The sequence below is a fragment of the Trifolium pratense genome, linkage group LG2 (assembly GCF_020283565.1).
Source record: "Trifolium pratense cultivar HEN17-A07 linkage group LG2, ARS_RC_1.1, whole genome shotgun sequence".
Taxonomy (NCBI): Eukaryota; Viridiplantae; Streptophyta; class Magnoliopsida; order Fabales; family Fabaceae; genus Trifolium; species Trifolium pratense.
Genome location: NC_060060.1, coordinates 10,349,774 through 10,420,550, shown reverse-complemented (window position 1 = coordinate 10,420,550; position 70,777 = coordinate 10,349,774). Strand labels below are relative to the sequence as shown.

The following is a 70,777-nucleotide window of genomic DNA, read 5'->3' as shown; positions in this document are numbered from 1 at the left end:
CTTAAAGATGCAAAAAAAATTATCTTTCCTATTAATTTTATCATTTTTTTAATATGTTTAACAAATAGCGGTGGAATTAGTCCCCTTAAATTAGTCGATATTAGAGCCAGATACCAAGTTTTAAAAAAAAATTTAACAAATACTCGAGAACACTATTTAACATATAGTACACTAAAAGTGTTCATTTCCCTTTTTGCTAGCCTTATTTTGATTTCTGAGACATAACAAAAGTAAATGTCATGTGCAACATTTAGTTTGTTTGGATATTTGTGTTGATTTTGAAGTGTGGATGAAAAATCACCCAACACACTGTGTTAATGTTTTAAATACATCTCTAAAATGAATATCGTTTGATTCCCTATAAAAGAAAAAAACACATGACCTTGGGTAAAAGCAATCAATAAATGCATCCACCAATGTTATGACAAAAGAACAATATCCCCAACGGTAATTGCTGCGCAGCAAATGCTACATTCATCTAATGCTAGGAATTAGATTTGGTAATGTTCTTAGAATTGAGTTATGGACCTAATTCATCCTTATAAAACTGGCTTGTAAGGTGATGATTGTCTTTAGTTTTATAAATATTTATTCAAGCCTTCTCGCAAGATATGTGAAACTTCTTAACATATAACAGGTGACCCAACGGATCGTGGAGAGACTCTGATACCATCTTAGAATTGAGTTATGAGTCTAACTCATCCTTACAAAACCGGTTTGTAAGGTGATAATTGTCTCTAGTTTTATAAACACTTATTTAGGCCTTCTCGCAACCGATGTGAAACTTTTTAACAGATGTAACTACATTGACGCGGTTACATTTCTCAACTGTTTGATCTTAGTCAACATTCGAGTATGTCTGATCGCAAATGAATGATTGAAATTAAAAAATGCATAAACTGCGTGAATGATTACGGCGGCTGATCTAGATACTATTTTTCTTCTCTCCACGTGCCTCCATAGTGGCAATGTTTCAAATAGGAATGGCCTAAGCCAACCACTTAAGATTGAGACAACATTAACCCAACCTTCGGATCCTATGTGGGCTCTACCTTAAAATTATTTCAAATTCAAAGACAATAATTAAGGAGGGGTGTGTGTTTGAAATGAGATGAATATGGACGGTGCTTGGTGATGAAGATGAAATTGAAGTTAATGTATCTTTGTCTGACACAAAGAGTGGTGCCCATTTCCCATCCCCACTCGTTTTCATACTTTCATCTTTTGATCCCTAAACCGCTCCTACTCTCGTTTTTGTTCATCCAAAGGGAGACAACCATTCTTTACAATTTGCATTGCTGACTATAGCCAATTGTTGTTTCAACAATGTCCTTTGTTGGGTAATGGTTTCTGTTTTTTTATGTCTATATCTTACAAAACTGGATTCTATGATATTTTTGTAAACACGTATACATCGATGATTGTTTGATCTTGGTCCAACGGTTTAAAAAAAACATGTATTGTTTTTTATTTTGATCTTGAGTTCTGCCCAATTACATACTGCCCTAGATCCACACACTATTACTCAACGATCATGGAAGCTGAAATCGACATCAAAATGATTGACATTTACTGCTAGCTAATCATGATTTCTTAGCATTTATTCCAACATGCAGAAAAACAAGTTTTTTATTCTTACTCTCACAAACCTATCACTTCATGCAAATATTGATTTAAGCATCGCTAACCACCGTGTGAAGATGTGTCCACGGCAAAAATCCTTCTGATTAGCTAAGATTTTAATCGGAAAACGACCAATAATTTGAATGTGTGGATGTGTGCAGTATTTATCATTGAATAAATGTAGGACCAATTTTGGCTCATGCTTCCCTTCTCTTCCTTGCTCCTAATTTGACATTGGGTTGGGCCTATGTGCTTGAGTTGTCAATGTCATCATACTTTGAAACACAAAATAAATCAATTCATTCATAGACTATTATTAAATCATCAACATATTAATGTCTACTTTTGATATGTAATCATTGGTGGTGGAACCAGAAAAAATAGTTTAGGGAGGCCACAATTTTTTTTAATATACAAATTAAATACGAAAAATATATTACATATAATAATATACAGTGTAAAAATATATGTTGGTCAGATTGTATTTAAATAAGATTTTTATTTTTTCGAGCAAATAAAATATGGAGAATGTTAACATGTGCATATATGGCACATGTTAAGGTAGTAAAAATAGAAATTATGCCTTAAATTTTGTACATTTTAACTTTTCAAGCATTAAATATCTTGTATCATTAAATGTTAAATTTCTATATTAAGATACCTTATCATGTGCCCTATATGCACATGTTAACAAGACCCATAAAATATTCTGTTGATATTTATTTATGCTCCAATTCATCTGGAGAACATGCCAACAAGATAATAAATATTTCGAGCTTCAACACATCCTACTATGTATGTAGTGATAACATCAAAATTGATTATTTGTGACTTTGAACATTTTTAGGGTGTACGGTGCTCTCATATTTTCAAGAGCACCAAGTTGTTGGTTTCGCTTGTTAAGACTCTCAAATATATTTATAATACACACAAGACACTTAAAAAATATCAAGAATGTTATGAACATAAAGAGTTACAAATCGATCTTGGTCACAACAAAGTACATATCCAAAAAAATAATTATCTACTCTTCATGTTATTCACAATAATCATTTGCTGTTCATTCATGCTAATTTCAATATATAAGGAATACATTGAGGAAAAAAAAAAACACACACACAAATTAAGGAGGCTTAATTTTTTTATTAAAAATTTTAAAATTTTATGTGTTATTCCAAAACTAATCTTGGGAACGTGTCTGTGTAATTAATGAATAACATTAGAATATATTGCATTTTATACAATTTAATAAGGAGAAACTCTTTTATAGGCACATATATAACACATCAGTTTTAGGCACCACAAATAAGAATATGACCCCTGACTAATATATTTATAAAAAAATAAATATTTGTAGCTCATTTACCAACACTCTATTCTCTCTCTCATGGTTACCAACTCCTCCTAAACTTACTTCCATTGTCACTCTGCTTGAATCTCAACAAATCTGAAGATAAAACCTTCATATAAGTCCATTTCCATTAATTTCTAGGAAAATTATCATGACAAAACATTGACCGTAAATTTTGTTAACAGACTATTATAAAGGTTGATTTAATTTAGTAATTAATTTAAAATTCTAACACCAAAATTCTGTAGATCCACCACAATTAGTCACCCAAGCTTGAAGACCACCGTAACTCCACAAAGACCACAACGCAAACTTGCCTCCTAGACCGAGTACCAGAAATAGTGGGTCGATGAAGGCTTGGATATTGGTGAAGTTCAGTCCCAGATCCGACCGACTTTGCAAGTTTTGTTAATGTTCTTAGAGGGAGAAACAAACAGGAACGTCGGCACACCAACACGAGCATCGATCTCAGAGCAAGAGCTTTGTCCAAAGAACCATGGCGGCGGAATATGGAGGAGCGCTCGCCGGAAACGATTGAAAGAGAGAAACAGGCTCATTATTATTTTTTCTTTTTTTTTTATAATTGAAATGACACGTGTCCAATTTTTATTTGTTGTGCCTATAGTTGATGTGTTGTATTCGTGCCTATAGAAGAGTTTCTCTTTAATAAGGGTATACAAGAGATTATCTATTTAATAAATAATAAATTTAAAGATTGTTTCTTATTAAAAGAACCATTTTTTTTCTCCAAAGTGTTCTTTATATATTGGACCGGAGGGAGTAACTAATAAAAAACAGTTTATTCCACCAAATATTTGAACCAATATAGGTTCAACTAAAATAGAATTCTGCCATACTTCAAAAGCATAAACACTAACGAACATAGTGTGGCACAAGTGGTAGATACTTGGGTCCTTTAACCATTTGGTCCTGGGTTCGATTCCCGGTCGATGCGTATGGAAAAACATTTGTTGGGAGAGGTCAACCCCTTAAATGGATCTCAGTTATCTCGAGGGGATTAGTCTCTGTAATTACGCGCGGAAGATACCTTTGGTTTACCAAAAGGCATAAACACTAGAAAAATTTGCCAAACTTATAAGAATAATTCATAGTTGCGGCCTCACACTTCTAAAAAAATTCGCTTTTAGTGACCAAAATTTGTGTCACTATGTTTGGATTGATGAAATGCGATGGAATGGAATGGAACGAGATGGAGTATAATAATGTTCCATTGTTTGGATTTGTAAAATAATAATGGAATGAAATGGAATATAGGATGAAATGGATTACATTCAATACCACCATTTACCTTCAATTTTGTTCTTCTCCTTTTTAAAATATTCAATCAATGGAACTGAAAATTTATTCTATTCCGCTTCATTCCATTATATTCCATCAATCCAAACAGAGCCTAAATCATAAAATTTGGTCAGGGTTCCATTTAGCAACCAAACTAGATAGAAACCAATTTGTTAATCTTTTTTTTAATATAGAGTTTTTTTTTTGGTATAGTAGAGGGCTAACGTCCAAAAGAAAGGAAACTACACAGATAAACGAACATTCTTAGGCATGCAAGCCCCAAATATGTCATCAAAAAGAATTCTTTGAAGCCAATAAGCGCTTTTGTTAATCCTAACAAGGATAAATTAGTAAATTTGGTAGATTAGATTAAAAGTATATTTAATTAAAGAATTAATAATTAATCATAAAATGAAGTAAAATATTTAGTTGAAATTGTCAAAGTAATATATATATATATATATATATATATATATATATATATATATATATATATATGTATATAGTTTTTTTTTTGGACGGAATATATATAGACTATAGAATTTGTTGAGAGAGATATATATGTTAGTTAAATAGAAAGAAGAATATAATTCAATACTAAAAAAAAAGAAGAATATAATTCTACCCAAAAAAGAAAAAAGAAAGAAGAATATAATTTACTGTATTTGATAAAAAGAAATAAATATTTGTTAAGATATCTATGCTAAATGAAATTATAATACAAAATTAATTAATTCAGTATCCTAATCGATAGGATTTAAGTTTGCATTGATTTAGTTATAGGATGATTTTGGTATGCACATCCTCAATTTGTGCATGTTATTCGCAATATTTAACACAATTTCGATTAACAGTTATCCTTCAACAAGGGTTACCTCATCCATGCATCTCACAAACTCTATATATACATATGATCACATATATAATATAACACAACATAACAAATCCTCTTGAAAGAGAAACAAACTTCACATCATCGTTCTCACCAAAAGAAACCAACAAGTTAAGTTTGATTGATCACATAGACATAATAATGGTAGGTAAGGAGGAGGAGTATATTCCAATGACTCATCCATTTGGTCGACCTGTCTGCGAAACATCATATTACCTAGGCACCGTCCTCAAGCTTCCAAAAATTGAACTATACGATGGAACTACTGATCCAGAAGAACATCTTGGGAAGTTCCGTGCTCACATGCTACTTAGTGGCATCAAAGACGGCACCCAGTGCAGAGCCTTTGCCTGTACCCTCACCGGTCCGGCAATTCGTTGGATTTTTAGCCTCCCACCATACTCGATCAACAATTTTTCACAATTAGCTCAAGCATTCTTGTCTCGCTTTGTATTAAGCAAAACCTACCCCAAATTACCCATCACACTCAAGGGCTTGAAGCAAGGTGCTGATGAATCTTTACAACATTACCTTTATAGATTCAATCAAGAGGCTTTAAAAGTAGATAATCTCTCCGATGATTTTTGCATTAATCTTATAGAAGCCGGTTTGAAACCGGGGGCTTTCAAGGAATCACTTGTTGCCAAACCGCTACTAAATTTGGATGATCTTTGGAAAAGAGCTGCATGCTTCGATGATCCAGACTTAGATCATAACAAGCCAAGGATCGGTGGACGGTGGGATTATTGTCTCTCAGATTAGTTAGTCCTTGAGTCGGATTAGCATAGACACATTATATCGTGGGGTTAGAGGTTTTTTATAATGCATTTAGTATGTGTCTTTGAATTCATAAACAAATAAATTTCTAGTGTCTTATGTTGGTGCTTTAACTTTTCAAGAACATTATGCATGCTTTGCTTGAAATTCAGATTGGTATGTCTTGATAAAAAAATTTACTTATCTGAATGCAATTTTTACTCATGCTTGCAATTTTTACTTTTAAATTCAGTTATTTTTTCACTTCTGGTGAAGAGGTACTTGCATGCTAATGCCCCCGATTCTATAAAAGAAGTAGAACCGTAAATTAAGAAGAGTAGTAAGATGAAGAATTAAAAGGAAGAAGATGAAAAGGAGAACCCTAATTTGGAGAAGGACGAGAAAAAAGTAACTAATTAATTAATGCCACATAGACATTAATTAACAAAATTGTTGAAATTTGTCAGCAACTATTCACTTGACATGTAGACATGTAGCCAAGGGTGGTTTGTCATCTAAAATACATGTTATCTCATAAACAAAAAGAAAATAAAGATTGTTTTCAATAAATGTTTATCTTAGATCAAACACCACACTCAGATCTAATAACACCATTCTTTATTAGTGTGGGTGTTATATATATATATATATATATATATATATATAGAGTCAGGATCCGTTGACACCAACTAGTTTGACACCAAATGTTACACCTCTCAATAACGTTTTAACCGATATAAATTTTATAAAATCCACCGTTGGATTGAAAGTTTACATCATATAGATCATTTGTGTAAAATTTCAGACAAATCCAAAATCATTTGATATGCTATTGAGACATATAAAGATTAACGGCATTTAAAAAAATACAAAAACCGTTAATTTTGATGTATCTCAATAACATATCAAATGATTTTGAATTTATTTGAAATTTTACACAAATGATCTATATGATGTAAACTTTCAATCCAACGGTGGATTTTATAAAATTTATATCGGTTAAAACGTTATTGAGAGGTGTAACATTTGGTGTCAAACTAGTTGGTGTCAACGGATCCTGACTCATATATATATATATATATATATATATATATATATATGTGTGTGTGTGTATATGTATATGATTGTATTTTCATCCATTTATGCATGTGTTGATCAAGATTCAAAATATATGTAAAGAGGAGTGTTATAAGCATTCACCATTTAAAAGTGTGAACTTAAAATTGAAAAAATATTAAACGATCAAAGGCTAATTTGGTGCATTTGATTTGTCAGGTTAAGTAAATTACAAACAAATGTTCACTTTACGGTGAATAAATAATGGTTTAACTACATATTTGGTCCCTTACGTTTATTTTAGGTTTCAATTTGGTCCATTACGTTTAAAAAGTATCAATTTGGTCCCTTACGTTTATTTTAAGTTTCAAGTTAGTCATTTCCGTTAGTTTTGTCACTAACACCGTTTGAATAGTACACGTGTCAGCGTGTCCAAGTGCCACGTGTCAGTCCACGTATGCAAATTGACTGCGACATGTGACAAAATTGACGGAAAGGACCAACTTGAAACCTAAAATAAACGTAAGGGACCAAATTGATACTTTTTAAACGTAAGGGACCAAATTGAAACCTAAAATAAATGTAAGGGACCAAATGTATAGTTAAGCCATAAATAATATATTTGGTCTATAAAACTAGACCAGATACATTAATTATTCAATGAATCTAAAACACAAAAATTTGTTTATAAGTAAGGCCGAAGGAAGTATATTTATATACACATTACGTGACCCTTATGACAATAGCATCGACGTCTCTGATTCTCACCCATCCTACAACCAAACTAAACACGATCAATCACAGCATAGACCCTCCATTGTCTTTCAGCATCATCGAATCCCCACTTCCAGACGGTTTCCAGCTGCCTAGAATTGAACCCTACGACGACTCCACAGATCCACACGACCATCTCAGAGCTTTCTATGTCCACATGATACTCTATGGAGCCTCAGACGCCATCTTTTGCGGAGCTTTTCCTTGCACACTCACAGGTCCTGCCCTCCGTTGGTATATATTAGTATTCCATAATCATAAACCAAACCGATTGTTATGACACAAGTTTTAACTTACAATAGAACCAGAAACTTCATCTACAAGCCCATTGATTTTATCATCTGCGATGCAACCAACTCTCATAACTTCTTCGGCAACCTTGAAATCTATAGTTTCTAATGCAGCCAAAACATTGCTTTGCATCTGAATTGGCAATAGAATCAAAAGATAAATGATGCTCATGTATACCTACTTGTAGTGAATCTATGTTTGAGGAAAAAATTGAGATACACTTGCTTAATTGGGCACGAGCCTAAACAAAATGCATTTAAGATCCGTTTGGATTTGATTTATTTTTTAGCTTATGAAAATAACTTATACATATAAAAAAAACTTTTATGTTAATTTATAATTTTTTACTAACAAAAATTGTATCTTCACAAGCTGCTTTCCATAAACTAACTTGAAAAACTTATAATAACAACATAAAAACTTATTTATTTGCACAAATTATTTCCCATAAACTCGGAATAAGTCAATCTAAACGGCCCACACACAATTTTTTTTTTATGGTATGAAAGATAAAATAATTAAATAATATATGTTTTTTTGTCAAAAAATATAATATATGGTTTTGAAATAAATAATAGTGTTTAATTTATGTGTGCGCGCGAGCACCCCTAATAGATATGGAGGAGAGGTTGATTAGTACATTAAACGTTTTTTAAAAAGAGTTTATAGCTTATTTTACTAGCTTATAATTTATCGCTTATCAATTTTTTTTTTCAATTTTACCCCTGACATTTTACTTGAAAAAAATTAAATAGTATTAATTAAACATATCTTTTTTATGCCATTTCATACCGATAAGCTAGTTCAACCGTTAATTTTACTAAACATTACAATTTCAATCAGCTAGCTCATCCGCTATAAGCTATCTTATTAGCTATCCGTTACTTTTTACCGAACAGAGCCAATATACACTTGTATCAAAATAACAGTTTTCTACCGATCTTTGTTTGTTTGTGCAAAGATCTAGTTAATAAAAATATATTTTAATAAAAGATTCCCACTCCCCCACGTACTTTTTGGCCAATAGTCCTCAACACTCTTCAGCAACAAACACTTCCTGAATTAGTGGCTCTTTATCACAATTGTTTACGTTACACCGCTCTCCCCACAACATTAGGTACTCCAATAAGTAACTGTTACAATCCACGATCCTTTCCAAATCACCACTAGCTGGCCAGTTTCATTTCTATATAATAATATAATAACAACAAACCTTCACCCTCTCATTCTCATTCTCTCATTCTCATTCCTTCATCATGATTGAAACAGGGCCGGTTCCGAGATTTTGGAGGTACAAGGCAATAATAAAAATGGATCCCTAATAAAAAATGCAATTTTTTTTTATTTATAAAAAGACCATCATTTATTTAAATTGTAAATAATATTAACAACATAAAAAATAGTTATTTATATGTCATATTCCGCGACATTGAAATTGAAATGATAAATAAAAAATTAAGAGATAATTAATAAATAAAATGATCATTTACACAACAAATAAAATAAATAATAAAATTGATAGTGTTTTGATGATCTAAAAAAAATTGATAGTGTTTTTTCATAAAAATTACAATTTAATTTTATAAATTAATTTTTTATTTTCAAAGAAATAACAAAATTTGTTTTTTTTAATATATATAGTAAAGTTATTTATGAGTTATAAAGTGATTTTATTTATACAAAAAATCATCATTTAGTAAAAAGAAATAATTTTTGAGTTAGTTTGATTTATAATTTTTATGGTGTGGTATTGATTGTCATTTGTTGAAACTTGATCTATTTAAATAAGGGTTTTGTTAACATGTGCATATATGACACATGATAAGGTATCTTAATATAAAAATTTAACATTTAATGATACAAGACATTTAATGCTTGAAAAGTTAAATGCACAAATTCTAAGGCATAATTTCTATTTTTACTATCTTAACATGTGCCATATATGCACATGTTAACATTCTTCTTTAAATAAAGCATTTGCCTTATTTAAAGGGACTTGCTCGGAATTGAACCCACTCCAAGCTTATAAAACAAACAAAAAAAATGCCACATCTGGGAATTGAACCCACTCCAAGCTGATTCGAAAAATACAACAAAAGGCAGGGGCTAACCAACTGAGCCACTATCAATTCATGTATACAAACTCTCAGCACAAATACTTAATCAATTAATCTTAACATGATGGGCCAAAAAAATTGTGGCCCTAGTTTTTTGGAGGCCCTGGGCTCGGGTCCTGCTTGCCCTGGCCCAAAACCGGGTCTGGATTGAAATAAAGCAATCTAACATGAAAACGAACAAGAATGGATCACAGTGGTGATGATGGTAACGACGTTCAACCAGAAAACAAGCCAATCTCATTTTCAGTCAAAGACTACGCAATCACAGGACCTAATGTTCCTCTTCCTATGGTAATCAGACTCCAAATCAACAACTTCTCCGTTTTCAGAGTATTCTATAATCATAAACCAAACTGATGTTATGGCACAAGATTTAACTTACAAAAGAACCAGAAACTTCATCTACAAGCCCGTTGATTTTATCGCCTGTGATGTAACTAACTCATAACTTCTTCAGCAACCTTGAAATCTATATTTTCTAAAGCAGCCAAAGCATTGCTTTGCATCTGAATTGGACCCCCTTCCTTCCCCAGGAACTCAAGTCCTTCTCCAAAACAGAATGATACTCATGTACCTACTTGTAGACTGCAGTGAATCTTTGAGGAATGAGATACACTTGCTTGGGCACAAAGCTTAAATAAAATGCATTTAGACGCACACACAAGTTGTATTAAGATTTTTTTTACCCTTTATGAGCCAATTTTTCTTGTATTTGAATGTTGTTGTTTTGTGCTTAGTCCTCTGATCTGACCCATTCCATTTTTCTTTTTCATTTTATTTTATTATATCATTGTAAAAAAACTAGCTTTTTAACACTTAATTGTGATCAGTACATTATATATATTTGTATCAAAATAACATTTTATTTTATGTATTTAAAGGTGTAAAAAGTTATCTTACCAACATTAATTTTATTCCTTTTATGTTTAACAAGTGTCGGAGTCACCGATTAATATCTTATTTTATTCCCATAAAAGATTCTCACTTCCCACATCTTTTTTTGGCCAAAAATCCTCATCGGTCCTCAGCAACAAACACTCCTGAATTGGTGGCTGCTTATCACAATTTTTTTTTTTGAATTCAGCTTTTAACTGAACGTTACACCACTCTTCCCGCAACATTAGCTAGCCCAATAAGTAACCGTTACAATCCATCCTTACTCTTCAAAATCACCAGCTGTAGTTTCATTTCTATATATAATAATAGCATCAAACTTCACCATATCATTCTCATTCCTTCAAGATTCAAACCTAACTAGGTCTCTTTCTCTATATCATTGAAGATGAAGCGATATAACAAGAAAGGAAGAAGAATGGATCACAGTTCCGCCAACAATGATGACGACGTTAAACCAGAAAACTACCCAATCTCATTTTCACTCAAAGACTTACCAATCACAGGACCTAATGCTCCTCTTCCTATGGTAATCAAACTCCAGATCAACAACTTGTCCGTTCTCAGAGTCGTCGTCAATGAGGGAAGTGCCGCAAACATTCTCTACTGGTCAGCATTTTTGAATATGAGATTACCAGAGTCAATGCTGAAACAATGTGAAAATGCATTTCTGAAGGATGTTATTGGAAATGGTGCACCCGTCAAAGGATATATTGATTTGGACACAACATTTGGTAAAGGAGGGAACGCCAAGATGATCAAGCTAAGGTACTTCGTCGTTGATTCACCATCTGTTTATAATGTTGTTATTGACAGGCGTACTGTTGCTGATTTGGGAGCCGTCATCTCAACCTTACACCTCACCATGAAATATCCTATCGGAGATGATATGGTCGGAGTTGTCAAGGCCGATCTCGAGATGGCCAAAAGGTGTTATGATATGGGTCCTAATGCTATTTATTAGATGTTTGTTTCAATTTTCAACAACTAAGAAAGAAAGTGTTTATGTTATAGAATAGTTGATTCTGACCGACTGTTATCGTCATGTCATGTCCATGAGAATTATCTTTTGCTGCTTAAAATGTTGTTAATCAAACACTTTATTTAAATTGTATGTGCATCAATAGTTCATATTTCTTTTAGGTATGCAGGTTTTGATTCAATTTCTTGTCTTGTATGTTTTCAAAGCCATATGTTTCCAAAATCAATAGTTCACAACATTTGTTCTGTTTTAAACCTATTTATAAAAAACCTATGTTTCCAAAATCAAAACGGATCTCAAAACCGGTGGGACTTTTGGGTCGTGGTTTGCTAGATGAAACCATGATCAAACAAACGGTAAAATTGAAAACTATAGTAAAGGTCGGTTCAAGGGTCAAACATTCGATTTGGTTCAATTTAGTTCGATTTTTGAACCACCTTCAAACACTATGTATGTTTTGGGATGAAACTATAATCATATATAGTATAGGATTGCAAAAATTATTTGGATTGATTATATGTTTAAACATCCAGGATGTTTAAAAAAAGATAAAACATACTCATACGTCATACGTTAATTCATATATACGATTGTAAAATTACTATATGCAATCACACGGTTTTGCAATTTTTTTTAAGCAAGCATTATATACATTGTGCAAAATCATTAAAATGGATTTGTGTTTTGATCATTAAAATGGGAATTTTAAGCAAGAATTACATACTAATACATAAAATTTCTCTTCCAAATTTTATTGTACCAGAATACATAATTACAACCAAATTCCATCAAACTACTACAAAAGTAATATTGAAAAATCTAACTAAAGTTCTCAGAAGAATTATTGGAAATATAGGGCTACAGAAGTATCATGTTTCAAAGTTTATGTTTTAACTTTTGCCACAAGTTTCTCTCAACCACACCACTACCACCACACTGTCCTGTTTCTTCTTGCTAGATCTCTTTAAATCACTAGGAGGTAAAAAATATCAATAGAAAATCCTTTAATATTTATATTAACTTCTTCAGCTTGCCGCACTTCTTCCATTTGTGTCCTTGAACGCGTTTCAGGCCCTTCACAAAACCTGAACTAGGACAACTTTGTTTTCCGGGCATGTATTGTATGGTTCTGTAGCGACTCCATATTGGTTTACGAGTATATATATGCTCAGTTTATGAGGACTTGAGTTTGAGCAAGTGAGTCCTCTATGTCTCCGTTGCAAATTTAGTTTAATAGACATTTAAGCTAGACTAGTAGTGCTCAATGCTTGTTTCACAAGTCAATTTGAAAGGCCTCGAGAATTGACCTTACACAAATGAAAAATTAAAAACAGCAAACAAAACATCAACTAAAATTGCAAAACCAAGAAAGTTACAGCAGCAGGAACGTGCACATAACAGTAGCAAAAGAATAAATGAATAAAAGTATATAATTTCATTATGAGAATCACTATAAAAAATTGTCTGTCTAAAATGTACAGATCCTAAAATGATTGGCATCATTGTATAAAAATAGCCTGCACTAAAACAATGCAGATGTTGGGTGCTTTATAGCTACTTATTTTTATTTTGCTGTACAAATTTTCTATAATTTACAAGGCAAACTGTAACTAAAACAGAATCATAGTTATACTTTATACTTTCTGTAAAATCTGTGTCGCTTCTTTTTGAGACACTAATGGAGCAGATCTTGTCACTTTTACGCGATATGAAGCCTGCAAATAAATTCCATGATTAGACAACAGATAAAATGCACCATATGTATAATTTGTTGGAATCATTTATCACCTTATCAGAACCAAACTCAATCACATCAGAAGGACGAACGCGGGAAGGATAATTTGGAGGTACCTTGTATCGCCTTCCTTCATTGCTGAAAATTTGATGCAAAACAAATTAGATATGCATTTTCAAGACTTGTAAACTTTGATTGAAAATAATTCGTAACCTGAAATACTTACTTAGTGATCCAGGTGCCATGTTGACTACATAAATCAGTCAAAAAGAAGGCATCATCTTTGTAGTTAATTTGAGCATGGAATTGAGAAACCTTTAAGAGAAAAATCTTTTTGAATCGTCTTTAAGACTATTTGTTGGAACTGTTCATGTCTAATTAAGCTCATGATAAATTGATTTACCTGAGGTAAAGGTACTGTGATTAAATTTCCAGGATAATCTTCTCGTTGCTGCATGCTTCTGTAATTGCAGCAACATATCAGAACTTTTCTTGTGTTTCAAATATAAAAATTCCGAATATATTACAAGGCCGAAGGTATACCCGATTATGCAAGGATTCGTCTCATCTTGACTCAAAGATATAGGTCTCAGGAGACGCGTTTCATCTGCAAATGGTAATAAATTCCATCTACAATTCAAAGGAAAAGGAATGACACAAAAGTAATTTGATCTGTATATATGGCAGGAAACATATACTAAGAATGATTTCATCAATATTCAGCCATAGCAACATACTCTCCGTTAATAGTACGCTCGAGCGCATCATCATCTTCGAACCATGTATGCAACTGTTCACTTGCCTTCATAGATAATCAAACTTTTATTAGCATCAACAAAGCTTAATAGACATGACCAGCTACCATTGTTTTGCAAGTAACAAAAGTGTACTAAGTAAATCAATCTAACATACTTTGTCTGATAGCCTGCAACATATTGATCTGCCTTCAAGTTTGGAGCTGCAAAATAGCATTATTAATCCTCAAGTTTGGAATTAATCCATTGACTCATATCAAATTACTAACACATGCTTGCATGATGAAAAGTTATATAGCGAAGTAATGTGTTACACTTGCCTATTTCCACCTAACACCCAATTCAACATCAAAGGAGTCAACTTTTGAATAAAAAACCTTCCTCCAGCTATTCCAGGATGTGGTATTCTAAACTTGGTCAAAAACTGCAATGTGAAAAGTGAAACAATATGAAATGCCACCTTCACCTTTATGATTCATCATCAAAATTTAGAACAACTTAAGTTACTAGCTACCTCTAAGGGTCCAAGACCAACACCTAGATATGGCCTGTAGGTGGAAGCCATGAAAGCAGCCATTCTAGCCATTCCATGAATAATAGCAACTCTTAATCTTCTTTCCATCTCGTAGCTGAAAACGACAATCAGAAGAGAAAAAACTATACATTAACCTGTGAGAGGCCAATGCGAAATGAATCAAGTAATTAAGATATTCGAGAAAACTGAATAGTTGTCAGAAGTTACCTCTTAAGGGAAGAATCAATGTCAATTGTAGAGCCTGATTTTGCACTTTGTTGCCATGCACTGTCCAACTCCCATGCAAGTTGATATCCATCCTGTAGTAATAATGATAAAATAAGCTAGTTAGAAACTTAGAATTCTTTACCACACATCTAAGCCTTCCATAGTTATATAAATGCCTTTCATATCTTGCCATGTCACACAAATTAACAACAGAAGAAGTTGTCGATATTTTATGCCGCAATACAAACATTTGCAACATAACTGCAACCGCAGTTTAAAATGCTTTCATAATTTCACTATGAAATCATTGATAAAATTAAATAGTATATATACCTCAATAGCCATGCATCCTCCTTGTCCCATATTTGGCTGCATAGCATGAACAGAATCCCCAAGTAAGGTCACACGACCTTTTCCCCATGTTAGTGTTGGCGTCCTATCATATATATCTCGTCGTAGAATTGCCTCTTCTTCAGTAGCAACTATTAAATCTATTACATTATCACACCAGCCCTCAAATATCTTCAATAATCTTTCCTTTTTCCCTGCCATGAAGAGAGAATTGAGAACTTATACATTGTAAAAAATCAATTGGTGGTTGGATCGGTCACTGATTTTGCGCGGAACTGTGGACTGTGGTCATACTACAAATATTAATGTTGAGTTTCCTGCAATTTTTTATGAGTTGCAGATCACTTGGGATCTTGATTTTAGAGACATTATTTGAGTTAGATTCTCAAACGACATTGATCTTTATAAGGACGGGATTCTACCTATTCATCCTTATGTTTCTCATAATATCTGTTCTTTGATGTGAAAAGATTGGATTTGGAATGTAGTGTTGACTTATTTCTTGCGTGAAAAGAATTCTTGTGCAGATTGACTTTTTAAAATTAGGTGTTCGCTTTGTCATGAGTTCAAGATCATCTCAAATTGTTCATCTTCTCTCTATCAAGCTATTGTTTAACTAATACTCAGAAAACTCAATTCCTCTGTTTGGAGTTTTTTCTTTCTTATTTTTTTCATCTAATGGATCAAAAAGTGTGTGAAACTTAAAATTAATATGATTAAAACTAAGTATTTTAATATGTTAAAGTTCTGGTGAAGGCATAAAAATATTGACATTAACATATAATTACTAACATGTAAAAAAAAAAAAGTTAAATAATTTGACAATTTAATCGAAGAAGCTTCTAAGCTAATCCAATAATTTGACATTGATAATATTTGATTTTAAATGAAATGTTTTGTAAAAGAAATATTTTATTTTATTTTATTTTATTTTTTTGGTGTACAAAGGGGCCTAAGCCCAAAGAAAGAAGCAACTAAACAACAATGACTCTAGGGGTAGTTATCCCCATAGTATCAGCTAATAATAACAAGCTCAAGCAAGAGGGACATTGCTCATACACACGAATTCCCGGACCATGATCGCAACCCATATTCGCAAGCGCGTCAGCGCATGCATTCGACTCACGATAAGAATGGCACACCTTGATCTCCCAGTCCAAAGCTATGTTGGAACAAAATTGATTTAAAATGTTAGCCCCTAAATCTATAAAGGTTTTGATGATAACAAAGTATTAATAAACAATTGGATGGACTAAAAATTTATTTTAAGTGCGCAGATATAAGCATCAGATAAGCTCTGAATGAAGCTCAGAGGATGTGAATTCAGAAGTTCACAAGCGCTCAGAAGATGTTGGTCTTCAGAAGTTACAACCTTCAGAGGATGAAGTCTTCAGAACTTCTTAAGTGACTAAAGCGTCATCAACCTCTGAAGATCTTTTTGATATCTGTGAAGATTCTCTTTGCAAGTCAACTCTTCTACCAATGAAGAAAAGGACCTTTCAAGCCTGATCAGTTCAACTACCCTCTGTTTGTCTGTCCTCGCTTGAGAACGTGGGTTTTCAGTTTTGTTAGCTGAATAAGGAAAGTCCACTCTGCAGTAGTCAAAGTGTCTGAAACTCTTACTTAGTTTTAGACACAAACAAACTGCATCAAGACAGACTGCTTGAAGACAAAAGATTATCAACTCCAACGGTTCTTTTTGCAACGACTCTTTTCTGGTGATATATATACTAGAAGGATCAGCTGCAATAATATACAATTATCAAGGATTGAACGTGCGCTGAACAAACTCTGAACTCTGTGTATACAAGCTCTGAACCTCTCATCAAGTGTTTTTGCACTTTAGTCAAATACTCTGTACTATTTGTATTTGCTCTCTTTAGGTTCATCTAAGAGCACTTGTATATTTTTATATACTTTACTATTACTTGAGGAAACTTAAGCTTGTGTGCTTAAGTGTGAAGTCTTAAGCTTGTGTGCTTGAGCATTGTTGTGAAGTCTCTTGCTTGTGTGCTTGAGCAGGTGTAATCTTGTGTGATTATAGTGAAATCCCTTGGAAGTGCAAGGGGACTGGACTGCTCTCGTTTTGTGAGAGGAACCAGTATAAATTGCTTGTGTGATCTCTCTCTCTCTCTATCTTGCTTTTGTTTGTGTTATTTATCCGTTGCTAACGTAGTTGAGTTAAGAACTTGAAAAAGTTTTAACTTGGCTAAAACACAAGAAAGGGGGGGGGGGGGGGGGGGGGGGGGGGTTGAATTGTGTTTTAGCCAAGTTAAAACTTTTTCAAGTTCTTAACTCAACTACGTTAGCAGCGGATAAATAACACAAACAAAAGCAAGATAGAGAGAGAGAGAGATCACACAAGCAATTTATACTGGTTCCTCTCACAAAACGAGAGCAGTCCAGTCCCCTTGCACTTCCAAGGGATTTCACTATAATCACACAAGATTACACCTGCTCAAGCACACAAGCAAGAGACTTCTCAACAATGCTCAAGCACACAAGCTTAAGACTTCACACTTAAGCACACAAGCTTAAGTTTCCTCAAGTAATAGTAAAGTATATAAAAATATACAAGTGCTCTTAGATGAACCTAAAGAGAGCAAATACAAATAGTACAGAGTATTTGACTAAAGTGCAAAAACACTTGATGAGAGGTTCAGAGCTTGTATACACAGAGTTCAGAGTTTGTTCAGCGCACGTTCAATCCTTGATAATTGTATATTATTGCAGCTGATCCTTCTAGTATATATATCACCAGAAAAGAGTCGTTGCAAAAAGAACCGTTGGAGTTGATAATCTTTTGTCTTCAAGCAGTCTGTCTTGATGCAGTTTGTTTGTGTCTAAAACTAAGTAAGAGTTTCAGACACTTTGACTACTGCAGAGTGGACTTTCCTTATTCAGCTAACAAAACTGAAAACCCACGTTCTCAAGCGAGGACAGACAAACAGAGGGTAGCTGAACTGATCAGGCTTGAAAGGTCCTTTTCTTCATTGGTAGAAGAGAATCTTCACAGATATCAAAAAGATCTTCAGAGGTTGATGACGCTTTAGTCACTTAAGAAGTTCTGAAGACTTCATCCTCTGAAGGTTGTAACTTCTGAAGACCAACATCTTCTGAGCGCTTGTGAACTTCTGAATTCACATCCTCTGAGCTTCATTCAGAGCTTATCTGATGCTTATATCTGCGCACTTAAAATAAATTTTTAGTCCATCCAATTGTTTATTAATACTTTGTTATCATCAAAACCTTTATAGATTTAGGGGCTAACATTTTAAATCAATTTTGTTCCAACAATCTCCCCCTTTTTGATGATGACAAACATAAGTATTAATTGACAATTGTTGTTAAATTAACTTATCATGTTTCTCTTAGGTTTATGAGGTTTGCAAGCTCCCCCTAAGATTGATACTCCTTAAAGCCAAAACTTTAGGTTATATCCATGATATTTTAATTTAGTATAAGATTAAGATAATTTGAAATAAAACAAATTTCATATATTTCTTCAGAGTGAGAGGTTTGCAAGCTCTCCCCCTAAGTCTCATAAGGCTAAGTTAAAATTGCACTCTTAACTTATCCTTACTTATGAAATTTATTTTAGTTTCAACTAACTTAGTCTCCGCATTGAAATACGTAAAACAACTTAAAAGTAACAACTTTTAACATAACGGATAAAAGCGAGATAAAAGTGTGGTTTCAGTTTTGAACTTATCACTTATCAATTAATGCGTAACTACTCCCCCTTTTGTCATTATCAAAAAGTAAAAAAGATTTATATAACCAAGACAGTCAAAGAAGAAGAGTGGTTGTTACAAAGGTGAATTAATTTCAAAAACGAAAACCAACGCGCTCAAAGGTTTATAAAAGGTGAACGAGTTAACATGCCTGCTTCTCGTAAAAACAAGAATAAACAAGTGAAGCAAGAGAGATTAGGAATAATGAAAAGATTTAGTTTACGCATCGCAGAGTTTAGGAGAAAGAAGGATGACGAACAACGCGAAAAAGATGAGAAGAATAAAGAAGACAACAAGAAACCACAAGATGCTGAGATAATAATCATCTCATCAGATTCTGAAACTGAAGAGAATGAAGATGATGCTGACTATGTTGAGTTCTTGGCTGGCTATGTTCCAGAAGAAGAACAAGAAGAAGAAGAAGAAGAGCAAAACCCAGATCCCATAGAAATTTCATCAGATGATACTGAGGAGAAATCAGATATTTCTTCTGAGTTTTATCCATCTGATTAGGACTAGGTTGTCTTTTTCTTTTTCTTTTTTTTTACCAATGTACTCAACATTGTTAGAGCATTAATAAAAAATTTCCGTTTTAAAAGCATCTTGTGTTCTTATGTTCTTATTTATCAAGAAAAAATAGCACAAACAACAAAAAATTTAACAAACCACATAACTAAGTGAAAATCCAAAATAAGAAATTGTTCAGACAAAATCAAGAAAATATAAATATCAAGTGAACATGAAAGAAGTAATCAAGCAAAACATAAACAAAACAACTTGAAATAGATAAACCAGAAAAATTGTTCAGAAGATAAACAAGAAAATAAAAAGAAAGCTTAAAACAAGTGCATAGAATCCTAGGGTTTCTTAAGAAAGGCTAAGAGCTGGTCAAATTTGTCATTCAGAGATCCCACGTTGGAAACAAGACCATCCACTTTGGATTCCAAGTTGAGGTGAGCTGTCCTTTGCCTTTCCAAACCTTCTTGCTGCTCCCTCAGAGCTTCTTCAATCTTTGATGGTTCCATCATTGAGATAAGACCAACTAAAGATTCCTCATTTCTCAGTTGAGATCTTGTCTTTCTTGGACTATCCTTGTTGCCTAAGATCAGTTCCTCTGGATGTGATGATTTGTATTTGAAGGTATTTCTTGGGGGCTCATCATCTTCAGACTCATCAACATCAGGTTCAGCAGTTGCTTCAGCTCTTTGTTGTTCAGAGTCTGTAGGAACTGTTGTGTTCAGAGGTTCTTCAGAGAATGGATGTTCTGAGTAGTTTGGAATATCTGAATATTGATCCTCTGATACCTGAAATCTAGACAAACCTTCCACAAGCTCTGACACTTGGTCAGGCTCTTTGTCATCAAATTTGACATGCATACTTTCTTCCACAGTGTGTGTTTCAGAAATATATAGTCTGTATGCTTTTGAGCGTTCAGAGTATCCTATAAAGATACCCTTATAACCTCTAGCATCAAATTTCTTTAGATGGACTTTGTTGTTTAAGATATAACATGTACATCCAAACTGATGAAAATAAGAAATGTCAGGTTTTCTTCCTTTGAACAATTCATAAGCAGTTTTGTTCAATTTAGATCTGATATAGATTCTATTTTGAACATAACATGCTGTGTTTACAGCTTCTGCCCATAAAAATTTTGCTACATTAGTTTCATGCATCATGGTTCTGGCCATTTCTTGCAGAGTTCTATTCTTCCTTTCAACAACCACATTTTGTTGAGGAGTTCTAGGAGAAGAGAATTCATGCAGAATGCCATATTTTTCACAAAAGTTTTCAAAAGGTTCATTTTCAAATTCTCCACCATGATCACTTCTAACTTTTAAAATGGTGTAGCCTTTTTCATTTTGAATTTGTTTGCAGAAGATGCTAAACTCATCATAAGCTTCATCTTTTGTTCTTAGGAATTTTACCCAAGTCCATCTACTGTAATCATCAACAATTACTAACCCATACTTCTTTCCATTGATAGAGGCAGTGTGAACTGGCCCAAAAAGATCAATGTGAAGAAGTTCCAATGGTCTTGAGGTAGAAACAATGTTTTTAGGTTTAAAAGAAGATTTTGTAATTTTTCCTTTTTGACAAGAACCACAAAGTGTGTTTGAGTGATATTTGATTTTTGGTAAACCTCTGACAAGATCAAGCTTGCTAAGCTTAGAGATTAATCTCCAGTTAGCATGGCCTAACCTCTTATGCCAGATCCATTTTTCTTCACTCAAAGTCAAAAGACACATCACTTTTTGTTCATTCAAATCAGAAAGATTAATTTTATAAACATTGTTCTTTCTAAGACCTTTGAATATAATGGAATTATCAGATTGTTTGGTTACAGTACATGATTCCTTATTAAAAATGACTACATAACCATTGTCGCAAAATTGACTTATGCTCAATAGATTATGCTTAAGTCCATCAACTAACCAAACATCATTAATAGATAGGGAAGAATTACCTACTGTACCTGTACCTATTATCTTTCCTTTTTGATTACCCCCAAAGCCAACAGATCCTCCTTCTTTCATAGTCAGCTTAGAAAATAGTTGTTTGTCACCAGTCATATGCCTTGAACATCCACTATCCAGATACCATGAATGATTCATGATACTTCTTTGAGTGGCAGGCTGTATGAGAAACAACTTTAATCATTGCGATAGAACTCTTCATCAAGGTTAATGATAAAGTCATCCCAGTATTCTTCCTCTTCATTTTTCAAGTTCTGATTGTTAACTTGAGAACTTGTCAACCATGTGTCTAGGACATAAGCCCTTCTTCCTTTGCATAGGACTTGTTTCCATACTTTAGGTAAGACATATCCTTTCCTAGTTGGTAAATCTAAATGATACATTATTTCAGCTTTTGGTACCCATTTTCTGGGTCCACGCTTGTTAGTCCACACATGCTTACTATGTTGTCTAGTGTTAGAGAAAAATCTTGGTTTGGAATAATAACCTTTTTGAAACCTCTTCTTTGTTTGAAATCTGTTATTGTTCCAAGATTTGGATTGTTTATGATTCCAGGGTTTGTATTTATCATCAATCCCATGTTCTGATTGATTATATCTACTGACTCTAGAATCATAAATAATCTGAGTCTTGTACTTCATCTGAGATTTGGAGTTTGAATTTTTTCTTTTAAAAACTTCTGATGTTTTAGAATGACTAGCTTCAGGTACTGAAGTTCCTTTGAATCCAGAATTTGAAGTCTCAGATGTTGAAGCTTTCAGAACTTCTGAACTAATGTTCTCAGGTTCTGAACAACTTCTATCTTCTGAACTTTTCTTTCCAGATCCTGAGGAACTAGGTTCCTCTGAGCTGTCAGCTTCTAAATCACTCAGATCATCATTGTCATTTTCAACAATACCAGGATTCTTTCCCTCTGCACTTGGTGGAACAACATAATAACCCCAAGATTTTCCAACCTTTTTGGCAAAGGTCTTCAGCTTTGAATATGTTCTACCATATTCATAGCCAAGTCCTTCTCCTCTATGTCTCAAAACATTATAAATTCTATTAGCAGCTTTGCTCTTCCCAAGGTTGAGATGCACAAACTGTTGAAGAGCTATTTCCTGCTCATCAATAGGTTTGTGACAAACAGCACAACCCTTTTCAAAGTCATTTACTCTATTCAGAGTTTCTTGATAAAGACCTTGAAAATGTTCTGCTTGTTCAGTCAGAGTGTTAAGCTTTTCTTGTAAAACTTTTTGTTTACTTAACACTCTGAGATGTTTCTCAATGACCTTGTTAAGTGCAGTTATAAGTTGAGATTTAGAGCAGTCAGAAAATACCTCATCAGTTACTTCTGAATCTGATTCTGATTCATCGTCTGAGTCTATATCTGAGTCAGTTGAAGCCATCAGGGCTAGATTTGCCTCTTCTTCTTCCTCAACTTCTTCCTCAGATGATAGCTCTTCAAAGGTAGCCATCAGACTCTTTCTCAATTTACTCTTGAATTGTTGCTTCTTTGAGCTGTATCTTTTGCTTTTGTCTTTAGCAGACATTTCTGGACAATCAGCAATAAAGTGTCCTGGCTTCTTACAGTTGAAGCAGTTCTTCTGATCATCCTTTTTGCTGACAAAATTTCTGGAGCTGTTACCTCTGAAATTTCTTTTGTTAAATCTGTTCCATTGCTGAAACTTGGTGAATAAAGCAAACTCATCCTCATTCATCTCATCCTCTTGACCATCAGCAGAGGTTCTTCTTCAATATCAAGAAGCTGAGTCTTAAGAGCCTTAGAAGTAGTCCTAGTTGACTGTAAAGCCACTGACTTGGACTTCTTCTTAGTTTCTGAGTCAGCATCCAGAACCATCTCATGGCTTCTGAGATTGCTTATCAGAGCTTCAAGACTCAGAGTCTTGAGATTTTGAGCTTCCTCTATTGCGGTGACCTTGGGTCTCCAAGCAATAGGAAGACTTCTCAGAATCTTCTGAACATGGTCATAGGTGGAATAACTTCTCTTAAGAGCTTTAAGACCAGATACAAGGATTTGAAACCTTGTAAACATAGTCTCAATGTTTTCATCTTGTTGCATAGTGAATAGTTCATATTGCCTTATCAAAAGACTAGCTTTAGCCTCTTGAACCTTTTCATTACCATCATAGGTAGCACACATAGAATCAAAGATAGATTTAGCAGTAGACTTGTTTTCTATTCTAACATAATCTTCATGTCTAATAGCACCAACAACAATGTCCTTTACTCTATGATGCTTAGTGTAGGTTTTTAAGTTAGCTGGTGTGAGTAACTTTCTATGCTCAATGGACAACCTTCCATGTTCATTTAAGTTTTCAAAAGTTACTCCCAGCTCAACCAAATCCCACAACTCATGATCAATAGCAGTAATATTGCTATACAATCTTTCTTTCCACCACTCAAATAATGAAGCATCACCATTAAATATAGGGGCTTTTCTATTGCTACTATGTTCATGTGATTCATTACTTAAGTAGTCATAACCAAAGGCATTTCTAGGACCACCACCAGCACCACTGGCCTCACCGGCTTCACCGGTTGTTCTAGTGCTACTATCGTCTCCTCCAGACATAGTGTTCTCACAAGATCTTTACTGTCTCACTGTTAAGTGAAAGTAACAGACCAGAGCTCTAGATACCAATTGAAGGTGTGAAAACACAAGAAAGGGGGGGGGGGGTTGAATTGTGTTTTAGCCAAGTTAAAACTTTTTCAAGTTCTTAACTTGAAAAAGTTTTAACTTGGCTAAAACACAATTCAACCCCCCCCTTTCTTGTGTTTTCACACCTTCAAGCTAGTAACCGTCGAATTTCCTGGATAAGACGCCATCCTACCACGCTCCCACTCGTAGTGCTATTAAGTGTGTGCACCACAACGCTGGAATCTACATACACCTTCAACTTTTTGGCACCTTTGTCACGAGCAAGACAAAGACCATCATGAACTCCCCAAAGTTCCGCTATATATGCGTTACAAGTTACAACGGCCCAAGTTTCTTGAAAATCCACCAAGCCATTGGCCTTCTGAGTTTCTAAGTAAGCCACCACAACCAGCTGACGTGTGTCCTCTGCTAGCCCCATCTGTGTTCAAACTTAACCACCCATCTTCCGGACATTGCCAAGTAACCGTAATTTCCACCTTTTGACGATTTGCTATCACAATACCACTAACATCTGCTTCAAAGTATTGCATAACCCATTTCAATATGAGTTTCCAAGGCTGTAAAGGTCTCAATCTACTATCTCCATGAGTCTCTCTGTTACGCCATAGCCAAAGGAAGTGACAACTAGTTGCCCAAACACTTGCCCAACTCAAGTTGTTGTCTCGGCCAAGTTGTTTCTTCATGTTCAGAATAATCCACTCATCAAGAGCAGCGGTAAAAAACCAATCTTTATCCTTCCCATTTAATAAATTGCACCAAACACTTTTTGCTAAGGGACAATCCCTCAACACATGCAGAGTATCTTCAACCACATCCACACAGTGATTACACCACGGCTCACTGATGTGCATTTTGCTCTTTCGGTAATTTGTTAAAAGCCGGTCATGTCGAATTATCCAAATAAATGTTCTGATACGCTCTGGAACTCGCAAACGCCATATCTGAAGCCAATCCGCCTCCCACGCATCGTCGTTAAATCGGCATAACAATGTGTAAGCTGAGGCAATGGAAAACTCACCATTTGCAGTGCCACTCCAAGCCATCATGTCCTCATTGCTGTCACTAGAAGGAGCCATAATAGCATGGAATTTACTGATGATGTTGCTGGGCAACCATGGAATTAAGAGATCAAACCTCCAACCTCCATTAGTATCTACGAGATCATTTACCATCATGTGCACTAGCGGAACCAGGGGAGGGCTGAGGTGGGCCGCGGCCCTCCCCCAAAAAATAGGAAATTACTAATATACCCTTGATATTTTGATAAAATTAAATATTTCTAATACTATATATATATTTATGAAGGTAAATAGAAAAAATAATGCAGTGATAGCCTAGTTGGTAGATGCTTCAACGCCTATAGTGTAGGAGGTGAAGGTCAATAGTTCTAACCATGTCTTTGTGTTTCTTTTCTCTTTTTCCTTTCCTTTTCTTTTCTTTTTTGTTTTTTTTTTTTTCCTTTTAAAAATTAACTTTAAGACACATCCTTGAGGATAAATTATCGTCTTAAACTTGTAAAGACATAATTTTGAGATTAATGTTTTCATATGATATATCAATTCACAATTTTTATTTTTACCAAAAAAAATAAAACACAACTATTTTCAATTTAATTAATCCATGTGTAATTATCTTATATTTATTAATGAATAAATTTCAATCTATAAATTTTTTATTGTATAATTATGCAAGCAATAGTTCAAAGTCAATTATTGATGATTTCAAGCCACGTGACATACGCAGAGTATTATTTTCAGGTATGTAATTTAATTTTTTAATTATCAAATTATTGCTTATTATGACTTAAATTTTATACGCAATATAATTTTTTTAACGGCCCACCCAAGAAAAAAATCCTGGTTCCGCCACTGATCATGTGTTTCAAGCTTTCTGGAATCATGATGCCAAAGTCTTGAATGGATTTATCTTGATACAGCCACTTATCATCCCAAGCTCTAACCTTACTCCCATTACCAATAGTCCAAAACTCATATAAATTAAAGCTATTCCAAATATTCACCAAGTTCTTCCACAAATTTGAGTCATGAGATTTACTTACAACATGGTTAAAGTTTGAGTTGCCTCTGCTGTACTTCCCTCGAATGACATCAATCCACAGAGCCTCCTCTCCACTTCTAATGGACCATGCTAGCTTCATTAAACAAGCTTTATTCATTTGGACAAGTCTTCTAATACCCAAACCTCCAAAAGTTTTAGGCTTAGTTATATTATCCCAACTCACCGCATGATATTTTCTTTCACCGTTCTCTTCTCCCCATATGAAAGCTCGTTGAATTTTTTGAATCTCATGAAGACAAGCCTTAGGAATGGATGTTGTCATCATGGGGTAAATAGGAATAGCTTCTATGACAGCCTTAGACAAAGTAATTCTTCCTGCCAAGGACAATTGTTTTGCCTTCCAAGTCGATAACTTCATCTTCACTTGGTTGATCAAGATATTTTATTTTATTTTTGATAATCAAAGGAATACGATATGAGTTACTCTTGCACCGTAGAACCCGCCCTTATAACAAATCTAAGAACATACTATATTTTTAATCTTTTTATTTTACAAAGATAACTTAAAACAAAACATCCCTAATTTTTTTTTTTTTTTTGACGAAAAAGCATCCCTAATATTGTAACCAAAAAAAAAATCCCTAATATTTTATTTTCCAGTATAAAAGCGAGCCTAAACAAGAAATAAACCTCATTCTCACTAACTCACCCGAAGAAGATGAGTGCTAAAATCACACCAGAAAACATGGCAATCAAAAAATACACATCCGAAGAAGCTCTTCCAATGGTAATCAATCTCCAAATCAACAACTTCTCTGTTCTCAGAGTCTGCATAAACCCTAGCAGCCAAGCTGACATTCTCTACTGGTCAGCATTCTTGAAAATGGGACTCTCAGAATCAATGCTCAAACCATGCCAAGCATATCTCAAGAGTACTTTCGGAGAAGGTGTACCTGTCAAAGGTTACATTGATTTGGACACTACATTTGGTAAAGGAGGGAACGCCAAGATGATCAAGGTAAGGTACTTGGTTGTTGATTCAGAGTCTGTTTATAATGTTATTATTGGTTGGCCTGCTCTTAAGGATTTGAAAGCTGTAATCTCAGTTGCTGATCTTACCATGGAGTATCCGGTCGGAGATGGAAAGGTCGGAGTTGTTGAAGCCGATCTCGAGATGGCTAAAAAATGTCATGAAATGTGCCCATATATGATTTAGGACTAGTTTTATTATGTCTACCAACTGTTTGTAGAATTGCTTGACAAGTATCTTTGTTACTTAAAATGTTAATCAAACGTATTATTCAATTTGTGTGCTGCAATACTTAAAATTTCTTTAATGTATGCAGGTTTTGATTCAATTCCTTTTGTCTTTTATGTTTTTAATGCAAGCTTTCAATTATAGCAAACATGACTTATTTGTTCTGTTTTGTGTTAAACACCGATGTTTTAAAAATCAAACTAGTGAGTCCTAGATTGTGGTATGATTGAATTGGGACGAATTTGCGAGCAAGTATCCTCTTATAGATGTCAACTTTAGTTTAGAAGTACATACCATTGGGGGTATCAACACCGCCAGCAGGTTCTTGGTGAAATGCATACCATTGCATCTTTCCAGCACCAACATCTGAAGATACAAAGTATTGTTTGTGCCCTAAGAATACTCGATACCTTTCATCAGAGAAGTTCAAGTGAGCTTCTCAACATTAACATTAATAAAAAATTACGAATAGCAAGTATAGTTTAGATAGGCATTTAAGTTAGAGAAATTGCCGACTTACCCAACAGATTCAATATCAGGTGGCACAAAATCTGCTATACCAGTATAACATGTATAGCCAGAGTATGTAGCTTCTGATGCCCCAAATAACTTTTCCCTCACCTATTCACAAAATACTACAGGTAAATTATATCTTGTCTTAAGTACGGTGGGAAAATCTGATATTTTCCCATGTTAAATGTCACCTAAGATATAAAGGTGGGGGAGTTTGGGAGAAAACTATAAATAAAAAAGAAAAAACTAATAAGACCTTGGACCAAATCCCATCTGCTCCAACCAAGAGATCTCCATCATATTTCTGACCATTATCCAGCACCACCGTTACCTATAATACAAATGAGGAATTTTGTATAACACAAATGATAAACCAAATAGGGTTTAATCATATCGGTCTTCAAATGCATTTTCTCGAAAAGAATACATAAAAGCTTAAAAAATACCTATGTTAGTAATGTGAGGAGAATCTTCAACATAAAATCTTTTCTTTAATTACCTTAGTTCCATGATCAACAAAATCAACAACACTGCTGGCGTTCATAATGACATCTTCCCCTACTGCACGTGCAAGAATCTCTTGTAAAGCCATTCGACTAATAACTCTAGTTACTGGAAGCCCGCGTTCTGCTGCTGGAGTGAACGTATCAAACTTGGTATACCTGATAACCCCAAACCAAATATCAATTCACAGTAGTAGATGCAAATATTTCATACAATATACCTTAGAATAGATCTTAAGTTGATACAATATTAAGGAAGCTAGATGCTTATTTGAGTAAGAAATGTTGTTTTACATTAAAAGAACTCTCTATGAATATATGTTTGAACTGGCTTTATCCTATTTTTACATGCAAGTATGTTAGACCGTGTATTCTATCGAAGTATTTGATCAAATTTTGTACAATTTGTGACAACTAAAACAAAGGAAATTAATTTAAACTCAAATATATAGGGCTACAAAAGTACTATCATGTTTCAAAGTTTATGTTTTAACTTTCCCCAATTTTCTCAGCAAAATATGAGGTCTAACAGGTATAATCTGTTTTCTAAACTAGCTGAAAAATAGGTACACTACAATTCACAAAAAACACAAAAGTAGCTGAAAAATAGGTACACTACAATTCACATGAACACAAAAGTATGGTGAATCTAATTTGTGTGTAACCTTAAGCTATATTAGTAATCCATAATCATAAACAAGACCAATTGGTATATCATGCCAAGAGAGCAAGAGTGAAAAACAGAAAGAAACTGAAACCACTGATATGACACAAAATTTAACTTACCAAGACCCAGAAACTCCATCTACAAGCCCATTGATTCTATTACCTGTGATGCAACCAACTCTCATAACTTCTTCGGCAACATTCAAATCTATAGCTTCTAAAGCAGCCAAAGCATTACTTTGTATCTGAATTGGACCCCTATACTGTCCCTCCCCTCTTATAGCACTCAAATCCTTCTCAAACACTACTACCTCAAACCCTTTCCTCTTTGCAGCCAAAGCAAAAACCAAGCCACCAATCCCTCCACCAGCTACAAGTACCTTAACCTGCTTCTTCTGAGGAGTTTGATCACCACCAATTTCAGCTACCCTCTGCGTTGACTTTGAAATAGAAGTAGGTGATTCAAGTATTACTGTTGCTTTTACTTGCATCAGTTTCTTGCTCTGCCTCTGCTTGGTTTTTCTGCTTATATAGCTCATTAAAGGTGAAGTATAAGCTGAAAACTCTTTATAAATAGGAATTGTGAAATGGGTTCTTGAGAAAGCTGCCATTGAGGGATTGTGAGATAAAGTAGAAGCCATTGTTGGAGTTTGTTATTGTTTAAGAAAACCAAATATATTGCAAGTGTTTGTCCTCTATATATTATGTGCAATAAATATAAGATTAGATCATAGCTTAAAGTTGAGGAAAAGTAGGAAATGCATGAATATAAAAAGGGTGGAGCACTAACATAAGAAGGAAAAAACAAAATAAGGGAAATGGTAGTGGAGTTAATAAGAGACATTGTTGACATGACAAAGATGAGAAAATGTGGTGATTGAATGACAAATAACTAATTAGGAGAAGGAAAAGCCATGTGGCAGTATGTTTGTGAGCTCAGTGGCTATTGCTTGGTTAGGCTCATATGACAACAGACAGATTTAGATTTTAGGAACCTGAAGTGAAATTGTGGTACATTACACGTGTCAATGTAATGTAAGCTGGCCAACATAAACTACTGACATTAGTCAGATAGTCGAGTGCAACCGACTGTTTATTTAGATAAAAAGATTCATTCAAGTTGATGATGATAACTCAACAACCCATGCCCACAAGTTTTTGTTAGTCTTTAATGGAAATTAAAGTAGTTCAATTTTCAATATTATAAATTTTATAAAACTTATCATTTAAGGTTTTTAAAACGTATTTTAGGGGCACTCAACTATTTGTATATAATATTTGATTCAAAAAATTTGATTCAAAAAAGTACTCCTATATGATAAAATACAATAAAAAAATTATATTGAAACTTATGCATTCAACTATTTTAATGCAAATGTATTATATTTAGATATTTTGACATACTCCTTCCGATCACATATAAGCAAAATTGACTTTTCTTTTTTTTGTACATTGAAAAATGAATACAATAATATAGGTCATATACTTTCATGTTCAATTAAAAAAATTAAATTTACTTGGAGGGAGTGTTTCTTTAGATCATATGTTTGTTAGCATGACCTGATAAAAAAATTGACTTTCGTAATAATTGTTGAATTCTAGGAGACGCAGTAGAAAAGAAAGTAAGTGAAGAATTTGTCTCTGGTTTTTTGAAAATTAATTGGTCGAACAATAAGACAATAATAAGAGTAGCAAAAGATAAAAATTGACAAGGAAAAATATTCAACAATTATGAGTCCATAAGTTAGTTTATAGCTGATAAATTTACAGTGAATATCAGAGAAAATATTCCGTCTCTAAATCAGTTACTAAAGATTCAATCTCTAGGTCCTAAGTTTCTAATGTCAAAATCTATTTTTGTTTGGATATTGGACCTGTTTGTTTCAGATTTTTCACTTAAAAAATTATTTTTTTCAAAATAATTATTTTTTTTATTTTTCTTGTGTTTGTTTCAGATTTTTTCAAAAATCATTTGTTCCATCAAAATGAGAATCTATTTTTAATAGCTTTTATCAAAATTCATTTTTTTTATCATTCATCATCATTCACTTTCGTAAAAAAATAGATTTTAATGATGGTAAACAAACAGAAAATAGCTTTAGATTTTCTTCAAGAAAATAAAAAAAAAAAAAAAAATTTAAATCTCAAACAAACAGGCCCCATGTAACTCTAAAGTTGAACTTACCACAACGTTTTAGTGCATGAGTCCTAAGTAGTCACTGCTTAAGCTAATAACAAACTCTATGTGGCTAAGCAAAATAACCATTCCTAATTTGATTTGGGAAGGTTGGTATTGAATAGTCACAATTCCATGTTTTAATTAGTTCTAACCTTCACTATCAAGAATTATGCAGAAGCTAATAACAACCTTGTTCACACATATTTTCCTGCATAATTATGCAGAAAATGCTGAGGTACTCAGAAATCCTTAGATAAGTGTAATGATCGCCTATTCGCCTTCATTTGATTCCTTAATCCAATACCTAGAACTTGGACGCCAAGGCACCACTTAGCTATCTATCAAAGTTTAGAATTATACATCTTATACTATATATCTAATTCGAAATGAACTCTAGTTGTTATCATCAATTAGACACAAGGCACCGAGGTATCAATCACAAGAATGTAAGAGAGGTAGCGAGTCACGTATATGAACACGATTCAAACCAATTTACTGATTAATTTCATTCTCAGAAAATTCCAAAAAGTTCAAAAAGAACAGTATGCGACAAACTGTATCAGAAGCGCCATATCTTTCTAACACATGCATTTATCAAGTTATTTATGTTGGTCCAGCCCTCATATTAATCATCTTACAGACTCATTTTCAAGCATATAAGCTCAACCAAAGTTTGAAACCAAAATGAGTTTGGAGCTCATACCTGAACCTCCAGCACAAACAAATTCAGCAACCCCCTTATAAATATGATTTTCATTGTCATCTAATATTCAAATTAGTGGAAACAAAATTAAGCCTCAATGGTCGTAGGCCTTGATTAAACTAGTGTAGCAAGTTGATGCATTAAGTTAACCAAAATTTAACAGGTTATTAGTGATAAAATTCTAAAAGCTACTAGTGAGAATGATATTGAACTTAACTCTGAGACTTTAAAACAAACTAAGATCATACTATCCATTTTCCATTGAAAGCAAACTCACATTCAGCTGTTTTTACACCCTTTGTCCAACATGGTTATGTCATGTGTCATATTAATAATTACGAATAACTGCATGACAATGATAAGTGTTAATATAACCCAGAACATGCATAAACAATTATCAATGTTCACAAAGGTTTGGAGGAGCTAGATGCAAAATATATGACATACAGTCCTAACGAAACTGAGTTTGTGCGTTTCAAAACATTTGATCGAACGCTACCATTTAATAAAAATTCATGTAGACATGCCCTAACCTTCATCAATCAAATGAAAGTTTAAATATGGTGGAGCCCCTTGGAATCAAAGATAACTTCATTAGCATATGATGCTTTTATATTTATATCCACCGGTGAGGCATTAACTGTCATAGTGTGCAGTACTTTTGCTTTCGCATTTTTGATAATATACTCTCCAAATTGAAGCTCACCCTTCCAATCGTTGATGATTCAACTGGTGTTGGACATCATTTGATTGTTATTGTATGTTTAATTCTTATCTTTTGTCAAACACTATGAGTAGCTAAATCTCCAATTGTTAGGGATGAGTTTATCTAGATGAAAGTCTTTTATATTATGATTTGAACTTAGCTATCTGAATGATTCGATAATGTCTGCTCCATTACCTAGAGTTGAGCCTTTCAGTTTAAGCCAACTAACATCAGACAATACGACAGACATCTCAGACCCCGAAGAGCATCTCCATATGTTCAACACTCGTATGAAGCCACCGATCCTATCAAGTGTAGAAGTGTTGGTGGTATTCTAGAGGTGGTATATATTATAAACTATATTGTTGCATAATTTAGAGTAGGATAGTATTTTTGGGGCTGAATATTCATGTATTTTTCTTATTTCAAATGCATCTCATACACATGAATATATATAGCATGAGTAGTGATGGTTACAACTATCAAAAAGTCACCACTACTAGGTGCTTAATCAATGATTAAACACTCCACTAAGCACTAAGTGCTTCCACTAATAACAAAGACAATTCACTCATGTAACTCTTCACTTACATTAGATAATTTCCACTACTTTATCATATTCCAGTAACATAAAATCAAATCAGCACATTAACTAACATACTCCCCCTTAATGTGCTGCTCTTTAACTCCCATTGCTTCTCTAAGTTGCTGAAATCTTCCTCTTGGTAGTGCTTTAGTAAAGATGTCTGCAAGCTGCTCTTGTGAACTGCAGAAAATCAACTGCACATCTCCTTCTTCAATCACACTTCGAATGAAGTGATGCTTTATGTTAATGTGTCTGGTCCGGCTATGAAAAACAGGATTCTTTGCCATGGCAATAGCTGATTTGTTGTCACAATGAAGCTGGAGACTTCCCTCTTGCTTTTCTCCAATATCTTCCAATATTCTTCTCAACCAAAGTGATTGTTGTGTAGCCAAACCAGCTGCTAAATACTCAGCTTCAGCTGAAGATTGCGCCAGTATCTTGCTTCTTCGAGCACCAAGAGATCACACCTGAACCAAGGTTGAATACATAACCTGAAGTGCTCTTCATATCATCAACACTTCCAGCCCAATCACTATCCCAGTAGCCTTTAGCTTCAAATTTAGAATTCTTCTAAAATCTGATTCCATACTCCATGGTTCCCATGACATACCTTAGAACTCTTTTTGCTGCACCAAGATGTAAATGACTTGGTTTGCTCATGAATCTTGAGAGTAAACTAGCAGCAAACATTAAATCAGGCCTTGAAGCTGTAAGATAAAACAAGCTTCCAACCAAACTTCTATACATGCTTGCATCTATTAATCTTCCACCATCTTCCTTCTTTAATTTTTCATTCACCACTAAAGGAATATCAACAGGTTTGCAGCCATACATGCCAAACTTTTTCAAAATATTTTCAGCATATCTCTTTTGACAAATAAAAACTCCATACTCATCTTGGTAAACCTCAATGCCAAGAAAATGATGCAGCAAGCCAAGATCACTCATCTCATATTTTTTCATCATTTCTATTTTAAAATTTTCAACCATTTTCTTGTTGTTACCCGTATACACCAAATCATCAACATAAAGGGCAACAAGAAGGATATCATCTTTACCTTGATGTTTCACATACAAGGTAGGTTCACTTTGACTTCTTTGAAATCCTTGCTGAACGAAGTAGCTGTCAATTTCACTATACCACGCTCTAGGGGCTTGTTTCAACCCATAGAGAGCTTTCTTCAACCTGTAAACTTTTTCCTCTTGGCCTTTAGACACAAAGCCTTGAGGTTGCTGCACATACACCTCTTCCTTTAATTCTCCATTCAAGAAAGCTGACTTCACATCAAGTTGGTACAAATTCCAACCTTTTTGAGCTGCTAACGCAATGATTGTTCTCACAGTGTCCAATCGTGCAACTGGAGCAAAAGTCTCACTGTAATCAATTTCAGGTTGTTGTGAATAGCCTTTGACTACTAATCTAGCCTTGGCTCTTTGGATTGAACCATCAGGATTATGTTTCAATTTGTACACCCACTTTACTCCAATAGCTTCTTTGTCATTTGGCTTTTCAATTAGCTGCCATGTTTTGTTCTTCTCAATTGCATCTATTTCTTCTTGCATCGCATTCCTCCAAACATCTTCTTTGATTGCTTCATCAAAATTTTCTGGTTCCACAACACAATAGTTGCACCTTGCATAAATATCACTCAAGTCTTTCAATTTTATTGGAGTTGAGCTCGGAGATGATGAACTTGAAATTGGTGAACTTGGAGATGATGAAGAACTTGGTGTACATGGGGCTGGTTGCTCATTTTTAGCAGCTGAATTTTGTTGTAATAAAATTGCAGGGACTGTTTTCTCCTCTGTTTTGTCTTCTTCCCAATTCCAAGAAGCATTCTCATCAAATACAACATCCCGGCTAATGATCACTTTGTTTGTCTTCATGTTGTAAAGTCTATAGCCCTTTGACATGGAACTATAGCCAATAAAGACACATTTTTCACTTGTTTCTTCCAGCTTTGTCCTCTTTTGTTTAGGAATTTGAGCATAGCAAACACACCCAAAAACTTTAAGGTGGTTCACTGAAGGTGTTCTTCCACTCCAAGCTTCAAATGGAGTCTTATTCCATACAGCCTTTGTTGGACATCTATTCAGCAAATACACAGCAGTATTAACAACCTCGGGCCAAAAGGTTTTAGGTAAACCTTTCTCAAACAGCATAGACTACGCCATCTCCATCACGATTTGATTCTTTCTTTCAGATACACCATTTTGCTGAGGTGTATAGCCAACGGTGAGCTGTCTTTCAACACCTTCATCTTCACAAAATTTGTGAAATTCATTTGAGGTGTACTCCTTCCCCCTGTCACTTCTCAACACTTTTACAAACCTACCACTTTGTTTCTCAACAAAAGCTTTAAACTTCTTAAAAATTTCAAAAACTTCAGATTTTTGTCTCATAAAATATACCCATGTCATGCGGGTAAAATCATCAATAAACAAGATAAAGTACCTATTTTTGGCATGAGACAAAGTATTCATAGGGTCACACACATCTGTGTGTACAAGTTCCAACACTTGTTTAGCTCTCCATGCTCCTCCCTTTGGAAATGGTTGGCGGTGGTGCTTGCCAAGCATACAGCCTTCACACACACCAGATTTTTCTTCAATTATTGGCAGCCCATACACCATCTTCTTTTGATAAAGCAACTTGAGACTATTGTAGTTCAAGTGCCCAAGTCTTTTGTGCCACAAACAAGAGTCATTATCTTCTCTAGCCATCATGCTGAAATTTTTCTCGTAATTAAGAGAAAGTGGAAAACTTCTATTGTTGGTCATTTTTACAACAACAACATTTCTTCTCTTTGAATCAAAAATTCTGCACTCTAGATTCTCAAAATTTAGAGAATAGCCATGAATGACTTTGCTTCCTTGCTTTGTTGTAACTCCAATGCTGCCTTTGCCTTTTACTTCAACATGTTCTCCATTGCCCAATTTAACTTTTGAGCCAAATGAAGAATCAATGTTGATAAAAGCTTCTTTCTTTCCGGTCATATGATTGCTACAACCGCTGTCCAAATACCACACATTTTTATCTTCTTGAAATGCTTTTTGACAAGCAAAGAATAAATTACCTTCATCATTTTCTCCTTCTGCAAATGAAGCATGCTGCTGATTGCCAAAACGACAATCTTTTTTAATGTGCCCGAATCTCTTGCAATTGTAACATTGTGATTTGCCCTTGTTCCAACAATCCTTCTCTGCATGAGTGTTACTTTTACAAATGTTGCACCATTTATTTGATGCTCCTTGATGCCATCTTCCATCATTCGCGCCTCTTCCTCTACCTCGTGAGTTTCTGCCTCTACCTCGGCCTCTTCCAAATCTGCTACCTCTAGAAGACTCACCTCTATTTTGTGTTGGAGGCTTATTTTCACCATTGTTGGGCTGAATGTTGAGTTTAGATTGAAAGGCACTCTCAACTGATTTTTCAGAACGTCGTAATAACCTTTGCTCATAAGATCTCAAAGACCCCATCAACCCTTGAACTGACATAGTTGATAGGTCTTTAGTTTCTTCTATAACAGCCACCATAGTAGGGGTGCTCAAATCCAAACCAATCCAAATAAAAACCGAAAACCGATCCAAAAAAATCAAAAACCGCAAAAAACCGAAGTTTTTTGGATGTGTTTGGATGTTCTTTTGTGAAAACCGCTGAATCGGATCGGATTTCGGATTGATTTCTTAAAACCGATCCAAACCGAACCAAACCGCATACATATATTTTAATATTTATTTATCTTTTTATTGCATTAACCTTTTTTTATTTTAAATTTTGTTAATACTATATGTTAGTTTAATTTAATCTAATTTTTTTACTTTTTATATGTTTCGAATATAATTGGTAATTGTCATTCCAAAATATTAATTTTCAATATATTATATGTTATATTTTACATCAAACTTAATATTTATTTTGTCAAAAATGTCAAACTATTATTTTTTAGCGTTTTTTATAATATTTATATTTATTAAAAAAAATTACAATTTATAATTTGGATATCCAAAAACCGATCCAAATTAAACCGCATAATATTGGATCGGATTGGATCGGATTTTTTTTATTTGTCATCCAAAACTGAACCAAACCGCAAATGAATTTATTTTTGGATCGGATGAGTTTTTGCCTCAAAACCGATCCAAACCGAACCGCGAGCACCCCTACACCATAGGATCAAATTTTTCTGTCAAACTAATCAGAATTTTATCAACAATTCTGCGATCATCTATTGTATCTCCATGTGACTTCATTTGATTCACCAATTCAGAGAGTCTGTTGAAGTATTCATTCAAACTCTCATTCTCCTTCATTCTTTCATTTTCATAGTCTCTCTTAAGAGATTGAAGTTTCACAGTTCTTACCTTTGAGTCTCCTTCAAACTCTTGTTGTAGAATAGTCCATGCTTCCTTTGATGTTTTTGCTCTCATAATCCTTGGGAAAATAGATAGAGAGACTCCTCTTTGAATCATCCCGAGAACTCCAGCATCTGTGATCTTGTTCTTCTTCAATTCTTCAAGTCTGGTGCTTGATTCTTCATCCTTTTCATTTGCTTTAGGTGCTGGTACTTCATATCCGTTTTGGACGAACTCCAAAACATCCAAAGAGGTGAATAGAGTCTCCATTTTAACAGCCCAAAAATCATAATTCTCTCCTTCAAACAAAGGAACTTTAACATTGCTATAAACTGCGGAAGGGTTGGTTGTGGAAGCCATATTTTTTGTTGTTTTTGCTGCAGCTGCAAGGATCTGCAGCTCTGATACCACTCTGTTGGTGGTATTCTAGAGGTGGTATATATTATAAACTATATTGTTGCATAATTTAGAGTAGGATAGTATTTTTGGGGCTGAATATTCATGTATTTTTCTTATTTCAAATGCATCTCATACACATGAATATATATAGCATGAGTAGTGATGGTTACAACTATCAAAGAGTCACCACTACTAGGTGCTTAATCAATGATTAAACACTCCACTAAGCACTAAGTGCTTCCACTAATAACAATGACAATTCACTCATGTAACTCTTCACTTACATTAGATAATTTCCACTACTTTATCATATTCCACTAACATAAAATCAAATCAGCACATTAACTAACAAGAACATTTCCAACAACACTAAAGAATCATGTCACTCGTTGGTTTTTCATATATTAAAAAATCATTTAACTGAAAGTGTATTTTTAGACGCCACAAATATCGCGTTTTTTCAAATGTGTACCTCCAAAGTTGAAGATGTGGAAAGTTAATTAGTTCCAATTTTGAGTTGATGTTATGGTGTACAATTAATTTCTTTTTCCCCATCTGTTACAACTTACAAGACATATAATTGATTCTATGTCAGATATATTTTTATTAACAGTATCCAAGTGAAGTAAAAGATGGTTAAATCTGTTCAATACATAGGGTGAATTGAACAGTGGTAACCAATAACCAAGTACAGAACATGTTTCATAATGAATGTGTCATAACCCCACAAAACAAACAACAATTCTGATTCAACTGTCAGCTATGGAACAGTTATTAGTGTTGGTGAAGGGGTTCACCACAGCCTCAACCACAATAATTCAGATGACTTGTGGATTAAGATTAATTATACATATTGTATCTGTTTTGAATAATAACCAAAGGCTATAAAGTTGGTACCATTTTCCTTTCATTATGCACGTGTGATGTTACCCTAACCATAGTCATTTGGAATATTAAAATCATGGAAGAAAACTGATTATTATGCTAATCTTATGACTTATATTATATATACCAAGATATTTTCTAAAGGAATAAAAAATGTACTTCCATTCAATACTTTTAATAGGATATGACACTTCTTTTAATCATATTCACTAGTTTATATGAAATAGCTTCATGATTAAAACTTGTCATAAGAGAACAATATTTGAGATTGTTCTTTTATGCTCACTGTTTTCATTTCAGTCTTAATAGTGCAGGAACCAAATTTTATGCACTAAGATCTCAGTCGCCCGGTCTCAATCAAACGGTTGAGATTGTGCAAATGAGTTAAATCTGATGTGAAATTCAGACCGTCTGATCTCAAATCAACGGACGCAATTAAATACAGCGTCGAATGGTGTGACAAATTATTGTGGCCGATCTCAATCAAATGGTGCATGTGTAATTTCTCTAATAAAACACTTTTTTAGAAGACAAATGTGAATGTCACACAATGTGATGGTGATGTTGATGTTGAAAATTATGCCGTGTCAAATTATAAAAACAAAGCAAAAATAGCTTGAGGCCCACACAATTGTTTGGTTATTATAAGTTAAATGGCTATTATAAGTTAATGATAACAAGACAAATGTAAGGACATGTTTTATGAAATTCAGCACAATGTCTCACAGCTCATATGTCCTTGTCCTATTCTACTTGTAAATAACACATTCATAACAATGGTTCTTATCTTTGACAAAATGGTTTCATTCATTGATATACTATTGGACTTATATGAAATGTCACAACCTATACTTGTCCACACATAACTTTTGTTCTTTTACATATCGATGATATCTATAATTACCACTTGACAAATATTGATTAAACCATATAACACATGTTTAGCAACATAATCAATCTTTGGTATAGTATCTAAATTCAACATTTCCTAAGCAAAAACAGGATTTACAATATTGGTAGTAACATAGTGTTTACCAAGTGGCTTTTGCTAGCTGCAAAACGGAGCTAGTGTTATTATGAAGAAGAATTCCGGTACCTCTCAGAAGCTAGGTTCATTCCTAAGTCCAAAGGAGCCAAACTACAGAGAAAAAAACAATGAGAATCAAAAGGGGTGGAACTCAGAGAGAGTATTGTTGCAACCAACAACAAGCAACATGAAAAAACAAGCCTGTGTAGCTGGTTTTTCACCCTTCAACAGTGGAAGAACAATACCTTCTAAATGGGATGATGCAGAGAGATGGATTTGTAGTCCAGTTTCAGCTTCAGGATATGTCCAACAACATCAGAGAAAACCTAAATCAAAAAGTGGTCCAATTATGCCTCAAGGAACAACTTACTACTCCGATTTTTCACCGACAATTCCTCTGAGAAACAGTTTGGTTGTGAAAAACTTAATGATGAGTTCGCCGTTTACAACAGGAGTCTTGGCACCAGATGTTTCTCTTCAACATTATTATGCACCTGACAATTCGTATGGTCCACGTTACGACGTTGATGATAATAGTTCAGTGGTTAACGAGAATGGTGTCGATGTTCCATTTGTTTCTAACGCACCTTCGTGGTCAGAACTTCTCTCTGAACCGTCATCGCCTAATTCTCGTGGTATGAAGTTCTTGGTCTCAGTTAACTGCACATTTTCCATTTAATTTTCTCTGTGTGTGTGTGTGTGTCAATGAATTAACTTTTAGTGGAAACTGTTAGTGACAAATCACAAGCTATAATAATCTAGAAGTACCTCTATGAACGTTCTTTGAACTATGAATGCTGCTCTTGTTTTGATGAATTCTCAAGAGCCAAGTCACCTAAACTTTTATGCATAAAAAATTACGAGTTATAGTATTTTTCATTTACAGATGAGAAATGTGATGGAACTAAGAATGAGGACACAGTGATGTCTCCTTTCTCAAAAATTGATAGAGGTACCCAAATGAGCTCTTCCGAGACTGAAAACGAGGACAATTCATCTCCAAAATCTTCCTCACCAATTTTGGACATGGATCAAAAAAGTTGGCATTCAGAAAAGTTAGAGATCAGAGATGTGGAGGTAGACTGTCAGGCTAATGTTATTAAGTGGTCTAAGAGTTATGCATCCAAGCTAAGCTCTTTGCATGGTAAAGAGTTAAAGGAAAGTGGTACAGAAACTCAAGCTTCAGGTTTGGATATTGCAGAGTCAACATTGGACACTTCCAGTTCCAAGTATGTTAGATAGTAGATACCATCTTTTTCATTGAATGAGCAAAAGTGGGAAAATTCCACTGTTGTGTTTATGTATTTACCGGCGAACTTTCATTTTGATGCAGGTTTGAAAGAGATGAAGCTAAAATCAGTGCCTGGGAGAGTTTGCAGAAAGCAAAGGCCGAAGCTGCAATAAGAAAACTTGAGGTTAGTATTACTAAATATTCTTATATGGTGTGTCCCTAATCTAACTCAGATTTCATAAGCAACATAAAAGTCGTATCATATCATATAATCATAAAGAAAAACTCATAAATATGTGAAAGCAGAGGCATTTTGAGTTCTGTTTCCTGATCATGAAAGTGATTGACACAGATGAAACTGGAAAAGAAGAAATCATCATCAATGGATAAGATTCTAAACAAGCTGAGAAGGTCACAGATGAAAGCTGAAAAGATGAGAAGCTTAACACTAGTTCAACAGGAGCAGCATGTTTCCAAGACTTGGAAAGTATTTTCATTAGCCAAATATGGCAAACTGTGGTCGCCAAGCAGCTGCTTCGCCAGCTAAGCTCTGTGATCAATCCCATATACACAATTCATATTCATTGTAGTTTTTTTTATAGCCTTTTTCGGGTAAACTCAACAGGAATACCATATAAATGGTGAACAGCATATTGTTTAATGTCATTTGATGTATTTTGACATTGTGCGTGAGGCAAAGAAATAAACCTTACATACGCGCTGCTTGTATCAAAATCTAAATAAGGATGATTGCTGAATAATATTAACTGTCAATTTATGGCGTCTATATTATCAGAGTTGGAAACAAATATTTACTGCATAATAAACCAGATCTAACATGGTTTTGCCTCGTGCACTAAGTACGCATGCACCGCAAAAAAAGGCTGAAAAGTAAAGCCGATTTATCTACACAATTATGTAACATTTTGGGCAAACTAGACTAGTTTATTCCAGGATCATCAATCAACACTTTCAGTTCCAGTATGACAATACATAATGAACATTTCCATAACTCAAGTTTAACAGAGTTGTTCTAGTTCTAGAATAAATCACAACCCATTATCATGCCAATAAAGAGATCTAACAGGCGCCATAATGTGCACTTTAATTGGATACAGGGTGATCAATTGCTCAAGCAAAAAGAAAATAAATATTTCTGAGTTACAACAAATAAGGTAAATCCAATATTTAGTGGTTACAAGTTCATAATAATACATTATTAATACTAGAAGACCTGCAACACAGTTTACAGACATCCATACTAGCATTGCAGAAGCAACACCACCAATAGAACTGGGTCACACTAGTATGGCCTATACCTCCAATCTGCTCTTGATGGCCTCCCAATCTGCTCTTGATAATCTACTCTTGATGGCCTCCCGATCTGCTCTTGGTAATCTACTCTTGATGGCCTCCCAATCTGCTCTTGGTAATCTACTCTTGACGGCCTCCCAATCTGCTCTTGATAATCTGTTCTTAATGGCCTCGCACCGGGAACTCCATAACCCCACTGCAAAAGAAAACAGTGTATAAACAAACAGACAAAAACGTGTCCACATGCGACGAGCACTAGTGCAACACAGATTATCAAAGTTTTTATGACTGATAGAAAACTAAAACATTTCATACAGAACATAATGCACTTCTACTATGGCAAGAACCAAGAAACCATTTAATGCCTAAATTCCAAAGATATTGAGGTGGCCAAATTTTATACATATTATCTAATTCCATTAGTGTGTATATACTCACATCATCGTAGTCTAAACCACCATACATCCTCCCATAACTTCGCACTGGACCACCATATCCCCCAAAAGATTCCATACTGTTCATCATAAAATTCTCACTGGGCTCAGTATCGTCAACAGGTGTGGCTGAATCTATTGCCACCTGCAGGTACAAGCTACTAGTTAATCAAACCATACTTAAACAATAGCGCACACATACAAATCCAAAGCTTAAAGCAACAGGAAATTACATGCATGTATACACAAGGTTGCACAAGTTTATTCTTCAGAAACGTGTGTACCCAAAAAAAAAATCAACGTTGAGTTCATCATGATGCCCACAACATGTTATGTCAACGTCATAAAGAACTCACTTTCGTGAATGATATAGGTCAAATGTAAAGACCTGCTAAGTAATGCAAACTACTGTAAACAATGATGCAATAAATCAGGAATCCAAACTTTTAATGACACATTCCCTTCTAATAGAAGGTGCGAACTGGTTAGGCTTCTAAATCTAAGGTTATTCCAATCATAACATGCTTAAATCAGGAAGCGACGTATTGATGAAGGGGGGTTAATCCTCCACCTACACTGCCACTACAGATCTCCTTCCATTCCATCAAAACACCTGCACATTTGAATATTTGAAGCAATCGTAATGCAATTCAGAAGCAGAGCCAAAATAAAAACCTGGTGTCCACAAATCTCATGAGACCTTCGAGAGACACGATCTGCTACACCTTCTTCAGCAAAAGTAACAAATCCAAAACCCCTGTGACCTGTTCTCTTAGGATCCTACACATCAAAAAGACAGTTGAGTTAATCAGTTTCAAACACCGTTGTAAGTTTTTTTTAATTCATATCTTACTCTGGGAATGTAAACATCTTCTATACGGCCAAATCTTCCAAAATACTGATGGAGATCCTCAGAATTTGCTTCTGGAGGGAGACGACCAACAAAAATCTTTTTGCTAATTCTCCGACGAGGCTCTCCCCCTAATTTACAAAGTGAGATTGTCAGTATGAAGCAACATTAGTCATTTACAAACTCTTGCCTTAGGTGTAGCTCGATCAACCACTACAGCAGAACCTCCGAGTTCATGGGTTTCTGACCAATGTAGTCAGGTTCTCGCACCGGGTCTTAGGTTCTTACGATCCTACGAGCTCGTGAAGGCCAAACGAGCTTAGAACCCATGTAGGTTCCTTTTTTGATCTGTCTGTAGTCAGGTTCTCGCACCGGGTCATAGGTTCTTACGATCCTAGAGGTTTTTCTTTACCTGAGCTCTAGACGGCGTCGTTGTGAACCTTGCCGGCGGTTAGTGTATGTTTGTTCTCACTCCTTTCTCACTTTGGTTCACTCCTCTCTCACTTTCAACCATCTCTTTCACTCAAACCTCTGTCCTACATGAAACCCCTCGGTTTTCATTTTGTTTTTTTTTTTAACCCTGTTGATGCTTCTTCCAACCCTCTGTTATGAACTTATGAACATTTGGAATGATCTCTATGAAATATTAATTAATTATGTTTATTTTGTTTATGTATTATATTTTTTGTGTGTTTATGTGTATATGTATATGTGAAGTTACAATTTTACCCTTAGTAGGATCTTACGAATCGAGCTACGATCCTGATCTTACGATTCTCAATCAGCCTACCGATCCTACGTAGGATCTCGAACCTGACTACATTGGTCATTTTAATTGAACAGAGGTGAATTCTTTCTATGCTTACTTCCATAAATTGGGCCAGGACGGTCATACAAAGTAGGAGCTCCGAGTGCTGCATATCTAGTTGCTGTAGAAATATATGCATTGTATGCACCATATCCTCCCTGTGACATTCTGCCTGACACTCTGGCAGTTGGCTTAATGTCATCATCCTATAAAAACGGGAGAACAAAATTATGATACAGAAAACATAAATAAAATATCCCTCAATAGTTAGGTCTAAATAATGAAAGCATATGTAATTAGAACCCGCTAGTATATTTTATTTTATTTTTGAAAATGTCTTCCTTAGTGGAGCACAATTCTGGAATTTTCACAAACTATTCTTCCATAAAATGAGAAGCTATACAAACTCTTGCCTTAGGTGTAGCTCGATCAACCACTACAGCAGAACCTCCGAGTTCATGGGTTTCTGACATCAAATTCTCCACAGATTCTGCAAGATAGGACATCTTAGAGCAATTGATACATATCCTTTCCAGTTTACTACAAAGGTAAGTCTAAGAACCAAAAACTAAACCAAAAATAAAATGGCGAGATAGTACACATTAAAATAGTGTAGATAGCTAATAGTCTAGTGCAGTCAAATCTCCTATTTTCCAAGTGATAATCAAGATCTTATATAATCACCAAAGATAAATACTAGGAAAGTAAGCATGATAAATAAATCCGATACATTTACAACATGAGACATTATTAAGTAAAGTACATAATAGACTACGATAAATGGCCCAACTAGACCAAAGAAAACAAGGCTACAATAAATGGCCCAACCTGCATTTGCAAAAGTGATAAAACCAATTCCACGATGCATCTTTGAGCCTTGATCCTGTGGGAAATAAATGAAACATTATATATATAATTAAAAATTCCTATGAATAAAAGAGTAAATTATGCATAATTTTGCAATGCACAGTCAATGGGAGAGTACCTTTGGCATGTACAAATCTGTTATATCACCATATTTCTCAAAATGACTGCCATAAAAAGAAAAGAAAAAAAAAGGACAGAAGACTATTACATTAATTTCTTCATATATTCTTTTATAAGAGTATATCACCAACGAAAAAACTGATGAGTCTGGATTATTTTAATGAAGATACCAACACTTACATACCTTCTAAAAGTTTCTTCTGTTACTTCTTGTGGAATCCTGGCCACAAAAATTCTGGTAGCTTTTTTGGCTGGTGCCCTCATCTCCTCCTTTGAAATGTAAACATCACAAGAATTAGTATTACAATCATAGCACATCGTTTAATTTTATATTTCCTATAAGTAAAACAGCAATATACCAGACTAGATTTAAGTTTTAAACAAATATTTTTTAAACCTTTGGTGTGGCCACCTTGACCTCCAGCGTCCTATTTCCAAGAGTATGTTCACCTGACAATACTTCCTACAACAAGAAAGATAGCAAATTTGTGATATGCAAGTAAACGTAAGTGTGACCTGCAATATGTGTGTGTATAGGTGAAAGCTACCTTGGCATCATCCACTGAAGCAAATGTAACATATCCAAAACCACGAGATCGTCCAGTTGAACGCTCCTGAATTAAAATAAGTAGATTAGAATGCATCTCCAGCAAACTTAATGGTATTGGAGAAATCTAGCATATCCCTGTATACGACGTTTTTATTTCACATTCAGTCCGGAAGTGATAAAACCAATTTGATCTTTTCTCTTTGTTTTCCCACCTAGTCTAAGCATGTAAATTTTTCTCTTCAAGTTTTCAGATAAATAAGCATGGGAAATGAGCTATAAAGATTGTGCAAGGAACTTCCTTGACATAATAGGATGATAGTATTTCTATCTATGTAGTTATTTTAAGCTAATTTTTACATAGCCAATGCCAGGCCAAGTGATAGAAGAGGGTGGAGCAGAGCGGTCGACACAAACTGGAATAGTGGTATAGCGTGAAGTGTGATGGCTGCTATTCCATTATTATTTATATTCAGGTATATATTGTTAGGAACGGTACAAATGCAAATGAAATAGAAGAAGCATTAGTACAGCATGGTACTGTGGGACCAAGAACTTGGCTTGTTTATTCTAGAAAGGGCAAAATCACTAAGGGTTAGGTGGACTTTAGTGACGTGTTGAGAGAGAGAAGAGCTAGTAACGTTTTCCCGTATTATAAGGAGTGGGATTGTGGAGGAGAGCGGCATCTTTGAATCATTGAGTAATCAGTATGATCAGGCGGCTATAAGCTAGCCTGTAGGAGCTCAGCTCTGGTCAGATTTAGGGTTTATCATTTTCCCCAATAATCTGTAATTCTTCATCGTTTGTTATCAATAAAGCTCTTATTATTGTTCATTTGTCCTGTTTAATTCAAATACCATCTGTGTGTGTTTTCTGGTTCCTAACATATATAACTATGAATATCTAAGGCTATAAATAATTAAGAGCTAAGACTATAATTCTATAAAAATTGCTTTTTTCCGCATTTTTATTATTCAACCCAACTTTTTTTTCAATGATTACAAACTTGCTTTAATTCATAGAAAAACAAACAAATGGGATTCTAATTCAAACCTCAATCCATTTCCTATTGTAGAGTCCCATCATTCACCAAAGACAAAATAAACATAAAATAACAATTAAAACTCTAAAGCAACTAATACTATCACTTAGTGGCTCCTTAACCCAAAACAATTATCACTTGGTGTCTACTTAACCTAAAACAAAATGCATTCGCTGTGTTGCCCTTTTTATCTGAACTGGCCAGAAAACATAAAGCTGGCAAAAGAAACACAAAGCTGGATGGATAACACAGGTAGACTTGGTCCGAGTAAGAAGGAAGGCAACCAGAAACAGTAAAAAAATCTGTTAGATATGGGCCCTTAATTAGGATAGAAATAATAATGGGCCTTGTTAATATTAGTAGGCAGTTTTTATAGAAAATAACTGCCATATGTAACTGCAGTTAGAATAGGAATTACTTAATAAATTGAGAAAGAGGGTATCTTGGGATTTGACTGGAAAGTGGCCATTTTGGCATTGGGAGGTGCAGACCCTCGAAGTTCTGCGGTATTATTCTGTAATCAAAGGGATTTTCCCTATTTCGTTACTCTATATCAGTTGGTTTCTATCAGAATCCAGGTTTTTCTTCTTCTCTTTCGGACTTTCTTCCCCAAGTGCGAACCTGTAGCACACGATTTGCGGCCACGACAGCAGGCCCTGCAAAATGCAACGCACCAAATAATTGTGTCGCTGCAGGGCTCCACCCCACACCACAACAATGCAATTGTGCACGATAACAACGCGATTGACAACATAGCTTTGGAGGACTGAAATGGATTATTACTCCAAATGAATTTGCACGTTACTCATGCATCGACATTTCAAGAACACGCACTTGTTTAAACATACATGCACTTGAATAATGGGTACACGCACTTGAATAATGGGTGCACGCACGCCCTTGTTATTATTGATGTGGTTGAAAATCACTCATGAATTGAACATTAAATAGAAACACGTAAAAATGGGAAGTAAGAGTTAACCTTCATGACAATGCAATCTTCTAGTTCACCATATTTGCTCATGTATTCTTTCAAGCCCTCGGTATCAACATCCCATGGGATCCCCAAAACCTAATATGCAATTTTGTTAACACAAATCATTAAACAAAGAAAACAAACATGTTACTAACTAATCATGAAAAACCAAACGAAACAATTTCAAAGTTTTGATTTTTACAATTAAAAATGTAAAAACACACAAGACAAATGTCACGCTGATAAATATATAAAAAAACACGAGAAAAAATATTTTCATTGTTGTATATAAAAATGCTGGACAAATATTTGTCACCGGTGAAATTTAACTGTCAATAATAACTATCATACACGCACTTGTTTTCACTGATAAAATTTCAACTGACTATCATACACGGGGACAAGTTCTCACTAATCAAATTTCAACCAACTATGATACACAGGATAAGTTGTCACAGATGAGATTAAACTATCATGTACGGAATAACTTGTGAGGACAGGATTGCGGAATTGGCAGAGGCAATAAAGAGGATGTCTTGGGAGTAGATTTTGGCGAGAAAAGATGGAATCCTTGCCTATTCTATGAATGGCGAGTGGAACCAATAGATTGTATTCTTAGGTGATTGTATTTCCTCTTGATGGGGGGTAATTTTTTGGGTTAAGTACTACTTGTACTTCCGCCATTGAGACGGGCTAGTACCTTCTTGTACTTGTTTCCATTTTTGCTAATAATTATATTTTTATATTTATCAAAAGTCAAAACGACATATTTTCGGTCCAGATAGCCTATCTCAACTGACAATGTCAATATTGCTTTTGATTGCTACATATTCTTTTGACAACTATGAAAAAACATATTGATCATATGCAAATTTATTCTTGAAAAAATCATAACTAATCATAAAAACACATCATTTGGCACAATTAGTAGAAAAGTAAAACTAGAAGCAAATGAATAAAGATAAACAAATAGAATGTGCATAACTAACCACAAGCTTTCTCTGTTCCATTTGAAACTTGAACAAATCCCAACAGAAGAGATTGAAATTATGTAGATGGAAAAATCCCTATGCACCAATCTGAAGGGGAGAAAATAACAAGAAAAACAAAAATTCTATCCACTTCGTTCTCACACCTCTCTCTCTAAAAATCTCACACTTTCTCCCTGCACATAACAAGCACACTTCTTTCTCACACACAAAAAATTTCATCATCATCATCATCATTCTTTCTCACTACTGGAAATGAAAAATAACGAATTGCGTAAAAATTGAAAGAATTTTGTGAATTAAGCTCTCACTGACCTTGCTGAAAACGAAACTCAAAACCCTAAATTGAAGATCGATCTCGCTCTCTCTATCTCCCTCGCTCGCTCGCTCCCTCTTAGGTTGTTCCGCACCGTCTTAGGTTGTTCCTCCCTGTCTGTCTGTTTGTTACATTTACATTTTACCAACCATTTTAACACAACAGAACGGACATTTATTAATTGGGCCGGGTTGGACCCAAGGTCCGGTTTTTCTCAACCGGATAGTTAGGGGTGCTCGTGGTTCGGTTTGGATCGGTTTTGAGGCAAAAACTCATCCGATCCAAAAATAAATTAATTTGCGGTTTGGTTCGGTTTTGGATAACAAATAAACAAAATCCGATCTAATCCGATCCAATATTATGCGGTTTAATTTGGATCGGTTTTTGGATATCTAAATTATAAATTGTAATTTTTTTTAATAAATATAAATATTATAAAAAACGCTACAAAATAATAGTTTGACATTTTTGACAAAATAAATATTAGGTTTGATGTAAAATATAACATATAATATATTGAAAATTAATATTTTAGAATGACAATTACCAATTATATTCAAAACATATAAAAAGTAAAAAAAAAATATAGATTAACTAACATATAGTATTAACAAAATTTAAAATGAATAAAAAAGGTTAATGCAATATATATATTTATACTAATAAAAAGATAAATAAATATTAAAATATATGTATGCGGTTTGGTTCGGATTGGATCGGTTTTAAGAAATCAATCCGAAATCCGATCCGATCCAGCGGTTTTCACAAAAGAACATTCAAACACATCCAAAAAACTTCGGTTTTTTGCGGTTTTCGGTTTTTTTGGATCGGTTATCGGTTTTTATTTGGATTGGTTTGGATTTGAGCACCCCTACGGATAGTTAACTTTTCTTATGACCCAAAGAAAATAAACTTAATTAAAAAAAATTTAGCTGGGGATCGAACCTAGAACCTACAACGTACTACCCAGAAACTTATAATATTGGTTGTTTTCAATAAAAAAAAAAAATTCTTTTTTAACATTTCAGTGCATTGAATGTACTATTTCCAAGAATATATTACCATTTTTGTTTTCTTAACCATTGTCGGATGTACTATTTAGCATTTTTCTTATATTATAGTATATACTATATAATAATTTCAATTCAAAATTTTTTCAAAAAATAATCGGTTTTAATTAAATATGACTAAAACTTAAATTATGCAGAAAACGTCACTATAAGAATTTGAATCTAGTACCTTGCACACAAAAAAAATCATAGCTCATCACTATTTTTTTTTTTTTGTCAAAATCAAATTGGAAAACAATATATTGGAGGGGGAGGTACATAGTTTTTTTTTTGGGTTACGTGAGGTACATAGTTTGTATGAGGCTAATGCGATTTTTTTTTTATTAAAATTCACTTCTGATATATAATACTCATTGACCATTACACGTACTTAATTTTGCGATTTTGGATCGGTTATCGGTTTTTTGCGATTTTGATTACGAATATCATGTTTGAATCTATCGGTACTCTTTCATTTCTAAGTTGATACTATTGATCTTTGTTGTGATGATTCATTGAGCAAAACAAAATGTAAAATTGTGAAAATAATACATGTGAATGTAAGTCGGTCAAAGACAATTACTCGAATTAAGAAGGTAACTCCATCATAGATTATTTCATTTCAAAAAATGGTTGATCATTAAACGACTAAGTGAATAAATAAAAAGACAATCACTTGAATTGAGAGAAATTTCAAAAGATGGTTAAACTTTATGTGTGCTACGTGATTGCACTAAAATATGTCTTTTTTGCATCGTTTCTTCTAGTGCTTCTTTAATTTTCATGGCTTCACTCTCTATAGTGAGCTTGGCATGCATAAAATTAGTACAGGCAAGTATATATAAATCAACATATTCTTAATTTCATCACTTCTTCAAATCTTGAACACTTGGATTTTTCTTCTTGGTATCAAAAACTTATAGTTTAAAATTTTTACATTTGACAAATTCCCATGAACACAACACTGAGTTGAATATAAATTGGACCCTAGCTATATCTCCAAGTATTTATCCTCTGTAAAGTTGAATATAAATTCCCATGACCAATCGTTTTCTTCATTCATAAAGTATTTACCCAAACCCACACATATCACTTTTGGTGTTTACACATGACAACTTTGCATTGCCAAATTGAAGCATCAAATTAACATGCTCTATTATAAGCTTATTATCAATCAACAAACAATGATACATCAATCTTCTTTGAAATGTCTTTCAATTGATCCGAGAAGAGTTGAATTAATATAATCTTGAGGACCATGAGCAGGTAATCCAGGAACAAGTAAACCAACCACCCTAAAAAAGAAGAGAAACCATCCTTCTCTATAGTGAGGTCCATTTTTATATGCAATGGTAAAACTCCTTATGATTTCTAGTATGGCATTAAATACCATAGGTATTATACACCAAGGTGAGAAATAGTTCTTGTTTGGTTCTTCATCAAGAACCTGCATTGAAATTAAATAATGAAATGAAATAAATATGTTGTGAAGTCGAAATTTCAAATGCTTTAAAAAAATGCAAATTTAGATCTTCATCATACATTACGCATCAACCAACGAAGGTTGAAGCGACGAATTAAAGTTTAAAATCAAGCTATAAGAAATATTCGGACCAGGATTCCCCCACAATAATCAATCTCAGATCGGATGGTCCTGATTATAAAATACACGGTTACAGCAGGAAATCAATCTTGTCCGTTTATTCGGATTGGACGGTCCACAACTGTAACTGCGTTACATCATAAATCCATCTCCGAAATATATATTCACATGTAATATTCGACATATTTAAAATAAGATTAAATAAAATGTACGTACCCTAAGTTCGTAGCGCCTATTAAAGAAAAGGCAGTCACCGAAGTGCTTGAACATCATATCCTTATCATCATAAGGCAACCTTGGAACAATGTCATTGCAATAAACAAATCTACAATACCTTATACAATGTTCCTTCATTTGTTCTCTCATATAATCTGCATATATCTCATCTCCAACTCTTGGTTGTCCAAATGTATAAATCCCTTCTAACCTCTCAATCAACAATTTCTCATCATGTAAGAACATAATTGTTGGAAAAATTATTGCCAATGCTCCACCTAAACTATGACCAGTAATTATAAACTTTGCATTAGGATTTTCACTTAAACCTTTTCTTAGTATGTCTCTAATAATATAATAGGCTAGTGGGGCATGTGTTTCATCTCTTTGAATTTCTTTAGGCCATCCTATATTTTTTTGTAGTCCTAAGGCTTTCATGAATCCACCATGAACTCTTCCAACACCAGGAATCCCATACCAAGATATGTCAAGATCAGTGCACCAATCATCGGAATTAAAGGGTTCTGTTCCTCTGAAAGCTACTACATAAGTGTCACGGTCCTTGTATTTGTCCAATAATATTAAGACTTGGGTTGAGGCCTTTCCTTGATACTCTGCCATGTGCATATTAATTCAAAATGAAAATTCAACAATCATAATTAATACTCCCTCCGGACACAATTATAAGTAAAAAAACACTTTTTATATTCATTGAAAAAACAATGTATCCAATTTATATTATTGACCAAATACATTGGTTTTTCAATTAACCTAAAAAGTGGTTTTTGCTTATAATTGTGTCCGGATGGAGTAAGTTTGAAGTTCATGAATATGAAAATATTTATATGGTCACAAGTATTGTTTTTTGTTCTTATTTATTACTACCTCCGTCTTCAAATATAACTAGTCGTTTTGAGATTTTTCTTTATCCATTTTGATAAGACCCGACTTCTTCAAATTTTCAAAAACATTAATTATTTTTTTACTTACATACATTTAATTATAACTAGACTCTTACTCGTGCGATGCACGGGTGTGATGCGGTTGTTTTTTATTTTACAATTGCATAAAACTGAAACATTAAATATTATCAAAATAATAATAATAAAATAGATAATCTGAGATTCAAAAGATTTATTTTCTAAGGAGAAGTGAGGTGGTATTGTAAGTGATTGATGTGGTTAAATGAAGAAATATTATTGGTTTAAGGAAAAGTGAGGTGGCATTTTACAATTTGTATTCTCCTTATTATAATATAGTAAGCAAAAGTTATTATATTCGCCAAAAAAAGTAAAGGCTAAGTAAATGTTTGAGTGAGTGTATATTAAAAAGCCATAAGTATATAAATGTAGAATATGAAAAGAATAGAGATGTCAATAATAATAATAATAATAATAATAATAATAATAATAATAATAATAATAATAATAATAATAATAATATAAGTAGAAATGATGTGACATTATATACTGATTTAATTGGATTTAAATGGATGATGTGGCTAAATGAAACAATTTGATTGGTCTATGTGGATTAGGGTTAGGAGATAGACCCAGTTTCGGCTAAACCGTTGAACCGGCCGGTCCATTTTAATTATCATGGTAAAAATAATATCAATTGTCAATAAATTTAATACCACACTGATTTTTTTTTGTCTCCGGGATTTTTTTCAAAGAAATCTTATATTTAGAGATGAATATGTAGGCTCTGTTTGGTAACACAAATAAGCTAGTTTATAGCTTATTATATGAGCTTATAAGCTTGTTTCAAAAAATTAGAGGTGTTTGGTAACAAGTTTTTTGTACTAGCTTATAGCTTTTTTTCAGATGCTATTTCAAGTAGCATTTGAGCTTATAGCTTATAGCTTTTTACACTTTATTCCATTTTTACCCTTTAATTTAATAACTACCCACTCTAAAAAATAAACTACCCACTATCAATTATGTAATTTTATATTTAATAACCACTTTAAAAGCTAATTTTACCAAACACTTTAATTTCAATAAGCTAGCTTTTCAGCTATCAGCTATAAGCCAGCTTTTCAGCTATCAGCTAGCTTATAGCTTATTTTTACCAAACGGACCCGTAGTGTTATTCTTATTATATTAATTACCATAAAGAATTTTATTTTATTTTTTTGACATGGACCACAAGAATGTACTATATTTTTTGTTGGACCACAAAGAATGTATATATATATATATATATAAGAGAGAGTTGGTTTGCTTTTTAGTTCTTACCATTCCAGCAATCAAAAAATCCCACATATTCCATCTGTAAGAATAAAAAAGAAATCAGGGATATATAATTAAAAAGAAATTAAAACAACAATTATTATATATATATATATATAGTAATAGGAGTAGATTTGAACCGTCTGATCCAGATCAGACGGCTCAGATTTTAAGGTCAAATTTTAATTATAAAATCTTATTTTAAAATCTGAACCGTTCAATTTTGATCGGACGGTTTAAATGTGACTGACTGCATTGCAGTCGATATATTTGTGAATTCACTAAACCCCTAATAGGACCCAAATCCAACTCAACAATGTACCCCAAAAAAATACAACTCAACAAAAGTAAATATTGTACCTTCCAGTCTCGTGTGATAGTAGATTTAAGGTAAGCTTCATTCTCATATACAGCTTTTGAAGCCATCATAGATATAGAAATATAATATGTGCTGTCTTCATGCTTCAGAATATTATCAAATTTTACTCTTGTATCCAAATTTCCAATGCAAGACAAGAATGTTGATTCTTTTGGATTTGGGATTACCAACTTACCTGTTTTTTGTTTACCAAAATGAAGTCAATATCAACAAACAACTAAATGTTTCATTAAAAAAAGACAATTTAAAAGAAATTGAGCATCTCCAAAGGGTATTTCACCCTCTCCCCCAGCCTAGAGTAAAATACGTTTAACAAATTGAGTAAGTTCACTATTGAAGTTTTGCATCATGATTGTACTGTTCTTTTACGTGGCATTTTTTGGTGCAAATCGGGTATCTTCTGCGCGCAACTGCAGAGATTAATATTTCGAGTCTTGTGGGATCCAAATGGGTGGCAAACTCTTCCTAAGAGTTTTAACACTGTTGTATGCCCAAGTCAGAGATCGAACTCAGGACATTGGTTAAGCTAGAAAAGACCCGCACAATCTCATCTAAGTACTCTTGGGTTGTGACATTTTAATGTGAGGTTTTTAGAGTTGTACTGTTGAAGTAAAAAATAAATGAATTATTTTAAGATGATATATATCACTTTAATTGTTAGGAGTCACAGAATTCCATTTGCAGAATTTACCATATATTGGAGGTGCTCTCACATGGAATTTTTTAAAGAATTCAAGTTTAAGTCATCTTAAATAATGAATGTTGAATAATTACTTACGTAATTTCGATCAAATTTTTTATGACTATTTTTATTGTGAACTGAATGATTTAGACAAAAAAAAATACTAAATTTGAACTTAAAATCAAAAAATTAAACAAAAATAAAAAGAAAAAAAAAATCTTTAGTCGATCATACGAACTTCAGAATCCAAAAGGATATGCTTTGCTTTAGTTAAATCTAGTCAAAAGATAATACAAGCAACAAATCAACACGGTTGAACATGTACATATATTGATATTGATTCACACTTTTTGAGTTCATCTTTAACTTTAAAAAATAAAACTAATTTACTAAAGTTGAATATAGCATAACTTATAATCATAATTATTCATCTCCAATTTACTACTACTCTGTTTGATTTACAACTGATTCGTTTTTTTTCTTCTCCTTCTCAACTCTCAACCTTTTCTATGAAGAAGTAAATAATATCCGATCAAAAATTATTTCAATCAGGATCCGATTCAAACAAAGATTTGAAGAACGCGGAAGCAAATACAAGTGAATGTGAAACAAACATAATAAATTAACACATAATAAGAAAATTAATTAATTAACCAACCTGAGAGAAAGTTAATTATAATCATGGTGATGCCTCCATTAAGTGAAATGAGATTAATCAACATCTCAACACAAGAACCAAACTTATTAAGTGGCTTAGCAATATACAACATGAGCTTCTGAAGAACAATAGAGATAAATATAAGCCATCTACCTCTAAAGCTTCCTTCAACATCTCCCTCAGCATTACTATCCACAAATTTTCTATGTCCTATATTACGAGAAAATAAAATACGAATAATATCAAAGAAATGAGCATCTTCTGGATTCAGAATCATATAACTATCAGCAAATCCTTTATCACATGTTGATGCCATGGTTATATTAATTATAGCACAATATAAACTGAAGAAGAAAGAATGAATTAATAATAATATTGATGATATATAGTGCTTTTAGCCCATATTGGTCATATTTATATATACTTGAGTTGAGTCTCTAATATTGTTTACTATTATTTTTTCTTTTTTAAATGTATTTTTAATTCCCTAATTTAACTAAAATATTATTTTATCTTCTCATTTTTAAATTTGGGATTTAAATTCTTTTGTTTCATAATTTTTTTATTAGTTTATTATTATATAAAATTTTATTTATTGATGTGACATAATGTTGTTAATTTGGACCACACATCACGTTACAACTTTTTAGTTTTATTTTTTAGTCAAAAAACATTTTCGATCTCTTTTTTGAAACTTTACTTTACAAGTACTTTTCATTTTATTTATCAAAAAATGTAAATACATTCTTTTGAAAATGATTGCAAGTAGTAAAAATTGAAAAAAAATGCTCGAGAGTATGTGTTCTTACGATTAGGATATTTGTTAAAAAAATAATTATAAAAAATTTGAGTTAAAAAATGATGTATTTAACTTTTTAAAATTTACAAATTGTCATTTCAAATGTAAATTACTTCTTAACTTTTTTTTAAATAACGCGTGCCTTTGAGACTTTCTTAGCATGACCTTAGAAATTGAGTCTCAATTAAAATTAAAAAAAAAAAAACTAAATTGATTAAAGTGGCAAAGATTTAACTCTTTAAGTAAAGTGCTCAGATCTATGACTTTTATAAATACTAGTAAGAGTAGTGCTAAGAATATGTGTCTTATATGTTAAAGTTACTCCCTTCCGTCCTAAGTGAAATTATTATATTAAAACAAATCGCAGTCCCTCAAGCACAAGGTGTGTCGGAAAGAAGCTGAGAGATAATCGTTATACAAAAGTCTCAATTAATCTAAAAAGTAATTTTCCTCTTATATTAAAGATCGGAAGAAGTATTATAATATAAAAAATTTATATTTAATAATATAAAAAATTTAGTATAATGTTTAAAAGTAAAAATATACAAGTTCCAAAAAATTATTTCTACACGTTAACATTCTCTTACAAAAATTGATTGAAAGAGGAAAATTCATTTTATACCCAACAATAATATGTATATTTTCTAATAGAAATTAATCAACTATTAAAATGACGGTGAAAGTTTTGTAATAGTAATAAAAAAAAAACCTAAATTTAATAATTTTTTAGAAGGAAAAAAAAAACACATATATTCCCGGTTAATTAATGTACTTTGGTCACATTCGTTGCTTGACATTGGACATGTTATTTTAAATTAATAATTTCAAATCGAAGCTAACAACTGGAAAATGCAATACCAGTAAGATAAGATAATGCTATAGTGGACCACCTTTACAAGTGGTCCATCGTGGACAAATAATCTACCGAATATGAATTTTATGAAATTCATTGTTGGATTGAAAGTTTATATTGTATAGATTATCCATAAATTTTTTGAAAATCATTTGATATGTTATTGAGACCCAATAAGATTTACGTTAAATAATAAACCGTTAATCTTGATGTGTCTCAATAACATATCAAATGATTTTCAATTTTTCTATATTTTTATATGGAATATCTAGATGATATAAACTTTCAATCCAACGGTAAATTTTATAAAATTCGTATTCGTTATAATGTTATTCATGATTGGTCCACCATGAACCACTTGATAAAATAGTCCATATTAAAATTTGACAAGATTTGTGGGTCTCGATCAAAGTTGTCTTCCTTTCTAAAAATAATGAAACACACCTTTTTCCTTTCCACACGTGAAGCATCAAAGTTTTATGATTTTTTTAAGAGTTCTCTTTGAGGTTAAACTCCTTTTTGTTTATTTATTGGATTATTATGGAAGACTAGATAACATTATCTTTTATGATTAGAATCAGGGACCCAGATTTCGGTCTGCTCTTTGAAAAAGCATACATTTATATAATCATAAGTTCTCTTTGGTAGAAATAGAAGATGACTCATAATTTATAACTGACCGGTAGGTGATAACACTAATTAAAATTAGTTGTTCAAATAACTAATAAATACAAAATAATATAATAGGACATTTTTATAATTCACAATAAAATTTATATCGAATCCTCCCAATGAGCTTAGCTAGATGGTAGGGACATCGTACTATATGCGCATGAGTCCGGATTTGAATCTAAAACACTCCACTTATATTCACCTTTAAGGTGTATTTTCTAGTCATTAGGCTACTTGACAAAAATTGAATCAATATTTAAGATATTTTGAATTTAATAATTTAAATTTATTTTATTTTTTATATATTAAATTAGTTGAATTTAAAGAATATGCACGGTCAGTGTAAACATTTTTACACAGACATGAAAGAATGATTATTTTTTATTAACTGTTGGTGTAATATTATTTTACGCTGACGATATAAGTTCATTAAACTCAAATTATTTTGGGTAAATGATCATTTACCCCCCTGCAAAATAAGCAAATTTTCGTTTACCCCCCTATGCAGATTTTTTTTCTGTTTACCCCCCTGCAAAAAATAGATTCCCTCATTTTGCCCCCTAGGTGTACAGCAGGACATGTGACTGTGCAAATCTGCTGACGTGGCTTGTACACGTGGAAAAAATCATTTATATTTATTTTTTAAATTCCATGTCACATAATTTTTTTTTTTAAAAAAAATCCTACAGAAAAAAAAACGAATTTTTTTTTCCCAAAATTTAAAATAAAATTTCCTACAAATAATTTTTTTCCTACAAAATAAAAAAAAAAATAAAAGATTTCGTACAAAAATAACTTTTTTTGCATAAATAAAAAATTAAATTTTCTTATTTTGTCCCCAAAATAAAGAATTTAACGATTTATTTTCAAATATCTTTTAATTAAAAAAATAGAATCTTTATTTTTGTCTGCGTAATTTAGTGCTGCAGATATAGTACAAGCTAAGGTTGCTGCACAATTTAATATCAGATAAGAATTGAAGCATAATTTTGCTTAATTTTTGTTGCTGCATAATTTAATATCACATATAATTTTGGTAGAAGAGGAAAACACAAATAAAACTTCTTCTTCTATTTTTTTTTTTAATTCAAAGAGATTAACAAAAAAAATAAAGTTTTGTTTTTAAAAATTAAAGATTATGTTTTTTTTTAATTTAAAGAGATTTGAAAATAAATCTTTAAAATATTTAATTTGAAAATAAACTTTATTTCGGAGTAAATCTTTATTTTGGGAGTAAAATAAGAAAATTCGTTTTTTTATTTTGGGAGGAACTTTTTTTTTTTTAAATTCGTTTGTAGGAAAACAAATATAATTTTTAAAATTTTGTAGGAAAAAAAATTATTTGTAGGAATTTTTTTTTTAATTTTGGGAAAAGAAAATTGGTTTTTTTATTTTGTAGGAAAAAAAATTTATTTTTTATAAAAAAAAATATCTGACGTGGAATTTTTTAAAAAAATATAAATGATTTTTTCCATGTGTACAAGCCACGTCAGCAGATTTGCACAGTCACATGTCCTGCTGTATAGTCAGGGGGCAAAATGAGAGAATTTATTTTTTGCAAGGGGGTAAACAGAAAAAAAATATGCACAGGGGGGTAAACGAAAATTTGCTTATTTTGCAGGGGGGTAAATGATCATTTACCCAATTATTTTTTATTTGCTAAAAGTTTATTTTAATTTTATTTGTTATACTTTTTATTTTTATTTTTTTGGAATGATAAATTTTGTTGTAAAAATAGGTATATAATATAATTTATAAATAAATTATCATAGCAATAGACTTTGGTCACTCTCGTGTTCGTGGTGCTCAGTTTCGTTGATTGACCATCTCTCGATCTGGCTTCCGAATGGTTTTGATTCTTTGGATTTTCAACAAGACTAGTATTGTCAGAGGTTGATATTTTAATATCCATATATCATTCATTGATTTTGGACAGTTTCGCTTGAAAAAGCTTCATCACTTGTTGCTTACGACAGGGAGTAGTGGAGTAGTGGACACGTGGATTGATAAGTGCCAAATATTGGTTAAAATGCATGTTGAAAGAGAGCACTTATTGAATAATTTTGATAACAAATCCATGGAATTAAATCCACTTTTGCTATGATAATTTCTTCAAGGAATAACAGTCAAAGAAAGAAAAGGAAACAATTAGCCAAACAAAAGAGGCTGCAAGAAGAAAATTCTGCTTCTATTTCTTCAACATCCTCAATCTCCGAAGAGATGGCTGACGATCCGCCACGTAACGAAGGTGCCGGTATAAGGCCATGTCACAACAGTCCACGGAGACTTGCTCATCTTACAAGGCCTCCCAGAGGTGCAAGACAAACAGAGATGAAAACCGGACTCTTGCAATTATTATATGCTAACCCTTTTACAGGTTTGTCACATGAAGATCCGTACAACCATTTGGTCAAATTCTATGAAATTGCCGGTTCACTTGGTGCTCCTGAAGCGGAGGAGGAAGCGGTGTTCATGAGAATGTTTCCACATTCATTGATAGGAAAGGCCAAAGATTGGTACCTTGATTTACCAGCTCGAGTTATGACAAATTGGAATACCTTGGAAGAGAAGTTTCTTGATCGGTTCTTTCCACATCATAGATTCATGGAGTCAAAGACATCAATCGCGGTGTTTTCTCAAGGCTCCAATGAGACTCTATGTGAAGCATGGGATCGATACAAAGCAATGCTGCGTAAATGCCCTAATCATGGATTTGATGAACTAACCCAAATTCATATTTTTAGAAATGGTCTTTTGCAGGATTCAAAGCTCCTTTTAGATGCAACAGCAGGTGGTTCTCTTTTATCATTAAGTGCTGCAGATGCTACGACTATCATTGAAAAAATGTCACTTAGTGATCGACAAAGTGAACGTAGCAAAACTCAAAGGAAGCCTGGGATTCTTGAACTTGATCCATCAGATGCTGTATTGGCTCAAAATAAGCTTCTTACCAACACGGTGGAGGAGTTATCCAAACAAATGTCAAAGTTGATGACTCTTCAAGAAGTGTCAACTAAAGCTAAACAGGTTGCAGCGTGTGAATTGTGTACCGGAGACCATCCAACAGGTCATTGTCCTCCGTCTAATGAGGAAGTGAATTTCATGGGAGCTCAACAAAGGCAAGGTCAGTACCAAAATGCTGGCTATCAAAGAGGTAACAATTCAAACTATGGCCAAGGTTGGAGACAAGATGTTGGTTCATCAAATAGGCAAAGACAGTATGAAAGTTACAGTCAACCACCTCCACAACAATCTCAACAAACAAACTTAGAAGAGACATTGAAATCGTTCATGGAGATGCAGACAAAGCAAAACCAACAACAACACCAACAAATGCAGACATACCAACGAGGGAATGACGCGGTGTTAAGAAATCTTGAGACTCAGATTGGTCAAATAGCAAGAGAAATGGCCAATAACAAGAATCTAGGAGGATCATTTGCAGCCAACACCGAACCAAATCCAAAAGAACAATGTAAGTCAATTACAACAAGAAGCGGTAAGGAAGTTGGCAAAGGAATAGGTGATAACTTGAGAAAGGAAGAGGAGGTTATGAAAAGAGCAGATGAAGAGGAGGAAGGAGAAAGTGAGAATGAAGCAAAGAAAAATAAAAGGGAGGAATTAGTTGAAAAAAATGAAAAAAATGAAAAAAATGTAGAGAAGGAGGTTGAAGTGAGAAAGGAGAAGAGTAGTCTAAAGAATTTTTCACCTCAACATCTACCATATCCACATACTCCATCAAAGAAAGATAAAGAAAGGCAATATGCAAGGTTTATGGATATCTTTAAAAGATTGCAAATCAACATTCCATTCTCCGAAGCCTTAGAGCAGATGCCAACATATGCAAAATTTATGAAAGAAATCCTTACCAAGAAGAGGAAGTACAATGATGATGAAGTCATTCAATTTGATGCAAGCTGTAGCGCTATTATCCAACGAACTCTTCTGACAAAAGAAAAAGATCCGGGAAGAGTCACGTTGTCGGTTACCATTGGTAATGTGAATGTTGGAAAAGCTCTTATTGATTTGGGGTCGAGAAAAAATCTTATTCCGTTATCAGTGATCCAACGGGTTGGTGGTCTTGACATCACACGTACAAGAATGACATTACAACTTGCTGATAAATCCATCACTCGTCCGTCGGGAATGGCTGAAGATGTTCTTGTAAAAGTTGATAAGTTTATGTTCCCTATAGACTTTGTGGTGATGGACATTGAAGAGGATGATGATGTTCCGTTAATTCTTGGAAGGTCGTTCATGAAAACAGCTCGTATGATGATTGATATTGATGACGGGGTGATGAAAGTTTGAGTTCAAGATGAGGAGGTTAGTTTTAATTTGTGGGAAGCTATGAAGCATCCACATGAGAAAGATATGTGCTTCAAACTTGATGCAACTGAAGAGGCCATATTAGATGTGAGAAAGCAAGCACATAGACCTTTATCTCTTGAACAGGCCTTGACCAATGCTTTCGAAGCACTTGACCCCGAGAAAGAAGAAGAGATTGAGGACTTCTTGAAGCAACGTGATGCTTTTAAAGAATTACCTCAACCTGAAGTAGAGATTGAAGAGTCGAAGGAGGATGGAAAGCCGGTAGAAGTAAAGCTTGAGCTGAAAACATTACCATCACACCTCAAGTATGTTTTCCTTGGGGATGATAATCAAAAACCAGTAATAATCAGCAGTTCTCTATCAAAAGGTGAAGAAGAAAGTCTGATTCAAGTGCTGAAAAACAACAAAGAAGCAATAGGATGGGCATTATCCGACTTGAAAGGTATTAGTCCATCTTATTGTATGCATAGTATCATGATGGAGGATGATTATAAACCAGTTGCACAGCCCCAACGTCGTTTGAATCCAACAATGAAGGAGGTTGTAAGAAAAGAAGTGGTGAAATTACTTGAAGCTGGTATGATTTATCCGATTTCCGACAGTGCTTGGGTTAGTCCAGTCCAGGTGGTTCCAAAGAAAGGAGGAATGACAGTGATTACAAATGACAAAAATGAATTGATTCCATCAAGAACCGTCACCGGGTGGCGGATGTGTATAGACTACCGAAGACTCAACAAAGCAACCAGAAAAGATCATTTTCCATTACCATTTATGGATCAAATGCTTGAGAGACTATCTGGTCAAGAGTTCTATTGTTTCTTAGATGGTTATTCGGGGTACAATCAGATTTCAGTCAACCCCGAGGATCATGAAAAAACAGCTTTCACATGTCCTTTCGGTGTTTTTGCTTATAGAAGAATGCCTTTCGGATTGTGCAATGCACCGGCAACATTTCAACGGTGTATGCAAGCAATTTTTTCTGACTTGATAGAGAAATGCATTGAAGTGTTCATGGATGATTTCTTCGTGTTCGGTCCGTCATTCCAACATTGCTTAAAGAATTTGGACACCGTACTGAAGAGGTGTGTTGAAACAAATCTGGTTCTTAATTGGGAGAAGTGTCATTTCATGGTGACCGAAGGCATTGTTCTTGGTCACAAGATCTCTTCCAAGGGTATTGAAGTGGATAAAGCAAAGGTGGAGGTCATTGAAAAGCTCCCTCCTCCGGTAAATGTCAAAGGAATCAGAAGTTTTCTAGGTCATGCCGGTTTCTACCGAAGATTCATCAAAGATTTTTCCAAAATTGCCAAACCATTAAGCAATCTGCTTAACAAAGGTACGTCTTTTAAAATTGATGATGAATGTTTACTTGCTTTTAATGAATTGAAAGAAAGATTGGTGACTGCACCCATAATCATAGCACCCGATTGGAAACTTGAATTTGAATTGATGTGTGATGCTAGTGATTATGCAGTTGGTGCAGTCCTTGGACAAAGAAAGAACAAAATTTTTCATGCTATACACTATGCAAGCAAAGTATTAAATGATGCACAAGTTAACTATGCAACAACCGAGAAAGAATTACTTGCTATAGTGTATGCACTTGAGAAATTTCGTTCTTATTTGATTGGTTCAAAGATTGTTGTGTATACTGACCATGCAGCTATCAAGTATTTAATTACAAAAGCTGATTCTAAGCCGAGACTCATTCGGTGGATGCTCTTACTACAAGAGTTTGATCTTGAGATAAAAGATAAAAAGGGAACAGAAAACTTGGTAGCTGACCACTTATCAAGACTTGTAAACAATGAGGTGACCAAACATGAACGTGAGGTTCTTGAAGAATTCCCCGATGAAAAACTGCTTATGGTGCAAGAAAGGCCATGGTTTGCTGATATGGCTAATTTCAAAGCATCCGGATTAATACCGGATGATCTCAATTGGCACCAAAAGAAAAAGTTCCTCCGTGAAGCAAATCAATATGTTTGGGATGATCCTTATTTATTTAAAATTGGAGCAGACAACTTATTGAGGAGATGTGTTACCAAAGAGGAAGCCACAAGCATCATGTGGCATTGTCATAACTCACCATATGGAGGCCATTATAATGGAGAGAGAACAGCAGCAAAAATTTTGCAGTCAGGATTCTTTTGGCCGAGTTTGTTCAAAGACACTTATGAACATGCTCGGAGATGTGATAACTGTCAAAGAATAGGTGGAATTTCAAGGCGCAATGAAATGCCACTTCAAAACATGCATGTTGTTGAAGTATTTGATTGCTGGGGCATTGATTTCATGGGCCCTTTTCCATCATCATTTTCAAATGAATACATTCTTGTGGCAGTAGACTATGTGTCCAAGTGGGTAGAGGCAATTGCGTCACCAAAAGCTGATGGCAAAACGGTGATAAAATTTCTAAAAAGAAACATTTTCACCCGCTTTGGAACCCCTCGTGTGCTTATCAGTGATGGAGGGTCACATTTTTGCAATTCTCCACTAGCCAAAGCACTTGAGCATTATGGAGTCAAGCACAAAGTAGCATCACCATACCATCCTCAGACCAACGGACAAGCAGAAGTTTCGAATCGTGAAATAAAGAAAATTCTTGAAAAAACTGTGTCCGCATCAAGAAAAGATTGGTCATTGAAGTTAGACGCGGCATTATGGGCATATCGGACATCTTTCAAAGCACCAATAGGCCTTACACCTTTTCAGATGGTATATGGTAAGACATGTCATCTTCCGGTGGAACTTGAGCATAAAGCCTATTGGGCTTTGAAATTTTTGAATTTTGATGAAAGCCAAGCCGGAGAGAAAAGAAAAGTTCAGCTACAACAGTTGGATGAATTGAGATGCCAAGCTTATGAATCTTCTAAGCTGTACAAAGAGAAGGTCAAAAGCTATCATGATAAACGGCTTGTCAACAAAGAATTTAGGCCAGGCCAAATGGTTTTGCTTTTCAACTCAAGATTGAAGTTATTTCCGGGAAAGCTTAAATCCAAATGGTCCGGTCCTTTCAAAATCCGTGAAGTGAAACCATATGGTGCAGTTGTGTTGGAAGATCCAGCTACCAATGACACATGGACTGTGAATGGTCAAAGATTGAAGCTCTATTTTGGTGGAGAATTTGATCGTGTCACTACCAAAATCCCACTTTCCGATCCTTGAAGCTCCAACAAGAACGTCGAGCTAATGACGTAAAACAAGCGCTTGTTGGGAGGCAACCCAATTTTGTAAGTATTTTTGAGTTTTAGCATGCATTGAACACTTTTGTTGTGAAGGAAGCAAGTTGGCTAGACACAGCAGGCCAATTATGCAGAAAATTTTTTCTGATGTGCGTTCGCTAAGCGAAGAATCCATTCGCTAAGCGAACGGTGCGAAATTTGCAGTTTCAAATTTAATTGACAGCTGGCCAATTGTGGCCACCTCACATGCCACCTCACACCCCACTTCCACAAAATCAGAAGGGAGTCCGAATCTCCCCCATTTCAACCCTAATTCCACTTCTAACTCCCTCTTCTCACAAAATCTCTTCAAACCACCATCTCCATCCTTCAAAAATTCAAACCACCACCACCCACTACCCCATTCATTTCTACTTTCAGTTTTTGTGCATCTCCATCACTCAGGTATGCAAATTTTAAATTCAATTTCCAATTCTCATCAATTTTGGTTTAAAATGAAAGATGCATGCTATTGATTGTGTAGATTGTTTGAAATTTTTGATAAAATTGTGGGTAGTCATGTATGTTTCTTCAATGAATAAGGGTACACAAATTCAAATCTCTTCCTTTTTGTACTTCCTTTTGACAAATTGTGAACAATTGTGAATAAATAATTTGTTTTGAATTTTTAAATTGGTTCACACATGGTACAAACTAATCTCAAGAGATTGAATTTGTTAACCCTAAATCCAACTCTCTGTGTGTGTATAGTTGTTGTCTGCTAAAGTAAATCCTGAAAACCCTTGTGTTACTTATTACTTCATAACTAGAAATTTTCGCTAACAATTCGCGAAAGGAACTTTCAAAAGTTGAAATTCATGCTCTGTAATATAAATTATCTAATTTTCTGAGCAAAAGACTTATGTGGTTTTTAGAAGTAATTTCAGGAATGGCACCAAAAAGACCAGCAGCTAGTACCGGAAAGAAGCAAAAGACTGGAGCAAGTTCATCGCACACAGCCTTTGACCCCAGCAGGTTTCGTGGACCGGAGCAATTTGAGCGATACCAAATACTTGAAAGGAAAAAGATTTGGAATGAAAGGAAATTCGATATTTTTGAGCATGGAAGCTATGAGAAGTTTGCAAAAATCATCAATGATATGCGTTGGGGTAAACTTATTGACCCACCAAAAAAATTCAACCCCACCTTTGTGAGAGAATTTTATGCAAATGCTTACCCATCTCAGGATGAGCCATTCTCTTTCACCACCATGGTGCGCGGAAAAACCATCCGTTTTGACCGCAATGCCATCAATGAGTTTCTTGGCAACCCTTTCACCCTACCCGCCAGTGAAACCTTGTGTGATTTTCAGAAGCAACGAGCCCGCAAGACTTGGGACATTGACATCATGCGAAGGAAACTTCTAAGGCCTAACCATGACTTCACCTATGGCACAACCAACAAACCCTTGAGGGCCCTTAGAGATGATATGCGCACCTTCACCCAACTCCTGTTCCTACTTGTTTTATATAACATCCAACCTAATTCCCACCCTTCAGATGCCACTATGAATATCATTGGCCTCATTCATTACTTAAATGAAGGCCTTGAAGTGGATTTGGCCGGTATCATCTCTAGTTGGATGAAAGAGATTACCATGTGTGGCCACCCTGACAAGAACCTTAAGTCCACTATTTTGAGATCCTCCAGCCCTATGGGTTTCCCGTGCTTAATTATGGGATTGTGTTTAGCTAATAAGATACACATTCATGAAATTGGAAGTGAGGAGATTGGGACAATTGATGATGAGTATGTGGATCGGTACTGCAAGCCGAAGAAGAGAAGAGCTGCACAACAACCACCACCACCCACACCACCCCAGGCCTCCACCTCTAATGTTCATGATCAGAATTTTTATAACCATTTCACTTATTTGTATGATCAGAATGATGCAGGGTATAGAGCCATGAGTGCAATGCAGCAGTCCTTCTATAATCAGCACACCGGGCAGTCGGTGATGACACCGCAAGATTTCCAAGCCTATGTTGCATGGCCTGAGGTCAGGCCTACTTTTCTTGGAGGGGGTAATGTAGCAGATGCTGAAGCTGATGATGAAGGAGACAATGCAAGTGAAGGAGAAGCTGGTTCGGATGCATCTATGCAAGAGGGAGATGGAAGTGATGCTGGCTCGGGATCTGGTTCTGCATCTGGTTCCGAATATGGTTCGGAAACCGGTTCTGCATCCGAGTGAAGCAAGCAAGAAGATGGCTGAAAATCTCGCCAAAATGAGTGAACTTTAAAAAGCTTTCAGTCATTTAATGTTTAAAGTTTAAGTAGTTTATCTTTTGTTTTAACTATGTGAACATGTGGAAGTATGAACTTGTGTTGCCTGTTTTGTGTTTTGTTGTGAACATGTGATGGATGTTTAAAGTTTAATGCATAATGATCAGTAGTAGAGTCTAGTAATGTGAAATATTGTGAATAGTATTTTGAAGAACAAGCTCACATGTTTTTGAAATTGAAAGATAGGTTTGTGATAAATCAATGTGTTGAGCATTATAGTTTGATTTGTAGAGATGTATGTCATTTTTTTGAGTATTGTTCGAAATAGGCTTAGAAACTCAACATGTTTTTGAAGTGTGTTACTTGTCCTAAGATGATTCTCACTATTTTTGTTGAACATGATTGAAACTTGTGTTATCCAACCTAACCGGGTGAGAATGTGTGAACTTTCCATTGTTTACATACAATTTTGAGTGCCGGCAATTGTGTATGCTCATTTGATTTTAATTTAATCTGGCTGTCACAAGTATGCTTGATGTTGCGGATATGATCAAGGCCATGTTTCTTTTTGAGTACAACTACTTGGCCAAATTTAACCTACCCTGTGAGATAGTGATCTTTTGTGTCCCCATTTGAGCCTTAAATTTTGAAAATTGTTTGTTTTATAAACCCTGAAACCAAAGAAAAGGAAAAACAACTACTCTACCCTTGTCTTAGGATAGGAGAGCAAGTGTATTTTGTTTTATATAAGAGTTTTGATAAGATTCAAGTTGGGGAGAAGTAGGTCGAAAAATAGATAAATAAATTGGTTGAAAAAGTAGTGTTGTGGTGATTGAGAAAAAGAAAAAGAATTGTGAAAAAGATGTTACAATCAAAATAACTCATTGAAATTGAAAAGATTAAAGAAAGAAAAGATTGTGGCATACATAAAGAATTACCAAAAGAAAGAAAAATTGGGAAAGTGAAAGAGGATAAATAGCTTATGTGATGAAATTTTCAAGAATTATGCTCTCTTATCCTTAAGGCCTTTTGAATCCAAAGAAAAACAATGAATTCTTGTAGCCCAGCCCCATTACAAGCTTGATAAAGCCCTTAGTGATCCATGAAGGACAGCATACTTTGTGATATTGCTTGGATGAATGTTTGAATTGAATTGTTGCTTGCACATTGCTCGGATTGAGTTAAACACTTACTCTTGAGAGAAATAATTGTGAGAAATTTGAGATAACACTTGAGTCTTGATTGTTTGATAAGAATGTTGAGAATTTTGCTTAGGCATAGAAACCATTTCATGATCATGCTTTGTTTCTTTGAATGTTTTGAAAACTAGTCTCTAAGATGACATTGCTTTACTTGTGTTATGAGAAAAGATTTTGAAAACTTTGATTGATTACAAACCCACTCTTTTGATAAATTCTTGAGCTTGTTAAATACCTTTTGTTTGAGGACAAACAAAGTTCTAAGTTGGGGAGATTTGATAAGTGCCAAATATTGGTTAAAATGCATGTTGAAAGAGAGCACTTATTGAATAATTTTGATAACAAATCCATGGAATTAAATCCACTTTTGATGTAAATAGGGTGTGTGCTAAGAACTTGTGCAAAGTTATCAAATTCAACCATTTTGTTAGGTTTTGGCTGAAACTTAGAAAAAGAAACAAATTTGTGAAGCATTCGCTGCAGCGAAGATGCAGCGAACAAAGGCAGGGAGATCAGGGTCCTCAGCGAACCTGAAGCGAACCTGCAGCGAACGAGCTCGCCACAGCGAAGCCTCAGCGAACACCCAGCGAACGAAAGCAGGGAGTTCAGGTCACTTGGCGAAGCTGCAGCGAGCAAGCAGCGAGCAGCATAAAAAAATGTTCGCTACAGCGAACACCTAGCGAGCAAGTGATGAGTCACAAGTTAATACACGTGTCAGCAAACCTCCTCTGTTAAGTAACTTCTTCGCTCAGCGAATAAGGATTCGCTTAGCGAACATGTCTTTTTTTAGAAGTCTATAAATAGCCTTTTAGATCATTTTGTAATTATCAAGTTAGCTAATATCAGATAGAAAAATACGATTTTCA

General features: G+C 34.1%; 8 protein-coding genes across 11 annotated transcripts; 5 read left to right on the top strand and 3 right to left on the bottom strand.

Annotated features, from left to right (window-relative positions):
• The first annotated feature begins 10,342 nt into the window (after window positions 1–10,342).
• Window positions 10,343–12,103, top strand: LOC123904143. Its single transcript, XM_045953838.1, has 2 exons — window positions 10,343–10,450; window positions 11,442–12,103. Exons 1-2 carry the CDS (start codon window positions 10,343–10,345, stop codon window positions 12,015–12,017), a joined length of 684 nt encoding a protein of 227 aa, XP_045809794.1. The 3' UTR covers window positions 12,018–12,103.
• A 1,344-nt stretch (window positions 12,104–13,447) lies between these two features.
• On the bottom strand, window positions 13,448–30,576 carry LOC123906913 (zeaxanthin epoxidase, chloroplastic-like). 2 transcript variants are annotated; one of them, XM_045956935.1, is made up of 16 exons: window positions 29,574–30,576; window positions 28,784–28,946; window positions 28,541–28,615; window positions 28,292–28,392; window positions 28,066–28,181; window positions 15,601–15,812; window positions 15,268–15,359; window positions 15,040–15,154; window positions 14,846–14,949; window positions 14,683–14,728; window positions 14,508–14,572; window positions 14,314–14,400; window positions 14,174–14,231; window positions 13,997–14,085; window positions 13,824–13,908; window positions 13,448–13,750 (listed from the first exon to the last, which is right to left on the bottom strand). In XM_045956935.1, the coding sequence occupies exons 1-16, from the start codon at window positions 30,092–30,094 to the stop codon at window positions 13,670–13,672; spliced, it is 2,010 nt and encodes a 669-aa protein (XP_045812891.1). In that variant the 5' UTR covers window positions 30,095–30,576; the 3' UTR covers window positions 13,448–13,669. The 2 variants fall into 2 exon arrangements, 1 of the variants encoding a protein (XP_045812891.1); XR_006809055.1 differs by having other exon boundaries at window positions 13,669–13,750; window positions 13,997–14,020; window positions 29,574–30,404.
• Window positions 30,577–39,939: 9,363 nt separating this feature from the next.
• Window positions 39,940–42,312, top strand: LOC123907335. Its single transcript, XM_045957549.1, has 4 exons — window positions 39,940–40,929; window positions 41,181–41,523; window positions 41,628–41,709; window positions 41,878–42,312. The coding sequence occupies exons 1-4, from the start codon at window positions 40,344–40,346 to the stop codon at window positions 42,070–42,072; spliced, it is 1,206 nt and encodes a 401-aa protein (XP_045813505.1). The 5' UTR covers window positions 39,940–40,343; the 3' UTR covers window positions 42,073–42,312.
• Window positions 42,313–42,449: 137 nt separating this feature from the next.
• Window positions 42,450–49,934, bottom strand: LOC123907334 (heterogeneous nuclear ribonucleoprotein A1-like 2). Of its 3 annotated transcripts, none has more exons than XM_045957548.1 (14): window positions 49,788–49,934; window positions 49,473–49,648; window positions 48,490–48,579; window positions 46,467–46,532; window positions 46,316–46,381; window positions 46,103–46,188; window positions 45,917–45,962; window positions 45,760–45,814; window positions 45,345–45,421; window positions 44,990–45,137; window positions 44,127–44,254; window positions 43,949–44,053; window positions 43,278–43,418; window positions 42,450–43,035 (listed from the first exon to the last, which is right to left on the bottom strand). In XM_045957548.1, exons 2-14 carry the CDS (start codon window positions 49,491–49,493, stop codon window positions 42,829–42,831), a joined length of 1,236 nt encoding a protein of 411 aa, XP_045813504.1. In that variant the 5' UTR covers window positions 49,494–49,648; window positions 49,788–49,934; the 3' UTR covers window positions 42,450–42,828. The 3 variants fall into 3 exon arrangements, with proteins under 3 accessions (XP_045813504.1, XP_045813503.1, XP_045813502.1); XM_045957547.1 differs by having other exon boundaries at window positions 49,473–49,669; window positions 49,788–49,920; XM_045957546.1 differs by having other exon boundaries at window positions 49,473–49,666; window positions 49,788–49,919.
• Window positions 49,935–51,679: 1,745 nt separating this feature from the next.
• Window positions 51,680–57,072, bottom strand: LOC123909652 (triacylglycerol lipase OBL1-like). Its single transcript, XM_045960526.1, has 5 exons — window positions 56,610–57,072; window positions 55,251–55,444; window positions 54,897–54,930; window positions 52,657–53,270; window positions 51,680–52,284 (listed from the first exon to the last, which is right to left on the bottom strand). Exons 1-5 carry the CDS (start codon window positions 56,923–56,925, stop codon window positions 52,030–52,032), a joined length of 1,413 nt encoding a protein of 470 aa, XP_045816482.1. The 5' UTR covers window positions 56,926–57,072; the 3' UTR covers window positions 51,680–52,029.
• Window positions 57,073–61,153: 4,081 nt separating this feature from the next.
• Window positions 61,154–63,244, top strand: LOC123904142. Its single transcript, XM_045953837.1, has 2 exons — window positions 61,154–62,519; window positions 62,592–63,244. The coding sequence occupies exons 1-2, from the start codon at window positions 61,154–61,156 to the stop codon at window positions 63,242–63,244; spliced, it is 2,019 nt and encodes a 672-aa protein (XP_045809793.1).
• Window positions 63,245–63,283: 39 nt separating this feature from the next.
• LOC123904141 lies at window positions 63,284–66,433 on the top strand. Its single transcript, XM_045953836.1, has 5 exons — window positions 63,284–63,977; window positions 64,089–64,418; window positions 64,524–65,231; window positions 65,535–66,021; window positions 66,067–66,433. Exons 1-5 carry the CDS (start codon window positions 63,284–63,286, stop codon window positions 66,431–66,433), a joined length of 2,586 nt encoding a protein of 861 aa, XP_045809792.1.
• A 1,344-nt stretch (window positions 66,434–67,777) lies between these two features.
• LOC123910011 lies at window positions 67,778–68,845 on the top strand. The gene has a single exon (XM_045961033.1). It carries the CDS (start codon window positions 67,838–67,840, stop codon window positions 68,678–68,680), a length of 843 nt encoding a protein of 280 aa, XP_045816989.1. The 5' UTR covers window positions 67,778–67,837; the 3' UTR covers window positions 68,681–68,845.
• Window positions 68,846–70,777: the final 1,932 nt, after the last annotated feature.

Bases quoted from the DNA above. Each gene is read 5' to 3' on its own strand.
- LOC123904143 (XM_045953838.1), top strand. From the start codon at position 10,343: ATGGATCACAGTGGTGATGATGGTAACGACGTTCAACCAGAAAACAAG. The intron at 10,451-11,441 runs GTAATCAGACTC...ATATCATTGAAG, and splicing joins CTAATGTTCCTCTTCCTATG to ATGAAGCGATATAACAAGAA.
- LOC123906913 (XM_045956935.1), bottom strand. From the start codon at position 30,094: ATGGCTTCTACTTTATCTCACAATCCCTCAATGGCAGCTTTCTCAAGA. The intron at 14,950-15,039 runs GTAGCTAGTAAC...TTCACATTGCAG, and splicing joins TTGGTCTTGGACCCTTAGAG to TTTTTGACCAAGTTTAGAAT. The intron at 14,401-14,507 runs GTATGTTGCTAT...TTTGAATTGTAG, and splicing joins GAGCGTACTATTAACGGAGA to ATGGAATTTATTACCATTTG.
- LOC123907335 (XM_045957549.1), top strand. From the start codon at position 40,344: ATGAAGAAGAATTCCGGTACCTCTCAGAAGCTAGGTTCATTCCTAAGT. The intron at 40,930-41,180 runs GTATGAAGTTCT...TTTCATTTACAG, and splicing joins GTCATCGCCTAATTCTCGTG to ATGAGAAATGTGATGGAACT. The intron at 41,524-41,627 runs GTATGTTAGATA...ATTTTGATGCAG, and splicing joins TTGGACACTTCCAGTTCCAA to GTTTGAAAGAGATGAAGCTA.
- LOC123907334 (XM_045957548.1), bottom strand. From the start codon at position 49,493: ATGGAACAGAGAAAGCTTGTG. The intron at 45,138-45,344 runs GCAAGAGTTTGT...CCGTTTTTATAG, and splicing joins TTGATCGAGCTACACCTAAG to GATGATGACATTAAGCCAAC. The intron at 44,255-44,989 runs GTAAGCATAGAA...TTTGTAAATTAG, and splicing joins TCCTGGCCCAATTTATGGAA to GGGGAGAGCCTCGTCGGAGA.
- LOC123909652 (XM_045960526.1), bottom strand. From the start codon at position 56,925: ATGGCATCAACATGTGATAAAGGATTTGCTGATAGTTATATGATTCTG. The intron at 55,445-56,609 runs GTTGGTTAATTA...AACAAAAAACAG, and splicing joins TATAATTAACTTTCTCTCAG to GTAAGTTGGTAATCCCAAAT. The intron at 54,931-55,250 runs GTACAATATTTA...TTATTCTTACAG, and splicing joins CTATCACACGAGACTGGAAG to ATGGAATATGTGGGATTTTT.
- LOC123904142 (XM_045953837.1), top strand. From the start codon at position 61,154: ATGGCTGACGATCCGCCACGTAACGAAGGTGCCGGTATAAGGCCATGT. The intron at 62,520-62,591 runs GTGAGAATGAAG...AAAAAAATGTAG, and splicing joins TGAAGAGGAGGAAGGAGAAA to AGAAGGAGGTTGAAGTGAGA.
- LOC123904141 (XM_045953836.1), top strand. From the start codon at position 63,284: ATGAAGCATCCACATGAGAAAGATATGTGCTTCAAACTTGATGCAACT. The intron at 63,978-64,088 runs GTATAGACTACC...ATTGTTTCTTAG, and splicing joins CGTCACCGGGTGGCGGATGT to ATGGTTATTCGGGGTACAAT. The intron at 64,419-64,523 runs GTCACAAGATCT...GAAGTTTTCTAG, and splicing joins GACCGAAGGCATTGTTCTTG to GTCATGCCGGTTTCTACCGA.
- LOC123910011 (XM_045961033.1), top strand. From the start codon at position 67,838: ATGCGAAGGAAACTTCTAAGGCCTAACCATGACTTCACCTATGGCACA.